At 39.6% G+C, this 60211-nt stretch overlaps 8 protein-coding genes across 9 annotated transcripts; 4 read left to right on the top strand and 4 right to left on the bottom strand.

Moving 5' to 3' along the window:
* Window positions 1-8113: 8113 nt before the first annotated feature.
* LOC124405563 (Sjoegren syndrome nuclear autoantigen 1 homolog) lies at window positions 8114-9230 on the bottom strand. Its single transcript, XM_046880581.1, has 3 exons — window positions 9045-9230; window positions 8750-8949; window positions 8114-8237 (listed from the first exon to the last, which is right to left on the bottom strand). Exons 1-3 carry the CDS (start codon window positions 9097-9099, stop codon window positions 8139-8141), a joined length of 354 nt encoding a protein of 117 aa, XP_046736537.1. The 5' UTR covers window positions 9100-9230; the 3' UTR covers window positions 8114-8138.
* Window positions 9231-9649: 419 nt separating this feature from the next.
* Window positions 9650-11728, bottom strand: LOC124405908 (serum response factor-like). Its single transcript, XM_046881178.1, has 4 exons — window positions 11454-11728; window positions 10871-11088; window positions 10094-10157; window positions 9650-9907 (listed from the first exon to the last, which is right to left on the bottom strand). Exons 1-4 carry the CDS (start codon window positions 11517-11519, stop codon window positions 9650-9652), a joined length of 606 nt encoding a protein of 201 aa, XP_046737134.1. The 5' UTR covers window positions 11520-11728.
* A 585-nt stretch (window positions 11729-12313) lies between these two features.
* LOC124405107 (uncharacterized protein C05D11.1-like) lies at window positions 12314-18455 on the bottom strand. Of its 2 annotated transcripts, XM_046879726.1 has the most exons (15): window positions 18250-18455; window positions 17097-17338; window positions 16560-16728; window positions 16283-16446; window positions 15660-16184; window positions 15315-15569; window positions 15040-15213; window positions 14712-14948; window positions 14437-14617; window positions 14004-14256; window positions 13248-13434; window positions 12956-13099; window positions 12569-12879; window positions 12429-12492; window positions 12314-12352 (listed from the first exon to the last, which is right to left on the bottom strand). In XM_046879726.1, exons 1-14 carry the CDS (start codon window positions 18419-18421, stop codon window positions 12432-12434), a joined length of 3075 nt encoding a protein of 1024 aa, XP_046735682.1. In that variant the 5' UTR covers window positions 18422-18455; the 3' UTR covers window positions 12314-12352; window positions 12429-12431. The 2 variants fall into 2 exon arrangements, with proteins under 2 accessions (XP_046735682.1, XP_046735683.1); XM_046879727.1 differs by lacking the exon at window positions 12314-12352 and having other exon boundaries at window positions 12380-12492.
* A 467-nt stretch (window positions 18456-18922) lies between these two features.
* LOC124405110 (protein CWC15 homolog) lies at window positions 18923-20263 on the top strand. Its single transcript, XM_046879729.1, has 3 exons — window positions 18923-19245; window positions 19365-19668; window positions 19750-20263. The coding sequence occupies exons 1-3, from the start codon at window positions 19115-19117 to the stop codon at window positions 19990-19992; spliced, it is 678 nt and encodes a 225-aa protein (XP_046735685.1). The 5' UTR covers window positions 18923-19114; the 3' UTR covers window positions 19993-20263.
* Window positions 20264-20841: 578 nt separating this feature from the next.
* Window positions 20842-23335, top strand: LOC124405111. The gene is made up of 2 exons (XM_046879730.1): window positions 20842-21175; window positions 22966-23335. The coding sequence occupies exons 1-2, from the start codon at window positions 20882-20884 to the stop codon at window positions 23008-23010; spliced, it is 339 nt and encodes a 112-aa protein (XP_046735686.1). The 5' UTR covers window positions 20842-20881; the 3' UTR covers window positions 23011-23335.
* Window positions 23113-31155, top strand: LOC124405109 (protein 60A). The gene is made up of 6 exons (XM_046879728.1): window positions 23113-23968; window positions 26961-27147; window positions 28056-28210; window positions 30065-30253; window positions 30468-30544; window positions 30676-31155. The coding sequence occupies exons 1-6, from the start codon at window positions 23548-23550 to the stop codon at window positions 30934-30936; spliced, it is 1290 nt and encodes a 429-aa protein (XP_046735684.1). The 5' UTR covers window positions 23113-23547; the 3' UTR covers window positions 30937-31155.
* A 3144-nt stretch (window positions 31156-34299) lies between these two features.
* On the top strand, window positions 34300-36906 carry LOC124405619 (caspase-8-like). Its single transcript, XM_046880650.1, has 7 exons — window positions 34300-34513; window positions 34647-35263; window positions 35509-35771; window positions 35851-36046; window positions 36181-36303; window positions 36387-36500; window positions 36572-36906. The coding sequence occupies exons 2-7, from the start codon at window positions 34681-34683 to the stop codon at window positions 36781-36783; spliced, it is 1491 nt and encodes a 496-aa protein (XP_046736606.1). The 5' UTR covers window positions 34300-34513; window positions 34647-34680; the 3' UTR covers window positions 36784-36906.
* An 879-nt stretch (window positions 36907-37785) lies between these two features.
* Window positions 37786-50448, bottom strand: LOC124405718 (sodium channel protein Nach-like). Its single transcript, XM_046880864.1, has 11 exons — window positions 50223-50448; window positions 41411-41579; window positions 41080-41289; window positions 40498-40666; window positions 40232-40380; window positions 39453-39564; window positions 39051-39363; window positions 38900-38962; window positions 38284-38467; window positions 38077-38183; window positions 37786-38005 (listed from the first exon to the last, which is right to left on the bottom strand). Exons 1-11 carry the CDS (start codon window positions 50419-50421, stop codon window positions 37878-37880), a joined length of 1803 nt encoding a protein of 600 aa, XP_046736820.1. The 5' UTR covers window positions 50422-50448; the 3' UTR covers window positions 37786-37877.
* Between the last annotated feature and the right edge of the window lie 9763 nt (window positions 50449-60211).

The raw sequence follows: 60211 nt of genomic DNA, 5'->3' as shown, positions 1-60211 counted from the left end.
TGCATAAACACAATTTCAAGTCTATAATATTGGCATGAGCGCTGACAGGGTAAAATGTATTCGTGAAGTTTGTCACCGTCGAGCTTATTCGTGCACTCTTATTCGTATTCAAAGCAAGTTTTCATATAAAAGATTAAATGATTGAAATATTAACATCTTATTCGTACAACAATGATTTTGCAATGAAAGTCACAGTCACCGAAGGTAACCAACCAAAAGCGAAAGAAAATGAACATAAGAATAATAAATGTTTAAAAAAATAAAAGAAATGATCAAAAAATGAACCGGAATGAACTTAAATAACTCCCAAACTTCTTTCCATGAAGGTCGTCATGTTGCTACGGAATGCATCATGTGTGGGAATTCTTTCACGAAAATTGGATTCAATGTCGAAAATGCAGCGATTGGACTCACGAAGCCTGTATCGACATTGAATCGTCGAATATCTATTATATTGGTATTGTGACATTTGTAAAGCCAAAGAATGGTTAAATCGTTGTTAAAATGTCTGCCCGGGGCTACCCGCCGTTTATTCTATTGACCGAAATGACAGGGTAACTTTTTCCTATTATTATTATTATTATTTACATGATTGAGCAAAGTATCAATTGTTTTGTTAAGGTCATTAAAGAGACTCTGAAGTTAATAAATGACATGTTTCCGGGGCTACCCGCCCTCCCCCTACGTGTGATAACAGAAAGCATGGCCCGCAAGGAATAATTTAAACTACAAAGCGCGTGGACTTAAGTTTCCCGAGAGACTATAGATTGAAGCAATTGGAAATACATAAAGTAGAATCAGTTGTTTCCTACTTATTGTTAGTAGAAACAGGTAATTTGATTATCCTTAGAAATTGACAATTGACCTAATATTATTAGGTGCTTGATTTTCAAACCGGTTATATATCGAGGGGAAAGAGAAATTTACTAAAAAAATAAACAAACGTTAATTAATACAAACTTCGTTGAAAAGGATACAATAATTATGCGCACATCTAAATCAATCACATCGTTTCACATTTTAACGTTAGTATCCTCAACGATAGAAAACTTTTGAACTGATATTTTGCCGGATCAAACGAGAAAGGGACGGCGATGGTGTTGCTGGCACAGCCTCTTGCTCGCACAAGTTCTCGGTACGGACTATACAGAACTAATTCCATGTACCTCACAATCGGCCTGGCAGGACTCTCACGAAGCCTCCCTCCCAATCCTTACCTACTACATCTGGAGCCCACTTCTGCGGGCGATGCTCACCTGCGTGTTACCTCTCATGTGTCGCCAAGATTTTTTCCCAGAAATTATGTAGGTATATAGTATATACAACAGAGTATTCTGTTTGATACTAAGATCAGATGCAACGATCAAGCTGATACATACAGTGAAATGCATAGATGCCCTAACGACATTAGTGCATCTGATTTTGTCACGTTGGCAGCATTGCCAGATAATTCGCATAGAATTGGACTCGCACTTCGGCAGCGGCATTATCGCTTAACGTACTCGATAGGGTATTTCCAAATTTTGAAACATTAATATAATAAGATTATAATTTTTATTAATGACTTGTTCTGCAAGCTTTGTAATTACACACGAGTTACGAATTTTTTAACACCTGAATTCATTAAAAGCAAATCTGTAAAAATCACGTAAGGATAACATAATGATTGCAGATAAATGTTGCGAAAATATTTACCACGCAAAATGAAAAAAATATAGTTTTACGGAAGCCAAGTATAGTGCGTGACACAAATAAATAAAGTTGAAGAATAAATTAAATTTGATTTCAGACGGTTTTTTGTATGACGTCAGGCGAGTTTTGTGCAAAAAATATAGACTTCATTTCAATATCTCAACTCTTTCATTTTTCCTTAGTAAATTTGAATCCGTGTAAGTACCTATAGAGTTTGAACACAGCATAGCTGCAGCATTTTAATATACGTTAATCGAGGGCTTGCAAATACATCCGGTATAATATCAGCCAGACCCTGCGGTTATAGTTTCGACTGTGGATAATAAAATCACGGCGCATTTTCGAGCCAGCGATGTAATAGCAGCTATCAATTGAATATACAATTTTAGCTCATGGTATTTTTAAGCTTATCACGAAAATCGCGAATAAAATCATATATATTTTGTCATCGATGAAATATATTCTATACTCTTTCCTTTTCGGTGGGTAATAATTTAACGTCTTGCCTAACTTTTAATTTAGCTCGTATTAAAGACATTTCGAAAAGCAGCAATTAGAAAGAGAAAAAGAACACTGCGTCGAATACGTGTGGTATTTTGCATTAAGTTTGCCTTGACACGTTGAGAGTGTTTATATAGTGCCTCTCTTTCGTAATCCGTACAGCCATACTACAAAAGTCATCAGCGATGCCGAACGTTACCGTCGCCTAGTTAACGCACTCAGCGAAGAATCTGTGCATATATTATAAAAAAGATATATTTATGTATGTATGAACGTAAATGCTCATTATGCGCAGGAAGACGAAAAAATTAATTGCCGGTTTATCCGCTGACATTCTGTGCGTGATATAATTACACTAGTCATCTAATTGACTCGCGATATAGGTATCTCAATATCATCTGTTTTGTAAAACTTGTGAAAATAGTGAGTGAAAAAATCGTGTCGTATATTGAGAACATCCTGTATCTTCGAGATAATATACGTCTACGATCTATTGTAAGACATTAGAAACTAGGATGATTTTCTCAATCGAACGACGAGTTATTAAATTGTATATGATTATAAAATTCTCTCCTTCATGCACGTAAAAATTATCATTATTATCATTATAATAATTATTTCCTCTCTAGCCCTCTCTAGTCTTGGTTAGCAAAACGCGTTGTTTTATAAAATGCTATTTCATTTCGTAATCCTAGCTTATAAAAACGAGTCGGTGCATCAACTTGTGCGTGAATGACTAGTCAATCTCTGTGACTCATACACCTATGGATAATTAATGTAAAGTAAGATACAGGGGGAAAAGTAGTTGGAACTTAAATGATTTTTTGCATGTTTGCTATTGTATTTATATAACTTATACGTAACTTATTTCCCATCCACATACATTATTTACTCATATATCTGATCACTAATTAACGAAGCACACGCGTAGAAGTATAATTCACTATGGTCCTTCGCCTGAATATAAATGTGAGTAGATTGAACCAGATTTTGTAATCGTTATAAAATTCATATGATAATAAAGAATTTAATCGCTGCTTTTAACGGACCTTCTGATACGTGACAGAGCTGGTGATACTTATTAATGACATCTAGATTCCTCGGGAATAAAATATTATTCAGTTTTAAAAATGTCAAACTACCATCAATGAAGATAAACCTGAGAGAACATTTTAGCGATTGCACAAAGTTGATAAAGATATCGTTATATGATATTATAAAAATGGTTATTTGAATATTTATTCGCCAGTTTGCATACCCGTTCAAAATTCTTTGAATATTTATTCGCCAGTTTGCATACCCGTGCAAAATTATTTTCTGTGTACGACCTTCTTTCCTTTCTTCGCCGGCAAATCCAAAAATGTGAAAATAAGAGACTTCTTATTTGCATTCTGCATTATAAACCACAAGGTATTCCCGATGAGTTTACAGTGAAGCAAATATGCAGAGCATGGCTCTCGCGTTTTTCTGTTTTGTATCCCAATTCCGTTTTCCCGCAGTCAATTCAGCAGCATTTACTTTTTCACGCGTGGTCAAATTACCCCGTACGATTATTTATAAAATTATTCATCACAATTGCTGCGTATGTAACTGTAAATTTCAAGAAATCAACGCAGATTCATCTGAACAGTGATCTTAAGTAGACCGAAACGGTCGAACGTGATCGATAACAAATACCGACGAAAAAGTGGGCTACTTTTCTTCTGTTTCTTTTTAAACTCTGTTATACAAAAGGTAAAGGATACGCTATACAGATGACATTCGATGGGTACATGGAAACAATTTGTTCCTACGATAAGGTTATACGTACATATACGAACTGTTTTACAACAAAAGAGTGCAAATAATTGGACAGCGAAGAATATTGACGATTGTTATACAATGCAAACTGTTAAAAGCGTGCAGAAGTTCTTCCTTACGCGCACGTACTTGTAAAAGAAATCCGATCCACTTTGCCATTCAAATCGAGTCTTTCAGCTTGTTATATGCTTACTGCAGATTAACCGCATTAAATTTAGTTATTAGCGTCGCTTTCCTCTCTTCATTGTTCGTCGTCATAACGTTTATTTATGGAGGCATGACGGTTATGCAATTTCGGAAATCGTTAGTACAATGATAATCTGCATGTTGTGGTAATTTTGTATTTCCTTAAATATGGAATAGCAATGGATTTTCCTCTCAAGTTGCATCCTGCATGACAGTTGCAACGTTTTCAAGTCCGTCAATTGCTCGTGCACGTACCCATACAAATAAACTGTTATAAGGCGACTTTGCCAGACCATACGTGGGATTAAGGTTGCTTTAAAAATGGACCAAGGATATGCGTATGTACAGGTAAAATTCACATGTACGCCAGGCACGTACCCCTATTGTCACGATTTAATTGGTTGCTTAATCACCGAAAGAAAATATCTGCAACCGCAGCAGCTGTAATCTGACGCAGTCGTGCTGTATTCAAAATGCACCTGCAGGTATGTATGGTTGGTATGTACGCACGAATGATGAAATTATAATAAATTCCCCGTAACTTTCCGCGAAGAGAAAAAACAGTTTTGCCTCTTTTCAAAGATTGTTTTCCTAAAAAATTGTGATGTAAAGAAAGGAAAAAATTTTTTTTTCGTACGCTGAATTCGTTCTCGTTGCATATTTTACCGCATCTTGATATACGTGATGTCCATACAGAAAGGATTGAGTGTTTGTATATTCTGAAATTATATTTTCGCCCTTTTTCTTTCGTATTTTTTTTTTTTTTTTTTTTTTTTTTTGTAATGCGAATTGACGTTGGGTTTCATTCGTCTCTACCGAATTTCTGTTCATTTATATTGAGCCAGATCAACCTCTCCGCTATAAGTTTATAACGATGCAGTATGTCAAACACGCTATAATACCGTTCATTAATGATCACATATTGCAGTGAATAAATAGGTGGTGCATTAACGTTTCACGCGACCCACTGACCGATAAGTATGAGAGAAAAATGAAAGAATGGTTGTAGAAAAAATAAAAAAAAATATTTGTAGACGCACAAAGTGCCTTGGTCAGTACAGTAATAATATTAACAGTTTATCCCCTTTAAGTCTTAATTGTATAGAAAGAATGTGTTACAAGATGTGAAAGGTAGTTTTACAGGATTGCGGTGAGTGAACCGCGTGACGATCGGTAGAGGATAATTTTTGCAAGGCCTATTTTATAAAGGTAGAGAAAAATAAATGATATACACGGATCAATTAGGCGGGGAAAGAACGGATTTTTTAATGATATTAGCAGTTCTTGATTGGCGAGTTTGCGGTTTACGATTAGCTGCACAGATCATATAGATAATTAATTTGAATATAACGAACAGAGGTCTTGAATCGAACAAACAAAAGCCTGAAAGGTATACGTTGAACTCCCTGAAATCCCCACGAGCAATTGACGCAAGAATATAAAAAAATTATACGTAATTCAGATTTATAGCATTAAACGTATATGTAAAACACATGAATAACGATGACACAGCATTATGGTTTTACTATATAATTTAAGGTTGGACTTATTTGAAACCAATCTGTATAACCATTGATTAACGTAATGACTTGAAATTTTGGGAATGGGAACGTTACGTGAAAAGTATTATAAATCGTTGAACTATGCTGTTAGTTTTATACATTGCAACATTTCTTAGATGGATATTTGATGAGCTAGAACTGAGAACAAGGAATTCCCGTATGACAGTATCTTGCTATATTAAACGACATAAAAATTTGTTTTTAATAACTTCTAAAGCATATGATACATATTGAGCTGCAGGTATACTATAGTTTGCGATAAGTACTTTTCAAGCAAGTGTTTTCAACCACATGACGTGTGCAGAGTGAATTCGTAAGGACTGCATGGCCCGTCGTCTTCTGAGATTCAATGCGCATGGCAAACAGCTGCTCTTGGATTGTTGCGCATGCGCATTAAATTGTAGCAAACGACGGATGCAATGCTTAGGAATGTACTTTAGGTATATATCGCGTTTTAGAAACCGTTTTAGACGACCAAATGTAAGAAGAAAAAGTAAAATGAAATGAAAATTGGAAGTAAAATAGCGCATTACAAAAAAACTCGTTGCTTTTCGTATTCATTCATCTTTCGTTCGACTTAAAAGTAGCAATAAAGGTTGTAGACAGTAAACCGAATTGGTTTCTGGCTTATCTTGTAAGTTCGACTAAAAATTTGTCTGCAAATTGTAGTTTGTGAACGTTGCTGGGTATTCAACTGATAAGGCGTAACAGAAGTACACTCCACGGGTGCAGGCGAGGTTCAGGCTTTCAAAGTGCAGAACTGGAACAAGACGCAAGTGAGTGTAGCGGCTTTGCACGTTTAATATCGAGGACAGTCATGGTTACACCTGCGACAGTTGAATGACCCAAGAGTGAAGACTGATTCTCTTTGGTTCACTAACACTGTGTAATTCCTCGTCAACGTACCAACAAACTACCATAGACGAAATTTTCATCTAATCGCATTAATCTCGTGACTATTTCGACCATTTTTATGCCTACGAGTTTTACGACGTCCATAGGTATAAATAATTACAATAGCTTAGCTTCGCATGTCGAGTTATACATTCACGTACAAAAAAATAATTTATACGTGTATCTTCGGTTCACGGTCATTCTGCAAATTGCGTAGACAATTAATTCACACAGTTACACCTATTTCCTCATCCGTATATACTACATGTATATGATAAGTAAAAAATGAAGCAATGCATCGTCCCGTCGTTGCTATTTATTTTTCAGTGTGTTAAATTCGAATGAAATACAACGTTTCTGTATTAGTACAGAACGTTGCTATAGGACTATTTGTTGGCAAGAAGGTGGTGATCGCTGTTTTACAGTCATTTCGAAGTTTAAAAATATTATAGTCCATGTAAAAGAAAAATTCAAAACTCCGACGTCCATTCAAGCTGCGACATTTGAAATTACCTTACAAGATCCTCGTAAATAATTCAAATATTAATCCTCAAGCGAATTTAGCATCTTGACTAAGAGCGGACTTGGTACTCGTTTTTTATATAAACGTGGTAATTCACGTCTGCTCGTTCATCATACCGCTCATTTTCATCACAGCATGCAGGCACAATTTATATACGTACAACAAGCAACTGTCATAACTTCAATTAACACTGCATCTATGCATGATGTAGTAGGTTTCACTGCAAACAGGTGAAGACGGGAAGACGTGTACGAATGTAGATTCCAGGTAAAATATTTCAATTTTACGTGTCTAATCTGGTGTATAATTAATCAAAGAATTGTTAAATCATCTTGGGACTAACGGAAATTATTAATCTCGCCGTTTCAGTAGTGCGATGCTTCATCGTAATATCTGCACACTTAATTTATGACCTCAAGCCTTTGTACTCGTACAATTATTTCACGCCTGCCTATAACTGTATTGCCATTTACTTAAGTAGGTTGCACGCTGAATATGGAGACAGAGCAACGAACGAACCGAGACGAAACCAGCCTCACGATTGTAGAAAAAGTACAAACATGTAGGTACAACGGGCAAACAGAATGGTTATAACTTTCGTATATATTATACAGATTTCACTTTTATGTTGATAAAATATTTATCATTTGCATTATTTCCACAGAGGTAACGAATTTTGTTGATTTTCTTTTTTGTTTTTTCTTCCTTGTGTGTACCTGTGTTGGTATTTTTCACAGAATCGTTCATATTTTACGCTTGTTTTACATCTTGTTTTGCTTCACGTGATGTATGTATGTAATTTTCGCGAAACGTGAGTTGCATATTTTTTTTGTCACTTAACAACTCTGCATCACATCCATTACGCGCGAATAACATGATGATCGATGCTTCATTTTTATGATGTCTACCAATCTCTTGAAGTCTTCGCCGTTTTATGCGAGTCTATGATTTTCTCTTTGTGTTACAACGCTATACATTCTCTATGAGCCCGCTCTTTCCTGAACTGCGTGGAGCGTTTGATCAAGGCAAGTAGCTTCTCTCTTGACCATGTTCAACAAAAGCTGAGAGCTCTCCAAAATCTGGAATATAGTTTATGTTAATCGAATACTTTAGTACGAAGTACGATCGTTCACTTTCAAAAAAATTATTTGAAGTGTAAAAATATATTACAGATTAATGAATTGCCGTCGAAAATGAATTCTTTCGACAACTCGTTTAAACGAGGAAAAAATTTCTTTGCAGGGAAGGCGCAGGTAGGTACTTTCTGTGAAAATGCGTTGTTTTATCCATTAAAGAGAACGGTAATTTGCTGCATTAATTGCCGCAGCAAATACTTACCTACTTAGAATACAAGGTGAGCCTTCTACATGAAACAGGTTTTGAAACTTTCATCTCGCAGGAAGTAAAACTCGTCCTAGTCTCAAAGGAAACATACATAGGAGGGATTTTAACTACACGCGATCGTATCGGCCTGGTTGTCTGATGGATGTGTACGAATGCAGGGAATGAAAACTCGAAAATATTCGTTCGTTGTACCCCTTGCGGATTACAAAGCTCACTTATCGAAAAGTAAACTCTCTTAAATTCGCACCTTGGTATATGCAGATTCAGTTTCCTGGATTGTTCTATCATAGTCAGTCCTCGCCGCAGCCTTTTTTGTCAAGCTCTCGTTCAGCTGTCCTATGCGATAGGTCATTCTCTCAACTTCCTTTTGTAGATTATTTTTTTCCTCCTCTTCAGCCTCGATCTGTGATTGAATACTGTTCCGAGTCACCTTCAATTCTTCCACACCTTTGAGAAATTTAGAAGTGATTTTGATTGTGAGAATTTGATATATATTTTTTTTTTTGCTCTCAAACTGTTTACCAAGGTAAAAATTTACCAACATTTCATAAGCTCCGAAGTGTATGCTTGCATAGCTGCGCAGTGCTGCGTCGCCATGTGTTGCAGATTTATGCGAGATTTCTTATCTCTTTATTTACTTGTGATATTTGTTCTTGATAATTGAATCCGCAAAAATTCAGATCATACAGTGTTCAACGTGACGGCGTATGCATGGAAATTTGATTAATTGAGGATTTATGCCGAAAAGATTGCAACTTCTGCAGTAGCCGCAGTTATCGAAACCAAGTTTATGACAGATTTTTGACAAACGTAAATCTTTTCAGGAACAGGATATGTTTTTTCCTCTTTTGTTTTTTTTTTCTTATATACATATACTTATTAGTTATTCAACTCGATTAGTCAGACGGTATTGTACACTGTGTAGAAATAATATTGGAATTAATACATCGTGAAGCTTCGGTCATGAACCTTTCATGTTTTACTTTATAATTACATCGCATTCTCGAATTAAATATTCTAAAGTATAGTCTTAATTTTATGAAATAGGTCGTGGATGTCGAAAATATATGATATTTTTAGGCAGCTGCTAAGCACGTGTGTATAGGACGTTAACATGTGCTTAGCAATAATGTCCAAACAGGCTATATTATTTTTTTTCATCGACCCTTGACGGTAATTTGTTTGAAAATGTTTGGCAGCCTTCTTCTTTTCCTTGAAATTTATTTTTTAATAATGTTAAATCCAAATTTTTTCCCTTTATACACAATTCGAGTAGTTTTTTTCCAGTTTCACTTGCAACCACGGGTTCTAAATTCTTGGTGAAAAAGCTCGTTAATTCTCCAGTATCGTAATTCATTATGAGGACCAAACCAGACGTATTGCAGACAGTTGATACCTCCTGAACCTACAATATATAATTACCATTTGCATTTGTCAAATTCTGCGAATTTGCAACAGTATAGGAATGCGCAATGGGCCGTTTAAATGAATAAATAAATTTTTTAGCCTTTGAACTTCTATCATCAACGATTGTTACGCTTTTTCTAAGCAATTCAAACAATGGTTTTGCAATTTGAATTTTTTTGCGTACCTTGTTCAGTAATTGGGATTTCCTTTCCGCAAATTCTGGATTAACTTCGCCTCTATTCGGTGTTCTATAGCAATTTCCATGAAATAATCAAATCGGTAAAATGAGTCGTTATAATACATATAGATTGACCCAGGCGTATCGCTCCATAGGCCACTAATATTTATTTCACATTTTTTCAAATTTGTCGTTTGCGAATTACAGCCGTTTAAAATTGGCCAATCCGGCAGCATCTGATAGCTCAGAACAGAACAAGAACAGGGTTGACGGATTGTTATTTGATCGTCATGCGCTCTGCACCTGTTCTGAGACACCAGATGTTATCGGATTGGCCAATTTCAAACGGCTGGAATTCGCAAATGAAAAATTTCCTATCAAATATAAAAAACGTTTCACGCAGATTTTCGGCGAGGAATAAATTGGTAGCCTATGGGGCAATAGTCCTGGGTCACCCAGTATTACATCCTGTGCAGTATACTGTCCTCATCTAAAATTAATGCAATTAACGTATCGAGTATTCAACGACTATAAATATCATGACAGTAAAGTTATTCCTTGTGATGCCTTTCACTTTCGGTTACGGATTGAAATCCACGTGTATTATACATTCACCAGGTACATTAAATATTTCAATTAAGTCATATCGTTAATACGATTCGCAGTTGATTGTATTAAGTCACAATTTCGTAATGTGTGTAACAGTCACCAAAAGTGAAAGGGGTTAATAAACATTATTACAAATTCTGCAGTATTGACCCAATGATCGAATCGAAAACTCACGAGTTAGTTCCGTTTGAAATATTAACTACAATCGTATTGTCCTCATTTTCGGAAAGCGTAGATTTGTTATTGTCGAGGCATGATTGAATTAATTGCTTTCCAGAGTCACTGGTTACCACAGGTTGGAAATCTATAGTGCAAAAACATGCCGACTTTCCCCCATCGTGATGCACAAAAACTAAAACCTGGGTGTTTCCAATTACCGATAATTCGTACGCCTGCGAATCAAACGTAGATCAAACCTATAGATCATTCATATAAACATAAAGGCTGAACAAAACACGGTGTATAAAGCATTGACCATTGATTATTGTATATTTAATTGTTATATCATTTGCAGCTCATTCAATTTACGACTGGCGATAAACTTCTTTAACCCATTTCTGGCGGAATGGTATCACCAATTAGCCCGCAATGATTAAAGTAATATGAATTTTCACGTTTTTTTTCTTTTTTTTCTTAATGTGTTTACAAAATCCCGATGATAAAGTATCCGACGATACATTTATAGGTTTTTATTAGCTTAAAAAACGTCTGTAACATTGTGGTATATTAAAAAAGGAGTTAATTTCATTTAACGTACCATGCTCATCAGATTTGATTTCTTCTCCATAAATTCGAATTCGAGACACTGTTCGTTAGATGCCATTTTATTTTACTAAGTATCTAATTTCTAGAAGTATTCTGTCGATTCTGCGTCTTACTTCGTAGCCTTCGTAGTATATTCATGACTACGAAGCTGCATTGTGAGGTTAGGTACTTACATTTGACTAGAATATCCGGTATTCGTAATCCAGAAGATAACATGAAAATACTAATTCAAATTCTTTTTTTCCACTTCTGATCTCGTTCAATCATATTCTGTAGAAAAACCGTCGGAATTTTTTGCTGCGATCATTAAGGTTTACGTTTTATGCTTGGAAGTAACCCGGAAATGGGGTGCCAATTGATTTATTATTGAACTTTATACTTAATATTTAAATATATTTAACACCTATGGACACGTACATAGATCAGAAGATAACCGGGATAATTATTTAATGCAAATATGTAAATTTCAATTGATTTGAGACACGATATTCATACATTATTGTTATCTGTGATAATATAATAGTTTAAAATGCGGTGCAATCATTTTTATAATTATTTTGTCATTTGAAAATTTTCAATTTCCTAGTAATAATAATAATAATGTATAAATACGAAAAACGGGAAGAAGAGTAAAAGAATAGATAGAAAGTTTAGTAAATACGAAAAATATTACGTTGAAGCAAGTTTTCATTCCATCGTTATTAATCAATGTGTTAACAGTGTACTTATTTTGTTCATTTTTTTTCTTGTTTTTTTTTTTTTTGGTGCAACGTCAATGCGCAACATTTCAAACAGTTGCACTTTATAGTAAAATTCTTTTTCTTGCAGTCATTCATCCTTTTAAATGCTATCACAAAGCGGAACGATAATATATTTTTAAACACGATTAAACTGTGTCCAATAATTTCATTTGCAGACAAATGAATAGAATGAATAAAAGAAAACCCCGCGATGTTGAATTATTAGCGATTTACCAAACATTGAGGTAACTTTCTTCTAATGAATTGTACACTTTCAAATTATGGCCTAGCCTGAAACAAAATATATACAGAAGATATAATAAAAAGTCAATTTCAATTTATATGCATATATTCTGGTTTTACTCACTCTTCAAAACCCTCAGCAACTTCGGTCGCTTTTGAAGGATGACAAACAATAGTTGTTTTGCATTCCTTGGGGTCGAATAATTGTTTTACATATTTAGGTCCGACAGAATTTATATCCTCAATTGTTACTGCCGATATGTGTTGAACCATGCGTCTGTCATAGTCGTGAGGGACATTTTTTAAGTAAGAAAAAAGTGACTGAGCTACCACATCACCAACACTTTTGTGTCTCTCAATTACTTCGAATATCAAAGAGGACTTAGCTGACTCAAACAGAGCCTGTTCCCACTTCCCACCCTCAAAATGACTTTCCTGAATCAAAAATACAAAGTGAAATAAAAATTTCGCCAAACAGACGTACATTTATGCATATTCGGACGATTTTTACCATTATGGTTTTAGCCTCCTTGTAAGCAGCCAGGACGTTCGTTGCTCTGTAAAACGTCAAGTACAAAAATCCCTCGTTTAGGTGAGGGAGAACACTGTATCCATAAGATAATCCCTGACCTCTGATTTGTCTCCACATCGGACCCTGTTCATTTAAATTAAATCGAATAGATAATTTTAATATATTCCTACTAAGTTTTAATCTACTTGTGTCAAAATATCTCTAGTCTTCTATGAGGCTATACATTCTGCGTAAAATACAAGCCAGTTTGTAAGTCTGCTGAACTTATTACCTCGAGTTGTGTTAGATATTGTAAAAATACGAGTAGCGGCACTAAATCAGGACTGAGAAAATCTTTTATACAAGGACTGCATTGACAGAAAAATGCGGACTCAATACACCCAAGGCCTGTAACACAGCTGTTAGCTGGTTCATCAGCTGGCGGGATCATCAGCGCCCAATCCTGTGTAACACGTAATCTGTAAAATATATTTCTTTTGCAAATACATGAAAAACGAGATTTACTATACTGAAAAACAATCTAACTGTTGTTAGCTTAAGTTTTTACGCTGAGAAGTCTGGAAAATTCATACTGTAGAACCTTAATTATTTGAACCAATTGAGACTGGGCCTAGTTCGGTTTAGCGAATCTTTGATTAATGAAACAGTAATGATAGATAAAACAATCCTGCATGATAAAAACTGTTAAAAATATAACGCACATATTTTTATGTTATTTTTACACACACGATACGTCGCTTTAGGACACGATACCGCGGTATTCACGTAATTGTATAACGGCCTACTATAATCTTCTATTTATTGTTGTTGATTGTCTAAAGACATCATTCTAACTGCCTTTATGTGTGAAGTTAAGTAAAATATCATTTATTTTAACGTAAGACTGTGAACAGGCCTTCTACGATATCTTCTCTTCAAACAGCGTATTTATTTATTCCAAAATATTAAATTTTAGTTCGGATAACGTAATCCGTGGATTCGTTAACAGAGAGTCCACGCAATCGAGGTTCCATTGTACTGTACTCACTTCGATTTGCTAGGATTGTTTCCTTGAGGTAATAGTACCTCCCAAGGTTGGTAGATGTTGGAAACATGACCAGCCAACTTATCAACATTTACCGCCATATGAAACACCATGTTCTCAGACGTAGTCAATGTTTTCCTAACCGATTCAATCTCTTTTAATACTTCGTCTTGAGTCGCACTGTTGTTCAAACGTTCAATTACTTCTGTCAAAAATTTATGCTGCCTCAACATACTAGATGAAAAGTGATTGCTGTCTGTAATGAAATCAAATTTTATAAATTATATGCAATTGAAGACATACTGATAATCCCGTTATCATATCTCAGAAAAGACCATCAAGGCAATTAATTGATTTATTCCGTTAGTAAACCAATAACTTCTTGATACTATTAATGGTAGTCACTGTAAAGAAGTTGAACCATCAATCTACTCACCCTTACTATATATAAGACCTTTCATAAGATCACCTACGACTTTATTTCCCTTTCTTTTAACCTGAGCAACTTCGTTGACTATTTTAGCAGCAATGATTCTCAGTCTCTCTGGAGTGAGTTCAGTCTCGTAAAGAAGTTCCCTGATCCATTGTATTCCTTTCTCATATTTAGTTGGCTCAAGCTGGATTACATAAATACCAAACAGCAATGAATCTGTTTCTATAACTAATATCCTGTTATTATTATTCCGAATTTTAATAACACAAGTCTCATACTTGTAACATGAAATTCACGCTGTGACTGTAAGCTCCGCATGAAAACCTAGATGTTCCATCGAATCCTATTCCAATGCTAGTCGCTATAGTGTCCGCTTCAAGTTCGGCAACAACTTGTTCATATGGTATCAACGTGTCACCTCTTTTAATAGGGCTTTCCAATATCGCTTCAAGAAGAAGCGGAAGATAGGGCCTCAACTCCCGTGGTATACCAGCTGAGTCCATAATCACGGACATCTTGAGTAAATAAAGTGAATTATTCATTAATTCTTCCATGGCTACTGTGAACGTGCTAAGAAAAAGGCTTCTATATTCAACTTTTACTTACATAGACAAAGTTTGTATTGACATGATCCAAATACGTGAACAATGGCAAATTGTTCAAATTCAATTTGGGATGCTGCTCGGCTGTGTCTGATGTGAAATTCTTAATATGATGAAAGTTTATTGAATCTGTGCTGGGTATTGGGACACATGTTAACATCTCATCAGGAATTGGTCTCTACGATAGTAAAATAAACAATTTTCAATGACCAGATTAAAACCAGAAAATGCAGTAGAATTATTTATAATAGCCAAAAATCTGTTCACAAGTTTTCAAACCTCATTCAAAGTCATTGCTTCCTGCAGTTCTTGTGCTTTTTTCTTAAGACCCTCTGGTCCCAGTGCTTCTATTTGCTGCTCTACTCTTTGCCGTTCACTTTTACCTATTTCCAGCTGTTTCTCCTGGCTAGGAAATCCTTTCACAACCACCATAGGCCCTTCGATGAAGTATTTCTTCAAAATATTATGCCAATATGAGGCTGGTTCTTTACCAAGCTTCTTCAAATCCTCTATTTGGTTTAATCTGTGGTCCAGCTAGTGTGTTTAAGACATCAATATCATATGAAAAAAATGTCCTCTCAGCAGTGGCAACTGATTATGAAAACATTAAATTATTTTACTCACATCTTCTTTACTCTGGCCGTAAAGAATATCGCCAATTACCATAAACGCGACTGAATCATGTGGACTATTTTCCAAGTTACTCAAAGTTTCTAATATGTGTCTTTGAATGACTGTGTTCAATCTTTTCATATCAATACCATTTTCTCCATCAGCTATATCTTTCAGCGTTTTAACTAGATGATCCTTTACCAGCGGTATCTTCGCCTTTGGCACATTTTCAAATATCAAGTACAACATGGCCTCTGAATTTTCGGCAAGAGAGTAGGCTACTTTACTTGCATAAGGATCATTTATTTCAACAAATTCTCGCTGTAGAGGACTGACTGAGTTGTCTGTCAAATATTTAAGCAGTATTGAACACCCTGTTAACTGGTATAGCTCAGTAACTGCTGACGGACCACGCCAACCAATATTTATCAGTCCATTATCCTCATCGTCGCAGGGATAATGTATGTCCAAATCAATACTCTCTGTTAATGGCGGGACTGGGCTTTGCCAAGGCCTTACATATGGTCCTCTATCCCCCTGAATTATCAAAGAGGAACGATGTAATCATATATATGTATCAAAAGTTAAGCAAACATTTCTGTTTCATGCTTAGATATTAAAGAGAGTTCAATCACCTTTGATATTATTTTTTGTTCAAGTGGTTGCACAGCTTTAAAAACGTCCGCATGTTTCACTTGTCCAGTGATGATAACGGTCAAATTTTCCGGCCTGTAAAACTCCTTATGATACTTTCTGACTTTATCATTGTTCGTACTTTCTCGCAAGTTTTTCATCATACCTAGTTAAATGGATTACAATTAGCAAGTAAACATTTTTGTGCTAGCAACAAACAAGCATCTGGAATATATTATAAATCCATTTCCAGATGATTTCAAGTGCACAACTAAATACCTCCAGTTTCTGATTTATATCCACAACGTCCTGGATAAATAGCTCTTGTTAAAGCGTTATGGACCAAAGATTCTCCACTATTTTCTCCTCCCTGCATTTCGCAATAGACTACACCCGCGTCTTCCCCTTCCCCAGTTACATGATGAACTTCGGTTATGAATCCAGAATCCTGATGATGTTTCAAGAAAAAACGTTTGGATGTCATTATATCAATTGATAAAGTATATAATTGGAACTCTGGTATTTCCATCAAACTCTATCAGTATACTAATATATTGCTGAGTTACTCCCAAGATCAAACTGATTATGACACCAAGACTGAATTCACTAGAGACAACTATTAATACTACAAATTTTTGTATACCTTGTACACACTGAAATGAAATTCAATGATAAGAAATATGAATATATCACTATATTGTTGGATTCAATACGAATGAAGACAATATTCTACACACACTTGCAACATAGTTTACTTATTTTTAGTATATGTTGTGATGTTTATGATACTGATTGAAACTACTGCCAAGTTTTTACCGTTAACGTCGGATACAGAATGTGCTCAAGAAATATGGGCATCAGTGAGAGAAATCCTTCGCTCCCAGCTGTGGTCATAGTGTAACAAGTATGGTCGGTATCCGTCCAAGCGTTTGTACCTGATGCTAAACATCTGTTAGCTAACAAGTCTAGAACACCCTTGTAAGGATATTTTTCACTGCCTAAAAATATCAAGTGCTCCAGCGTATGGGGGAGACCGTCATCATCATAGGCCTCAGTGGCTGAAAGAAGGTAGCGCAAGGTGATAATGCATGGATTCTGAAGAAACTGAAATAGATAGATGATTGTGCTATCTGTTCAGGGGTGTGTCGCAATGTTTAAAGTGTATGAGACGTACAAGTAGGTAAAAAACTATTTGAACAAAGATTTAAGAAAATAGATGTTTAAAAAATGTAACTGAAGCTAATCGAGGTAAAACCAATTAAAAAAAAGGTCCTGAGATATTCGAAAAAGCATTAAAGTACAGAATTGGAACTGTGAACACCTGGTATAATCACCATTATTACCATTGGAGAAATAAATTATAAAATTGTTTCGCAAAAGTAATTCGTATTACTTGTCAGATTCCAGTGAACAATAAGTCAATTGATTTGTGAATGCATTCTTTGTAAATAGTACAAATAAAATTTGGATCACAATAATGTATTCTCATGCCAGATCAATAATCGATTATCCGTAAATTATAACGATTGTAACTGACCAGCTCGTAAAAAAGTCTGTTTCAAACTATTATCAGATTTATTGGCAAATAAATTAAGCTAATTTTTATAAGAATCATAAAAACTATACGAGTTTTTCATAAAAATAAGAGTATAATAAAGTGATTTCTCTGGGATGCCTGATCAGGTCTTTCACGATTCAAATTTAATATTTTGACACTATTTCCAATATCAGAGAGAATTTTGTGGTTATAATAAGCTTCAGTTACACTTTTTCAAACTTTGTTCGCTATCAAGTTTTTAGTTTAAAAAATTTTCGACCAAAGTGCACTTCCATGCATTTTTAATCACCGTTCACAGCTCTGCTAATTATTTATTATATACACCATAGTCGATTGGCGAACGAAGGAGCAAATGATGGCCGTAATGGCTGAACATAAGTGAGGTTAGGTTATTTGATGACGCGTATTTACCCAGACAAAAGTACCCATTGACGACGGGGCCGTCCACCTCCGCTATAACAACGGTGAGCCCGGTGTTTGACGATTTATATTTATGCACGGGTATTAAATCGTTCGATTTCAATGAACATATTAACTCAAAACCAGCCATGTTACTAGCCGGGGAGCTGTCAACGGGAGCCATGACGTTTTTATGTGCTCTAATGCTTCGGCTACAATGAACGTCAACGTTTTCAACCTAACGGTGCCTCTTAAACCTGGAAGTATATGGCATTATGAGAGGATACAACCGTGCAAACACACACACCGTGCGTTTAGTTTTTGGCACCTCCGTCGAGTGCACGAGTGGCGCTAGGTTACGTCCGTTTGCAGTTCATCTGTAGATGATTGTGCAGCTAGTGCAGTTGGAATTGTTTGATAGTGAACAGATTTTTTTAAATAAAATAGTAAAAAATTCTATATGTATCTAACTGACAATCATATATTATAAAGTTCAATAATTTAAATGAATCAATTAGAGGCATCAATCTTCTTCCTCTGTCCTAGGGAGTTTTTAGCGCTGCCAGATAATTTCGGAACGCAGACTTCAGATACCTTCAGCCAATGATATGACGAATTGATTTCGTGAAACTGTCCGATGAGTCTGAGGGTAAAGACGACTGCATTCCTCCATGCAACGCCGCCTCTGGGTTACATTAGTTTTTCATATCTCATGGTATAAAATCCAAACCATACTCACTGCTCCCGTCACAGCATGTATATACGTCAATAGCGTATTCGACAAATAGCGGATTATAAACAAGAGTCTGAATAGTGTTTTAAAGTAATTTTTCATCGTCCGGAGGGATTCGCAAGTTCATTATACCCTGGTTTCAAAATGACTACAGCTGCGAGGCCCACATTTGAGCCAGCGCGTGGTGGTCAGGGGCGCGGAGAGAAGGATTTGAGTGCAATTTCTAAACAATACTCGAGCAGGGATCTGCCGTCTCATACAAAATTGAAATACAGGTAATAATACAAGTGCAGAGATACCATTTTCGCGTGTCATATCTCTGTCCTCTTATCCTTTTAGAATATATCGTGTTATAACCAGAAAAATTTACATAACCTCGAAATTCTCTCCACAGAGAGTACGGTCAGGGAACAACAGACGAGTTGAGGAGCCGTGATTTCCGCAAAGAGTTAGATGAACGTGAGCGGGAAAAAGACAAGGCGTCGAACCGTCGCATGATTGAACCTGCAAATCGTGATGGTTCGGCTGTTGCAGCGAAAAGACAAAAAATCGATCAAGTACCCGCAGCGAGTTTGGATGCCGATGATCCATTGGACGAAGACGATTCTGACTCTGACAGCGATGAGGATGACACAGTTGCACTACTCGCTGAACTTCAGCGCATAAAGAAAGAACGTGCTGCCGATCAAGCCAAAAAAGTAAGATACCTATATACAGATAAATTTGATGTCCCTGCGATTGATGATTTCCTGATTTATAAATTATTATTTTTTTACAAGGAAATAGAGAAGAGACAAGAGGAAGAGCGCATCCGTATGGAAAACATCCTTTCCGGTAACCCACTTCTCAATTATTCAGCTCAGCCTGGACGCACAGACATGAAAGTGAGAAGGCGGTGGGATGATGATGTGGTTTTCAAGAATTGTGCACGCTCGGAACCTGAGAAAAAGCGGGATGTGTTTATAAATGACTCGTTGAGAAGTGAATTCCATCGAAAGTTCATGGAAAAGTATGTGAAATGAACGTTGTGTCTAGCTGGAGTTGTACTTGAATTGATGACAATCTCGTATTATGTAATAAACGAACTAAACGACGATTATCATAAGCACTTGACAAATTACAAAGCCGATAGTTAGAATCAATTTCATTTTGAATAAAACTAGCGCAGGAGGTATAAACTTTCGTTAAGTATCGACATATTCTTTATTCTTCTCTAGCCATAAATTAAGAAACTGGAGTAAGTTAAAGTTGATTCATTGTATAACTTGTATAACTTGTATAATGTTTGAGATTTAACAAGAAAAATATTTTCATTAAACTATACATATAGGTAAACCAAGTTGTGTTTGTATGAAAATATTTCATGACCCAAACACTTTTTCATCATACAGAAATTGAAAACGATAAAGAATATTCTAATCAAGTGATTAAAGTTTCTTTGTTTTAGTGAGAAAATCGCAAGAGTTTTTGTGAAATAAATCTGAAAATATTCGATGCATTGTATAACTGTCATTAATTTTTGTCCCCCCGTCCCTAATTTTTTGTATTTCCTTTTACATTATGTACAGAAGTTTACACAATGTAACTAAATGAATGAAAGAAAAGCGCGGGAATTGTGAAAAATTTTGAAATACTTCACTCTTTCATAGCGACACCGAATGTTTAATTTTCTAGAATTTGTTCAAATGATGATAGGGTATTTCTAATGGAAGACAACGAAGCATAAGAATAGGAGTTATGGGACGAAAATTCTTTTTCTTTCCATCGGATACAATAAGAAAAAGAATATTAACCATGGAGAAAAGAATGCGGTAAAGGGGGGCCTAGATCGCCGTGAACAAGAGTAAAGACTTGATTTCGGTATGAGTTGGTCCAGCAAAGCGGATGGGTCAAGTATAACCGGTCCGAGTTATGACCATTGGTATGGAGTTACGTGCGTCGTCGTCGTCGTCGTCGTCGTCATCGGGTGGCGGCAAAGGCAAGCAGTCTGGTGCAGCCGTTCGAAGAGCAAGAAATTTACTACAAAAGGCATACGAGTTGGGAATTGTTGGCGCAGACTTTGCGGCACCGTTTTGTGTACAAGTAGCGTGCTACCGCGGAGGAAAATCGATGACTCCGATTATCGTTAATCAGGATTTAATAATGATCACCCCAAGGCAAGGCGAACGTGCAGCAGCAGCAGTAGCAGCAGCACCGTGCAGAGCAGTTACGTCGATCTTCGTATGTACGAAGCGGTCGTTTAAATATGCCGAATACACGCATGCATATACGCGACATGGAATTCCATACGTATGTAATACTCGTAGTCGGGAATTTGCCCGCGGGCTTTTCTCCAGCTCTCGTGCATACGTACGTGTACAAATATGTATATATATGTATACGAGTATATATACATACTTATTTATCTTATTAGTTATTTCTTACACGTGAACAGACGGTGCTCCCTGCTTTACCTCGTGCCTTCCTACCTGCCTCTCCGCGCCTCTCTTTTCTCCGTTCTCATCCTCGTGCCCCTCTCCTCTCGCTCTTTCTATCTCTCCTCCGCGAGGCTCCTCTTCGTCAGGAGAATCTTCTCATCCCGTATTACCTAGCATCCACGTCGGTGTCGACTCGACAGGGCCGTACCATTATTAATTGTTTTTTATAATTTTATCGCGTTGTTTCAACACTGACAACAACTTATGTACCCCGCGATTCTCGTAATATCGTTCAAATCTGCCGCTATACTTATTGGTACATTGAAAATTCAGAATTTTCGTGATTTAGATTCAAATTGTCACTCCTTCGGTCAACCTGCTGGTCTACTTTTACTTTAGAATGATTCAGTAATCCAAAGAAATCATGGTTTTCGACCTCATCACAAGTTTTTTCAACGATTTAAATGATGCCTCAATAAATCATTTCGCAATTAATAATGAAATGGTTCTCGTGTATTTCATTAAGGTCTCGTTTTTTAATGCAGATCAATTTTCACTCAGTGATTCAGAAGAGACTGAATAAACATCGATTATCTCTCTTATCTCAATTATATTAAATAAATGGCATTTCAAAGCATTCTTCATCAAAAGGATATTATGATTCACAACATTTCGACTACTATGGTATACGCCACTGTACTTCTGGTAGCAATTTGGGAGATGGAATTTGAAGATGTTACTGATCAGTGTCATTCGATGGCTTTAATTATAACCGCCGCTTTTCCGCCATTCCGCAGAATATCTTGAATTTTTTACCGAACCCTGACATATCCCGTAGCGTAATAAACACTTTCACCCAAATATTACTCTCTCTGTTTATCTCTCGCTCTCCATCCTGCTCTCCGAGAAAGGGCCCTACACCAACAACAACAATAACAACCACACCAAATAAACACGCGTGAATATACAACCAAAGACATGTTGAAAACAATCTTAAAGCTCCATTTTTAGCTTTAATTGCTCTGATACGCAAACGACGTCTTTCATATAATGAAACAGTAAGTAGAAACCAATAAAATTTACGCGGAAACACAAGCGTACGAAAATTTTTACTCTATGATGAGCGAATTGTGAAAGCAGATTCGGAAACAAGTCTAAACTATGCTAAATAAAAAAAAAAAAAAAAATAATAAAAAAAAAAACACCGTGTTTCAGAAGCACGTGAGTGTTTCAACTATACTCAAATTTGATTAGCATTTTATATTCTGGTGAATATAAGATTTGAATATATACGAGTAATAATTAATTCCGAACGAATCGCAATCTGAGTCTATGAAAAATCAAAAGCTTCCAGAAGCATGATTAGGTGTGATTTAAATAGATAGTCGAAATGCAATCACCTTGCGTGTCGAAAATTCGTCAAATCTTGGTCTTCCATGCAGTGTCGAATCCTGGGAGAAAAATGGTCCTAGAGGAACCGACCTGATTATAAATAACAAACACGTACAATTTCGGAAAATTTCAACACGTCTTTCGTCTCTATTGCCGGTTTCCGTGATTCCTTTTCGATCACTGAAGACTGAAGTCGGGTTCCAGGGTGGCTGCAACGCCGTTGAGCATTAGGCGTAGGGGGAACCCCTCAGCTTATTCCGTCCCTGAGCCTGAGGCCTTGCGAGAAGTTATACGGAGAGGCAGGTTGGCGATCGGGCCAGACAAGCAGACTGGCACTAGCATTGCCTGCGGAGTGATCACGAGGAATTAAATGGTGAACGAACGGACGAGGAAACGCTGCACCGCTGCTTTCGCTTTGTACGGAAAAAAGGGACGCGTGAAAATAAGTAAATAAATAAGTGCGAGTGAAAGTAGGAAAAATTGTTTACAGTGTAACAAGTTCGATAAAAGTAAAAGGCTAAAAATCATTGACAAACAAAGTGAATAATCAACCGGGGTTGAAAGACAGCAAAACAAACGAGATAAACATAAACATCAACGGCACGTTTCCCGCAGCGAATAAGAGAAGAGAGGAACGATCGAGTGATAATATTGATAACCGGTGTGAAAATTGGCGGGAGAAATTCAAATCCTGGCGCAAGGCGCAACTCTGCCGAGGGAATCGACGATTGAGTATAGTCGACGTTGTATCTTCATACGAGATCGAAGATGTTCCGTATCGGTAAATTGTCAATCGTCGCGTTGTACTCGTCGTTGTTGTTGTTTTTTTTCGCCGAAATCGGCGACTCGGAGGGTCGTCTGAGCGGACTTTACGTCGACAATGGTCTCGACCAGACGGTTATACACCGGGTAGTTACGCAGCGTGAAAGACAGGAAGTTGAACACGAGATATTGAATCTCCTGGGGCTTCCGGATCGACCCAGAGGAGTCGGTGGACATCCGCCACAGGTGAAACGATCGGCGCCAAAGTTTCTCCTCGATATATACAGGAACACCCTTGGCGAGGGGGAGGATCAGGACTTGTCGTCGACGGTAAAACCCGAAGGAGATCGCGGACACTTTGATCTTAGCGGACAAGATCTCAGGGCGATTGACCAGAGCGATGTTATAATGAGCTTTGCTGCGCACAGTGAGTATCAAAACAGGAACAATCAGAAAATTTGAGAGGAAGGAACGTTTTTTTTTAAATCAATTCGCGTCAAAGTAGTTCTTTAATTTTAAAATCAAAATTATTTGAATTTCCCGCCACTTTTCTGTATTTTCCTACGACCTGTTTGATTTCATATTCAATTGCACCCGGTGTTAAAATCAGAATCCTGGAAGTGTTATACATTGTATATAGGGATTTGGAAAATATAATTGATAAAGATTACACTTTTTCAAAAATCAGCGCGAGAAAAAAATTGGGAAAATTCTTATATGTAGAAGAAAGCCGCGTTACTGTAGAATCGTTACAACGCAGGTTGCGCATGATGATGAGTTTGGTTGTAGAGTGATTTGAACACCGTTTAAGCTGCATTAATTTACTGTCAGCCTAAACGCAGTTTAACTTTAATAAATGATTAACCAAACTCGAATATTACAACTTTAAACAGTTAATTTGTTCCTACAGGATTTGTGAGACTACAATTCTAAATAATGTAATAATATTCTAGAAATAAAAAGTAGCGTTTCTTCGTTTCCAAGTTGTTCTTCGACAACCCCATTAATTCTTCGTGTCCACTAGGTTATACCGTACACGCCAAGTAAGCGTATTTAAATCACGCAGATGCTTACGACCCTGATGAATACGCAATCGACGTGGACATACACCATACATAACACTCCTGTGACATTTCGTTAGCGAGAAATACGAATTTGCATATTTTAACGCCAAAAATTTCCAGCTGCCTTGTTTGACTCTCGGCAATATTCAATAAACAGATTTCTATTCAATGTTCAGATTTTTCTGTAATCTTTATTCCATGTGAAAAGAAAAATCCGCCAATTTATGATAATCTGGTGAGACAAGAATGATTCGAAGAATCGTCGTTCAATAGCTAAGTTTAAAAAATGTCAGCTACTGATGGCCATGTTTGTCAGTTTTTTTCTCTCTGTTTTCACATTCCTATCTCTCTCTGTCTCTTTTCGCGTCACCGAGTAAGAATTTATAATTGACATTCCGCGTGATGCGCTGAAACATCGTTTCTCCTCGAAATCAGTAAAAAGCTGTTCAATCCTGTTTGCAAAATTCTGCTACATGACCTGCAGGCATTGAGAAATTCGATATCGTCTACGAATCTACGATAATGCTAACAGAAATATATAGTTTACTTGATATAGTTTAACAGATATTTTTCACCTCTATACTTTATACACACACAGACACAAAAAAATATCTAGAATTCAACCCGATCGACTTTACTCGTTGTGAGAATTTCGTTCAATTAACATTCGGCATTTTCCTACCTAGGTGTAGAAATTTTCAAACGACAAAACAGTGACGATTTAAAAATATTTCTCACGTTTGGTATAGCAACGATTTTCGAAACGGTCTAATTCGACTTATTCACGTGTTTGTTAAAATTTATTATGCCTAGCTGAGCGCAGAATAACGCCGGAAGGGAATTCTGACCACTATCAGCAGCAGAATAATAATAGTATCTCACCTAACACCGTAGGTGCCTCGAAAGTAGGTCCAGAAAAATAATCACCATGCAATCTTATGCCTTATACCTTATACCTTATACTCATTGCATTGACAATAATTTCCCAATGAATTATGCAACGTGAATTGGAAGTCTGACGTCGAGTCGATCGCAGCTTGTAAATAAATATGAGACAGTTTATTCTCCATCGTTTCTTACTTTTTATAACCCACCTTGTTTTCGCTGCTTTCGTGCCTACTACTAATAATGTAATTCTGAAACAATGAGCGGCGATATATCTTTTAGTAAACGAGTCATCGATGCCGGGTGGTCCGAATATTTTTTAAATGACTGCAAAGGCGGGGGAGTCGAAACGCTTTGTTTTCAACATGCGGCACTGGACAAGCCCGAGGAGGGTGAGGATCGACGAGGCCTCGAGGGAGGTTTCTTACCTGGGCCCTATACGGCCCTCGGTCCCCGTCAGTCCCTCCCGCTGTCCTACTTAGAATTTTGATTATATTGACTCATCTAGTCTTGTGAGAAAGACGAGCGTAGAGAAAAGGATGGAGGCATTCGGAGGAAAAGAAGAGAAACAGGCTGCCAAGATTAACGGGAAAATGCTGCCGGAGGTGCCTGTTGCTGAGCACCTTAAAAACAATCCTCACGTTATACCTACGCTGCATCGGTAGAATCCGTGTGTATTACGTGGATATGGTGCTTGTTAGTAACGCTCCTGCATCGCAATGCCTTCGGCTTCATGTCCATCGTTATGGGTTAATCAGGTATCACCGTGTAGATAGATGAAAATCTCACGATCTGATATAGAGGTTTTATGAAAACATTTTTATTATCCAACGGAAATTTCACATTGTAGAATTGAAAGAATGGAAGATAAATGAGAAAAATATTCAGGAGGAAACAGTGTCAAGAGTGTGTTTCGCACTAAGGTTAACGAATGATTTTCACATTTGATAAATTTTTAATCTCTTCGCGAGGGGAAAGGTCGTAGGGTCGACGTGACGATACATTTTTAACAGAAATTGTCGTTTGGCAAGTTGAGGATTTTGCCAGAGATGCACAAGTAAATCCCGATCAAGCAAAGCGTATTCATATTCTACAAACTCGAATTCTGAAATGAAATTGTAAGAGAGAGATTTGTTTCGATATTGGAGTCAGTGAAAAAAGCGTAACAAAAAATTGACGACAAAAAAAAAAAAAATTACCATTTTCCAGCTAAGGAATAATTTTAGACGAACTGAGTTTTCAAAATTTAAGCAAAATTTTCCAACATTGCTATAACTTCAATCTCGTACATCTTGAGGCAGTTATGCTCTTTTCACAAAGAGAACCGATCAGCATATTTTTAATTTTTATACCCAGTTCCGCTGGAGTAAATGAAGAGCAAATTAAGCGGAAATTAAGCTACCGATCAGTAAAGAGCTGCAAAAATTGCTCTTAATTATCCTGCACCGCCTGCATATAACGATTTTCCAGATCACCACGTGGCCGGGGTTCGTCACGAGCGTGGAAAGCGGCTGTGGTTCGACGTGTCGGAAGTACCACCAGGAGAATCCATAATAGGCGCGGAATTGAGGCTTTACCAAAGTCCGGATTTGAAAAATAAAAAGAAACAAGGATCCTACGTTGTGACGGCGTACCGAGTTCTGCGCACCGAAGACGGGTAAAGTAAAATTTTACACACTCATTGTGCAAGTGTAATTTGTGCTAGCAATAAGTATTCCTGATCCTGAGGATTGTTGTCCTATACCTGTGTGGCCTTGCAAAGTGGAATTCGTACCGTTTCTCCCAGCCACGTCATTCTGACCCTAATTAGGGGACCCGTGGTTTAAAACAGGAGATTTTCGGGCCCGAAAACACCGGGAATGGACACTCGCTTCGGTATACGTTGAGCCTTCTTCTACCTGCAGGATTTCACTGTCGGTTTGAAATCACTGCAATTTGTCTGGATGGTTACAAAATTTCAAAATTCATACATAATACTTCTATCAAAATGATGAAAAATTCAAGCTCAACTATATTTCACTGAAACAACTACACGCGATTTATATGAATTTCCGAGTAGAACACCGTCTGTTATCATCGACGCTGTACGAAGACTTGTGTTCGGTGAAAAGCTACGGTGGTCAGTAAGTCACGGGTAGACACAGGAAACGTTATTCCGTAATTGAGGCAAATTAGTCGCGAGGAGATGAACCAGCCACTCTGTATTTTAGAGACGTTAAGAGTCAATTGAAACGTGCAGTCTACGTGTCCTCGGCTTCCATATCAAACACTTGACACATAAAAACAAGTTAATTTTTTAAAACTATGTCACTTACGATATTCTTTAACAAGATACTAAAAGAATATCTCTAATCATCAGGTATTACGAACCTCTGACTTTCTCCCAACTCCGAATTTTTTCTTTCTATATTTTATTTATTCTGATTAATTTAAGTGTAAAATGAGAGAAGACCGAAATTTTTTTTCCCTGTTAAAAAATCCAAAAACTGTTTTCAAAAAGTGAACGTTCATTACGAGCCTATTTATCGCATCCATTTTCACGTATCGATGGTTTTCACGCTGCAGGGAACGGGAGTTGCAGTACGTGGATGCGATGAATACATCAACCGGTCGAGAAGGCTGGTTGACTCTAAACGTTAGCGAGCCTCTCCAGCACTGGGTTAACGATCCTGAGGCAAATCGAGGGCTGTACCTGTCTGTACATCCAGCCGATCGATCCGGTGAGTAAAAATAAGTGTATTAAACGAGAGATCAATGGAAGTCCGATCCGGTCCTTTACCGCCATTCGTGAGCGTTGTATATAATTATGCAAAGGCATATAATAAGCCCATCGGATATATGAACGTATACGAAACGCCGGACGAATTATTATAGCCGACGGCGATTGGCTCCAAATTCTTGCTATCGATATGTCTAAATATAAAACCGATCACACCTCCCAGCTGCCGGGTAAATATAATTTTATAACTACCTACTGCACTTCGCACCCACCTCGAAACTTTCTCGAAAGCTTCTGTGCATAATGCAGTTTCGTCCTTTCCAATTTTTTCAGCGTATAAATAAAAATAAAAGAACCCAGAATATTCAAATCATTTTTCGATAAGTTTTTTTATCTTTTCAAACCGATATACGTCCCAATTCATAGACTGATATAATTCCAGTTATCAGGAATTTGGTCTTAAAAATTCTTCGTAATATTCGATTGAGAAGTTTTGTAAAAAGAAAAATTTCTACCCGATGAGTAATGATCGGCTTACGATTCAGTTTTTACTTCATTGCGAAAAGTTCAAGCTGCGTGTTTTGAAATGTATGTACATAGAAACGAATGGAATCATGCGCATCTTGACGCGCGAATAGCGTTAATGTTCAAGTACAATCGACACTCTGCTGCCATAGCTGTTGCTGCATGCGTGTATTAATAAAGGTATACATAGGTATATATAATACTGTGTAAAGACATGATGCGGAAAGCTGAGATCCTGTGTTTTATATTGAATGATCAAAGTTGTAAACCGGTTGTGCGATAGCGGCGAGGAGAGGAGAGGACGAACGAGCCGAAGAGCCGGAGAGACGAACTCCTGGATCTAGGCGCGGCGCAAAGACAAACTTGTTGCTTATATGCGCTCTTGTATCCCGCACACGTCGAACGACCACTGGACCCTGCAGCAGCATCGCTGCACGTCTAGATTAAATCCGCAACCATATTTATGCAGCGAAAAGACAGCGGACATTGATCGCCACGTTTTGCAATTTAATGCCAAAACCGACTAGAACATACAATCTTCTTGGTTCCGAATCATCGTTTGACGTTGGCTTGTAATATGTTTAAATTGCGGGAATACCGATCGTTGCTGCAGGTGTCGTTTAATAAATTGCACACGATCGTTAAGCCGCTAACGTGCATTCCTCTCTGAGCAATTTACCAGCTTTCTCAAATTGCCACAACTGGTTCCCCTCTCACGTGGATATTCAGATCAATCTTACAGGTTTGCCGATTGCCGATCACCGGTCTAATTGCGCACGAGTAGGTACGTTTGTTTTCTCACCTTTTCACCAAATGGCCAGAATTACTTTAGTCGTTGGAAAAAATAATGATTCATTTTTTTTTTCGCGTAATTGAAAAGGCTCGATTCTCAAAGAACGCAAGAATCTACATGAAATTAAATTGTTGCTCGTGCAGTGCGGATCCTGATTAGCTTGTTGTTCATGTACAACACCGTGATAATTATAGTTATTTGAAAAATTGTGGCCAGGCTGTCTGTCTATAACTCTGAAGTGAATGGCATGATAGATATATGCAGTAAACTTGCGCTGATCGTACAGATTCATAAATAGTAAATATTCATGAAGGTTGGGCTATTAATAAATTCTACCACGACAAGTAGTTCGCCTAAGCCATTCCAATAAACACACTAGCCAGCTGCGAGCAACCGCGGTGCGTCATTATTTTTAATCCTCTATTATACACCTAGTAAAACCAGGATAAATGTTCGAATCGGGAGAGGAAAAAAATGCTGCAGTTCGCGCGATTACATCACAATTATTAATTTTCTTATTGTTACTGTTTTATTTAGTGCATGAAATGAGACCCGAGGATGTTGGGATCGTCGGCTCAAGGGGTGATGTTGACAAGCAGCCCTTTATGGTTGCTTTTTTCAAAAGCTCGGGTATCCGAGAGGCGAGAGTAAGACGAAAACGAGATGCTCGACGGCGAAAGAAGAGCGACTCATCGAGCGTTGACTACAGAAGCAACCCTTACACTGGTATTAAAGATTTATCACGACCTACCAACCACGGTTAAATAATTTCTATCCAACGTCAATCTCTATACGCACAATCAAAATTGTAAATCAGTTTTCTCACTCTTTACTGCTACATTTCATTTATGAAAAGTTTGCGGTAACAGAAAAGAAGCAATGAATCCTAAGTGGAAATCTTTGAATTTTTGAAATCTCATTTTGTGCTTGTTAATTTCAGATCCTTCGATTCAATCGAACGCGAGAACGTGCAAGATACAGACGCTTTACGTGAGCTTCAGAGATCTGAAGTGGCAGGTAAATAACATGTTATTAATCGCTAATTAGCCTGAAGCAAATAGTTATTCCGCGTGATGATAATATAATTAATCGCGTTCCGAGGTGAGATATTTTATGGGTTTCTTTTTTTTTTTCTTTTTCTTTCCTAGGATTGGATCATTGCGCCGGATGGCTACGATGCCTACTACTGCAGCGGTGAATGTAACTTTCCTTTAAACGCCCACATGAATGCAACCAACCATGCAATAGTGCAGACCCTGGTGCATCTGGTAAGCCCGGGAAAAGTTCCAAAGCCGTGTTGCGCGCCAACGAAACTTTCGGCGATATCGGTTCTGTACTTTTTGGATGACAGCAACGTCATCCTAAAGAAGTATAAAAATATGGTCGTTAAAAGCTGCGGTTGTCACTAACTTTCACATTATACGCCGTCGCATCGCACGATCGAATGATAAAAATCATAATTTTAATAGTTTCTATACTTTTCCAGACGTTCTTTCTTTCGTCTCCTCTCATTTATATTCATACAATTAAGAAGCTAAATATTGACGCGTGCGTTGGCAGTTTTTCTTTTTTCTGTCTTGTAATTTATCGACGTGTTTTTCTCAAATTGCCATAACAACAGCCAAGGATATCATGAGATATTTCAAGTTGCCAATAGGCAGATATCGCAGAATATCAAACCATTCATTTGGTTAGGTATATAAATATACAATTTTAATGTAATAAGTGTAACTTTGTTGAGTTTGTCGATATAGCCTACAAACTTGCTATATATATACGATGAGAATATTTATACATATTACATTTTGCCATATTATACGTAATATATATAAGTATAGGAGAGTATATATAAATCAGGGTATTTTAATGAAAAAAAATCGGTATCAGTTTTTCGTCATCTGATCCACGAATCTCTTATTTTTAGTCTGATATTATAGTCTTTTATGCGTAACATTGGCTTGAGCCTAAATTATTAGAAGTATGTAATCTGAAACATCGACTTTCGGTCGGAAATAATTAAGAATTAAAAAAGGAAAGTAATGAGTGAAAATATTTTATTTCAAGCAAGAGCAGATTTGACTTGACAATACATAATTTTCTTGGAATTTTAATCGTACTCTTGTGCAAAGGTAAAAATTAGAATTCCGAATTTTTTCCTGAAAAGACCCTAATATGTTATACTGTGTAATGATTTATAGAATTATAGTCCAAGACTGAAGTCACTAATTAATGGGGAATATCGGGCATAATGCACGCGCGTGTTAATTCGATAATTTTATTAACTGGATCATTTTTTATTGAAAAAATGTTATACGTCGTAGTAGATTTTCAGGTAATATATCATGCTACATTTTAAGCATCGCGATTACGTATAATATACAGATATATATTGTGTACGTGCCAGTAAGTGATAATAATCAATGATAGTTTATTTAGGCCGACCTTTTATTGTTAAAACCATTTATAAACGCGCCATGATCGTAATTGGTAATCAAATTTCTATCTATAATCATATAATAATGACCTTTAAATGACCATGTAAATATAATGAGGAATATACATTCATACATATATTATACCTATAGTCATACATATTAAATGTGCAGTTGTAAATAAGAATAAACAAATAAACCACGTGACGAGACGTGAATTATTTTCCAATCAGTAATAATATTAATTCCTTCTACTTCGTTCGACACTAACATATCCTCACGCCACTGACTGCTTGTATTTCAATTATTTTGTCGCCATTTCAGCTCAACCATTGCATCGAATTCGACTTACGGTAAAAATGCGTACCGAGTCCACTTTCACCAATTTTCTTCTCTTTTCATTTTCTTTTTAAACTAAGGAATTGACACCAAAAAACATTCTATAGAAGTTCACACCACATTTTTTTCACAGTGTATTGTCAGGGTCGTGACAGCGGCGGTATTAAGAAGGTATTCAACCATGTTGGGTTGTGTATTTCAGTGGGAATTCTGTCGGTAAGTTAGTGATTTGTAAGTGTTGGTCAATGAATAAATCCATCGGTCGGCAACGCTACGTTTCCTATTTTTTCCCAACGCGGGAAATGGAAATAGATTAAATATTTTAGTCATAAGTTAATTTTCCACGGTGGGATTGCTGAATGCACACTGAGCAGCTCTTCGTTTACATGTCGACAATTCATTATTCAATTTTCCTTACACGCTGTAATAAAAAGTAATTCAAAGTCACGTTGGTCATGTTACTCACCAGGCTGGCTGCATCGTAACAATAATCAGCTCAGCTTCGACATCTGGGGTAAATCCTTGTCACCATATCAATAGAAATGTTCACAATTCACAATTTTAACACACACCGGAATGTAGAAACCATAGTCATCACTGAATAAATTTGTTATTTTTATTTCAATTACTGAAGAACATTACATTCGTTTCGGAATCACTGATTATATATACTTACTATTTTTTAAGACTGTTGCATAACTTTGATATTTGGCTGAATATTTAGAGAAAATTGATATTATGCACCCACTTGTATACTGAAAAGACGATCACGTTATACTACTTGAGGCGATATAGGGTGCGTTCCGATATTGGCTCCCGGTGCTGTCGACAATCTTTTATCTCTTACGTGCTCCCGAGTTCGTGGGTAGCTCTGCCTCTGTCCTAGGGAATTTTAAGCACTGCTACCTAATTTCCGAACGCACCCATAGGATGCCATTGCCGGACATTTTTTCATCACGTAATTGGAGCGAAAACACATTTTGAAATACGCAACGCCGAGTCGGCTAGGATTTAACGAAACTATATTTTGACTGGATTAACCGGCAGAGAGAATCTGGATTGGCGTATTACACATTTTATCAGAGGTCGGATTTTAACGAATATAAAATCGAGCTAACGAATTTTGTTACCTCAAACGCTTCGGAAGATCAATTGACCGACGTACACTCACTGCGTGCGTGAATCAAAGTTAATCTTCAATTCTTTCACTTCGAAAACGATAAATACCAACGCCACTAACTGCACTCAAGATTCGAGCGTTCAATTGGCAGTAAATTATCAATCTGGTAATGCCTCACAGGTCCCACCAAAATCCGTTCACAGAATATTGATGATGCGGGATCCTTCTCAGCTATTTCAGAAAAAATTACACACTTGATCGAATAAACATATTTATAATATGAAATAAAAAATAAAGATAAAACGCCCGTCATAACCTTTCTGTTTACCGCTTGCATGCATGGCTTAAGGAATATTTACATTCATAACCAGATTTACGTGCACTCAGTATCGCGTTGGTATGTACATACTGCCTCGCGAATAGTGTGTGTGGTGTTGCCGGTAAAGTCACATACAGGATAGTTTTATTCACTGTCTTTCACTGGCTTTGCTGTTGAACACCAGCGCTATACCATTACGAAATCACTACAATTTTCTTCAGTAGAAATGAATAGAAACCCGTGACTGTAGATCGTTAGTGCGTCTCAGGATTGGCTGACATGGCTATCACGTGTTCGAGCCAGAGCCACGCGTCAACTGTCAAGTTCCCTAGCCGGTCGTAGACTAACTGGATGTTTCACTAGCGTCTTCGGCGGTCGATTAGAAGCAGACGAAATCGACACTAGCGCTTCAACAGCTTAAATGGAACTATCGAATCACGTGGCAGCGACAGAACTGGACAAAACTGACAGCACGTATGTAACCTTGGAGAATATGCTCTAAACCATCCACGAAACTCACGGTATCTGGTTTGTACGATCTACCGGCGAGATTCTAAAAATCCATTCATAACAAAGCGTTAACAACAAACGGTTGCCCAGTACTTCTGCTTATCTGTTCGAACACATGCAGTGGTGCTCTATGGATTTCTTGTGTTTGTATTCGAAAGAGAAGTCATCGGCAGGATACGTGACGTATTGAAGTTGATCCACCCATCCAAACCGTGAGTCATTTGTGATCAAATTTCCTGGAATTCCATGGACAGTTGAATGTCATGGTAAGTCAAGTCGCTATTGAGATCTAAAACATCTAAGCTATACACATGGAATTACTTTTGTGGTTGATTTTTGATAGCATTTTTCATCATTTGATGTCCAGCCTGACTTTCTTCTATTTTCTTTCTTTTTAAGATTGCAACTCCGTTCTAAGAGTACGCAGACTTCAATGAAGGTTCAGAGTTTTTCAAATCCTACCCTGTTCAAGATGACGACGCTTGATGCTGCACCGAGATATAGGCTGCTGATAACCCCAGCAAATCTGATTAATATACAAGTGTTGAAAGGAATTGAAAATGATTTAGACATTTACGAGAAAGTTCGTTTGCTGTTCTTGATGATTGAAGACTACCAGCCTGGTTACCAAACCCTTCTCGATGCTGTGGATGAAAAAATTCCTAGCATATCACAATTTGTGGTCGAAAACCAGGTGACGGATTGGCAGCACAAGGTCATGGAAGCGTTATGCCTGCTACAGAACAACGAGGTTCTTTCAAAGTTAGGAGTGGTACCTGAAGATGCGCACAGTTTTTTTTTTGCAAAAATATCTGGAACTTCTAGCAAAATCAATAAGTATGCAAAAGCTTTTTATAACTTGTTTGAAAATCTTTCAAAAGACGATGCCGTCAAACTTCAGCAGCACGTATATCAGCAAATAGATCCACCCAGGTGCAATACTTGGATGGGTGAAAATTTTCTAGAAATACATCTGCTATGGTGGATTAAAAAAGGGTTAATCAACATTTCTGGAGGTACCTAGTGGTTTATCTTTGAAATTGAAGTACAGAAATCAAATAGTGAGTTCTTAGAACAATGTGCAAATAAACCATAGCTGTTAATAATCAAAACGATTACAAGCTGAATTGGTATCATTCTGAAAACTAAAATTTAAGGGATAGAACTTATAAGAATGATACATCCTAAAATTTTTAATCAATCAGAATATGGATCAGGTTATTGATTTCATGCTAAATTTATTGATCCATTATTTTCATAGGCAGGTGGGATTTGTTAAGGATCTTAAAAATCCTAAAATCGCTGAATATGTCAAGTTGTAGTGCCTACCAAGCATTACAAAAGTATGAGGCAGAAAAAAAAAATGACCTGTGCGTTTATGATAAATCAAATACCAATCAATGTTCATCAGGACAAAAAACTGCGTTCAACATTGTCGATAACAACCGAACGATGAATTCTTATGTAATAAACAATGGCCTGGCCATAATTTTCAACCAAATGCACTTCAGTGGTCCAGTTCAAGTAATTATATCCAGCGATTCAATAATACATTTTCAAATTTGATAAAAATAATTTTAATTATGAATGTGTTATCTTAAAGTATGATTATAGAGATGGCTCACAGGTAGACTGTGACAGAATAGAAGATGTGTTCAAAAATACATTTGGATTTGATACACATGTGTACCTTGACTTGTCTAGAGACGAAATTTTCGAAACTTTGGATGAGAAATTGCGTGATGCCAAAGCAAAATATGACTGTTTTGCAGTCTTTATTTTGTCTCATGGCACATCTGGTAAGCTTTGTTTGATGATTATGAAGTCTCTTCGGGATTATCCGATAAAGTGCAATTAGAAGCTACTGAGAATATGGAAATAAAAAATATTTGGGTAGTCGTGTAATTTATTTACGATTATTCACTGATTGCAGGGCACGTTATTGCATCTGATGGTCACAAATGTACGATCGAAAAAATTGTAGAACATATTTGCATTGATGTTTTACAAAATAAACCAAAAATCCTTGTTATCCAAGCATGCCAAACAATGGAAGGTGACAAATTTATTTTACTTTTTGAGTACCTTCAAGTCTTGTTTGAACCCCAATTTATAAATGCATGACACTGCTCTTTACAGAGATCATGCTAGATGGCCCGACAAGTTCAAGAAATACGGTCGACAAGAATCGCGACTTCATTCTATTATGTTCAACGATATCGGGCCAGCCATCGGCCAGGCACCCACGCGAAGGTGAGTCCAGGTGAATACTTCAAACAGCTGTTTTCTTTTTACAAAAATGATAATAATGCATCTTTACGTAGGCACTTGGTACATTCAAGTTCTCTGCGATGTGCTGGATGAACTGCGGGGTAAATGCATCGGAAGCGACATCCCAATGGAAGTCCAAAGACGTTTTGCTGAAAAAGAGGGAATCGTTAATAAAACTTTGTATAGGCAGGTACCGACAATAATGTGCCAAACGCTCACCAACAAATTGATTCTTCCGTATAATCGAACAGCTGCCAGCAGTTGAAAAGCAGGATAAGCGTTTTCAAGCATTGACAAAATTAAATTGTATGTAATTAGATGAAGCTATAACGTGTATATTATACATATATATAATAACATTGCCAAATATTAATTTCATGTTATTTTACTCATTCACTAAGGTTTTGCTGTGTAATTTATTTTTGTACCAAGTTTTTTATAAATGTCTACGAACAGTTAACGTTTGTTTAAAAAAAAAAAAAAATTTTTATCACGTTTCCTATTCATTTTTTTATCCACTCCTACTACTTTACATCACCTATGGTGTTGCAGGAAAAGTATTGGTTTCGGTCAAAAATTAGTTTTTCTAATTTCAATGAATATTTACATGTTCGGACCTATTGTATCTGCAAAACAGGTTTTTGGAAAAATGTCGGTTTATCCCTCGGTTTATTGGTCTATCGGTCATTTGTCTGTCTCGATAATTTCCCGCGATAATCTCATAAACAGCCTGATAAAAAAAAATCGGAGGTTTTTGTTACCACGTGCTTGTATCAGAAAGAATTAAAAAGTGAATTTTTTACAAACTCCTACGATGATCTCGGAAATTACTTGATAAAAATATTTGAATTTTGCACGACCCTACATTCGGATGACGGACTTGGAAAATTGCCACGTACCGATTATTCTTCGGCATATGCTTCTATCGCAAAAAATACGAAATCCAACAATTCGAAGTCTGCCGACACAGTTTATCGGACGTTTTTACAAAGTTTCATACATACCTATTACTTTTAAACAAGTAAAGTAATTCGATCGGACACAATTTTACGAAAAAGAAACCATTTTATGAGAAAGAGAGTATTAATAGCGACACAGGATTTTGATCATTCTTGCAGTAATTGAACTGGTTCTTAAAGTTATGAAAAATACCAATTATAAGGTTTGTTTGGTGAAACGTGTGTGTGTGATAAGAACAATTAGATAAGCCAGAACCAGAAACAGGAATGTGTTTCAAAATTAATAATGCACGTAACATAGTAATATATGTATGTCACGATAAGAAACAAAACGCTTACAATTAAAAATTTTAAGTGTGACAGTGTTAACAAAGTCGGTTGATGAATGTATGAGCTGCAGTTATATCCGCTCTTTCTTGTCACCAGTCCACAAGTCCGCTATCAATCGAATGGAGAAGAAATATATCAATTCAAACGCGGACATCAGGCTGAATCCTGCGAAAAGCCCGAGCAGTCCACCGAACGAGGCTGAAACAATTTTTGCTAAACCGTCGCATTCGATTTTCTTGATCATTTTAAGGTTGAGGAAAAATTTTTACCGAACAGATTATGCCAGTTGTAATAGACATCGCGACGGTATTGAGTTGACACCAGGTCACTGAAGAATACGTGTAGAATGCTATGATTCTTGATGTCAACATCCTTACTGCGAAGATAAAGAAAATAATTAGACGAGGTGGATACACAACGGGAGGGTCAGAAGTATTGATAAAAAAGGACGTAAAGGTATAGCAATTGATACTCGCTAGAATGCTAGATCATGATGGGCATTGCTGCGATCCAATATTCCAGAAGAGCTTTCAAGAGGATAGCTAAAGAGGTTGCAATCGGGAATGCACTTGCACGGTCCGCTTATGTAATCCAGGATCTCAACCGGTGGCAGGTTTTTGTTCGTTACTTTGGTCCCCGGCCATGAAGTTTCGTACCAATCTACGCACAGAATGTTAACATTGATATTAAGAAATCCACTAATTGCCTTCGATTATATCAATACGAGTGACTCGAATCAGCGTGAAATTAATCATTGCTTTTCCCTAATACATTTATTGTTTTCTTGACCAACGCACTCGATATATATTGTTCAGTATTTGAATAATAAAAATAATTTATATCCAACCGCTTTTTTTCTTGCTCACACATGAGTTTATCAATTTGAATGCATAAGCGTGTATTCAAGTAGGTATATGCACCGCGGGACATTTAATTCGGTGATTTAATTTTTTTTTAATGCAATATGGTCTACTTTTGTCTCGACGTGTTGCTTGTACGGGCCTGTGTTATACGTCGTATGGTTAGTATTCTCGAAAACACGCGCATTTCATTGTTAGTATATTGACGATATGAAAAATCCTGATTACGAACCCCGGAAATCGTAGACACACTTCACGTCGGTCAGGTTACAGATTCTTACGTTGATGTTTGCGTCTGGAATATGGAAACATATACGGAGACGAAATTGTAATCGCTTGACGAATGATTGTAAAAAAAAAAAATGCAAACATCGTGTATATACCGTTTTCTGCAAGGCCAACAGAGGCAAAACGTAGGTATTTGTGATAATAGGGAATGCATCCACATTTCTCCCATATCGTTTGCAATCGGCATATGCTGAGGCAATTGTGGTAGGAGTAATTGCCAGGCGGTGCGATTAAGTCTTCCCCCTCGTCCGAGAATATGCAACTTCTTTTTGACAGGGGAAGATTGCGCACATCATTCGTTGAGTAGGTCACTTCCGGGGTAACGCTAAGGAACGTTTCTTCGTCCATACGGATTAACTTGCTCGCCGCGTTACGGTCAGGGTAATCGTACGGATCGTGGAGAATCACCTGCATATAATAACAATCATATAATATAAATTACACACCATTGCGCAAAAACGAATACACGATTTTCACAGACGCGGAGGTAAATTTACCTTGAGACCGTAGCCTCCGAAAAGTGTTGCGTGATAATCTAAGGGCGCCAGGTTCAACATCACCGACAATCCAGTCTGAAAGCCACAAGCCGTCACCCTCTTTGGTATGCGCCTGCAGTATCAAATAGTCTTAATGATTTTCTGCAGGATTACATCTCGGGTTAAGTCATTGGTAAGATTAATGTGAACATCGTCAGGCTCTACATTTTTAAGTTTTTTCGGGAGCATATAAATAGAGCTCATTTTTGATACAAACATAGCCTGACAGTATATGATACTTAGAAAGAATTCAGCGTGTAATTTATTACATGATTTATCTTGTAAATTGGATAAAATATATGATAAATTACATAATAAATTAGAAAAGCACGAATAATCAGATATACCATATCAAAAACCATGTAGTTCAATATATGTATATTTGACTATATGATTTTTTAACTAGTATTTCTGATGATTCGTGTTTTGTTATTTATTATGTGAATTTAAAAAATAAATCATGTAATTATAAATTACACGCTGAATTCTTTCAAAAAATTTTTGATAGGGTGCCTAAATCAAAGGAAAAAAGATTAGTTTTCTCATTGGAAATATTATCATACCTTAACTATTACTACCACAGTTGGACCTTGGGTCTTCGACAAAACTGAAAATACCGATTGCTTCTGGGAGCAAGAAGTCAGGAGATAATATTTCAATGATATTAATAATTCTCGGGGTGTTTCCGGTAGATATGCAGCACCTTCGGGCGCATTTCATTTTGATATTATTATGCTTACCCGGATTTTTTACGATCTGGGACTCCGAGGTAGTTGAAACTGCAGCAGATACCATCACGACTCAGAGATGACTCGAATATCGAGTCACAAGAGATGATTTTCCCCTTCCATTTGCATCTCACTGTTATCTCGGAGCAGTTTCTCGTTACCTGCATGGTCGACATACTTTATTTTTAGTCCGGGTGCGGGTACAATATTGAGTAACAAGAAAGAATCGCGAGTCCCTTCGGCAAGTATTATTCGTATGATACGTGAAGGTCTTATACCATTTTCATGACGTCAGGAATCGTCAATTTGTTGTCGTCGAATATCTTCTGTAGCCGCTTCAGGTTGGTGTAAACGTTTTGGCTAGACATATCTGGATTAAGAAGCCTGTTTAGAAGTCGCATCTCGGCTACCAGACTTTCAGCCGATTCATTGGCCAACCGTGGTCCCCTGCGATTTTATAAATCAATTATATACAAGTATATAATTAAAAATATTGCAATTATAAACAATTGTACATTCTGCTATAAAATCTATATTCTTTCGACGACTCGTAAAGTACAGATATCCGATCACGGTAGGAATCAGTTATACAATGTAAAATACGATCGTACGCTCAATGTGCATTTTGCATTAAAAAAGGCCAATAATAGAAGCGTTTAGCATCTAATCTGACTTACTTCATGCTCAATTCTACTATTTAGTATTGCACCTCGCAATAGTTCAATGCGTCTGTATTTTACGATAAATCTGAATTACGTCTAAACATAGCGAAGTAATACCCATGATAAACAGTAAAAGCGTATTCATGAATACACATGTAACATTTGCCCTATTAAGATATGCATCACAGCGTAACCTACTGCAGAGAATTGACCAAATCCTGAGCTCGGCTGAGCGATACACGGTTGAGATCGCAGATGGTGACGGCGGGAAATCTGTAGTTCCAAATACCGTGATGAGTAGATTCGATCACAGTGAGAGTTAAATGTGATGTGTTGTACTCCCAGGCGATTTGCATCAAAGCAATGGCACAGCAGAGGGAAATAGCAACTCCTACAGCCCAAATCGCCCTGTGCAAGGTAACACATTTAATTACAATTGGATTTAATTACAACGTGTTAGAAGGAGGTGGACCGGAGAGATCGAGAACTTGAGCAGCTGGTATCGCCCGTAAATTGCATCCCTCGTTACCTTTCGTGAATTGAGCGTTGACTCTGAGCAATGTACTTGTACCCATGGAGTCCGGTTGATAGACAAAATTCTCGTGCTTGTTTCGTGAGAACGCGTCGCCACGCGGAGCTTCGAGGCCGAGTTTTTTCGCGTTGTAATTCAACCATCGCAATGTCCGGCGATCGGGTAACTATAGAGGGTACACCTTTGAAGCGAGACTAGCCCCCAATGCCTCCATCCCTCGTTGTCACTCGTTATTAAATATTCAACTGGCCTTCCGGCTTGCGGCGCGCACTGATTACAATCACGCCGCGTGCGCTCGACTCGCCGTCGATTAACGATTCATGCAAAGCTTAAATACAGTTAGAGACTTTGTCAACAGGGAGTATTTTTCTATCGACCGAGTGTTTTTCATCATTTGTTAAATTGTAGCCTTCGATCAGTCGACGAGTTATTATCAGACACTGTAATATATTCTACAAATTTTGTTCCTGTTCATAATTTTAGCAAAATAAGACATGTGCAAACAAAATTTAACCTGTTGTATGCATTTTTAGTAAAATTATGGTCGTAATTATATGCACAGTATTTGATTACAGTGTTGTCACAAGAACTCGAAACATATACTTTTGAACACAGTTCATGAGTAAGAAAATAATATTCTCATTCCAAAACTATCTGAACCGCCGCTCGATAAATTTGACTATAAATTTTGTAGACGTTCCCAAAATCGCAATGAAATTGAATTTAAGTTGGGTTTAAAAACTTGTAAACACATATTACAATGGGTTTCTTCGCACATTGCTAAAACCTGACGAATTGTACACAACGAATCCAATTTGTATTAAATGGAAGTGAGTGAAAAAGGTCCATATCGAGAAAAAAAGGATTCCACCAGACACACTGTGGGAAGTTCACGACGCATTATCATCTTTGTAGACGTACCTACTCGGTGGTGGTTTCGTCCGGGATCGGAGAGCCTCGCGTTATTGGGTCTCGCGCGATATTAAAGTTTCAAGATGCCGCGGAGCCGCTCTCTTCACTGACTCAGCAGGCGTTTGTCATTAATAACGCCCGAGTACCGCGAGGGCATGTAAGATAGGCCAGCAAAGTGCCGCGGCGTCCTCCGGCACACGTCATTAGACAGGAGCCGTCGGCCTCTCGACGTCCGGCGACCTTCGCGATCCGGTCCTCAAACCCCCGGGGCTGCAGGCCGAGGGCGAGGGCTAGAGGTGAAGGATCGCGCCGGGGTTAAAGAGGGAATATAGGGCGCTGCGCCCCGCGTACGGACAAGTTCAGCTTTGTACTTTAAACGGCGTGAAATCACGACTGCGGGGTTCCAACGCCCCACCCTCTACTCACCCCGACGCCGCGCCGTGAGAAAAACTTTTTATCTATATGTATACTTACCTACATCACGCACACAAAAATAAACTGGGAATAATTAATGTGGGCATTGATTCTTAGTTATATCTTGTGAAATTCATGCATTAGATTACGATAATTTTTCCAAACGTTCGATGGTTTTACATTTTTGTGCGACGAATATTTCTTAGTATACTTAAATAGTAGATTTAATACTCTTGTGTTTTTACCAAAATCAATATCAGTGCAATTTTGAAAAGTTGATTATTTACTGATACCATTGTGATGAAAAAAAAGTGTCGTCGTCGGATTACATAGAATCATTACCTTCCTAACAAAATATATAATGTATAAAATGTTGCTATTTCTAGCCTTTTTTTTTTTTTTGGAAAACGTTCGTAGTCCACGAATGTTGATGACGACTTTGATGAATACTCAATGTGCTGCTACCTCGTATAAATAAAATGAGCAAAACAGTATTGATTCGTGACTCGCATCTACTTCCTCAATATGAATATAAGTATATTCCAATATCTATCAACTGGCAACATGATGAAAACAAAACTGATGGAACTCGTCGCAATATTTCTAAACACTTGCTACATAAAAAAAAAAAAAATGAAATATTCTGCGAGCCTAAAAAAAATATATATGTATAAAGACAATAACTTGTTTTTTCTACCTGTGCAGGATGTTGACATATACGGATTCACCGACAACCGGAAGGGTCACTTCCGCGTCCAGGCGAGCCGCGATATTTCCAGTGAATTTGTCCCGGCAGAACAACCCCGGTTTATACGATCGAGTCCCGTACCGCACAGGGCATTGTAATGATGGGACGATTTTAATTACGGAACGACTCGGTCGGCCACCCCGACGCGTGCGACACGCGGGATTCGGGGCAAACGGAGCGTGGGTGGGGTAACGACGTATTATCCTGCCAACCGCAAGCACCCCCGTAGGTACCCGTCAACCCCCGCAGCCTGCTGCAACAATTTGTTAACTGCCGGAGAATTGACTACGACTCACGTGCGTCTCTTTATACACGTTGTTGCATATCCCTACTCTTGCTCCTCTCCATCTGCACCCATTACAGAATTTCCTCCTGCAACCCCTCTTTGAACGTGTCGAGAAGCGTCCCTCGTATCGACAGGAATTACTCTTTATCGTTGTATTCATTGTGCAACGGGAGGCGTCTTTTGTTTAATATAAATCCCCAGAAAAAATATTGCCATTAATTTTCAGGAAGAAACACTGATACTGTCACTTCAATAATCACTTTTCTTTCAACTATTGTAGGCGTATTTCAAGTTTCATACCTCGAGTTACAATGGGATGATTGAGAACTGCAGAAGAGCCAGGAACCGCCTAAATTAAGTAGCCCTGTAACTGGAACCAGTAGGAAATTCTCGTTGCAATTGCCGTCAAATTCTACAGACATGAATAGGCATATCGTTGTTATCCATTACATCTAAGGTTACAATAAATCTTACGTTGTGTAGTTTATTATATATCAATACCCTCTAAATACGTGCTACCCACACCCCCATACATACTTAGTACACATAGGAATGTACATAATATGCGGTTCCAATTTTGCTGAAAAAAGTGTTCCCGGATTCTCCCGCATATAATAGTATCGCATATAAGCCGTAAGCGCGTCTACATTCGTATACCTACGAAGCGAGTTACGCGTGCGGGATATTCGCGGATAGAGACGAGGGTTTGAGGGTAGTGGGACGTGAGACATGTCCCGACTTCGGTTTGGGTATGGGGGAAGTACGCGAGCTGGCTGATGCACAGATATACTCTTCCAGAGGGATAGGGGCTCGGTCGCAGGGCAAAACGCGACGTAGAGGCAGAAGCAGAAGAAGAAGAAGAAGAAGGAAAAGACGACGGGAGGAGATGAAGAAGAGACGGAAGAGATTTTATGGGGGCCCCGAGTATATTTCCTGATTGAGCGAACTAATCCACGCAAAGGAGTTTTATCGACGAGGTTGAATCGCTCCGGGAAGGGAGAACCAAGATTCCCTCCATAGTTGTTAGCCACGACTCAGAACTCACGGGCATTCCAGGTCCCCACATTGCACCGACACATTCCCATATTATTGCACATGTACGTTAAGTGCAATACCTTACCGAATCTATCGAATCTCGACTCTCCCTGCAGCTGATCGTCTGAGGTGCATGTAGGATGTCAAATTGTATCTGGATAGGTAACAGAAATTTCAAATATGAAAACGAAGGGATAATTTTTCTCAGGAATTGGAGGTAAAAAAGACTAAATGAGCATCCGGAAAGACGGCGCAGTTTGATTTCGCGATCTCGTTTGACGGGGTAGGGTGAAGCAAATTCTTTCGGTGATACACATACGAGATGGGTTCAGGACTGACTGGCGGCCCTGAGGAAGAGCCCGCAGAGTTACGATTCGCGTAAGGATCGCGTATAAGATGAAGCCAGCTCCCGCCCAGGACGTGTCGCGGCTCGGACTCGTCCCTAGATAAGTCGATTCTTACGAGTCCTAAGTCTTACTGCTCGATATTTACATACCTAGAGGCCTGCCCCAGCGGCACGAATTACGATCATGCGACTCCTTCGCGTTGTCTATTCACCGCCGCGAAATAGGGGATGACGACATCTCGGTCTCGGTATTCAGGAGTCCCAAACTAGCCCTTACAAGACCGCATGGTATTATGTGTATAAGTAATAGAACAGCGAACGATGAGGCGCTAACCTCGGCGGAAGATTTAAATAATCATATATATCTGACCGTCCAATAAATCGTCTGTGTCCACCGGGTCACCCTCGGTGCCTCCGTCGCCGTCGCCGTCGCCGTCGCCCTAACTGCTGCCGTCTATAGCCTCGGGGGAAGTGATCTATGCGTTCCCTATAACAACCAGAATCAAAACATCGGACTCCGGCTGCGGATACTCGCCGGGAGGGAGCTGCGAGCCGCTTCTTCGCCCCGCGTCTGTATTCCCCGGAAAACGTACTCGCCCCGAAAGATTTACGGACTCCGAACCGCGCGATTCCCCGATTCCAAGATCCGCGATTCGCTGCCCTGTATATGTGCCCAAGATGGTACGCCTACGTGTGTTGGGTATCCGTGAAGGAAACGACGACCGAACTTCGTTTCAAAACTGGGTCTAAAAAGCATAGCTTTGGACAATTGCTACTTCGAATTCAGGACACACAGTAGTGCTGTATTGTATAAAAGAATATAAAGTAAAATTTATCTGTCCTCCGAGAACACTGAAAAGTAGAAATAACTCATTAATCAACTATCATGCTCGTAAAACGAAAGACCGTTTTCTGTAAAACTTACCGACCAACGTCAGTTTTTTTTATCAACTTCGTTCTTTCTTGCCACATATATGAAATTTAGTTTCGCTTGTCAATCTGCTGGTGTTGAGCAGAAAATTTCACAAAATTTCACTCAGCTTACCCAAAATTTGACGGGATTGATTTTTGCACAAAAAACATAGATCCCCACGACACGTACGTTCCCCTGTCTTTTTAAAAGAGCTAACGTTGGAGGCACGTTCACGGTTGTCGGCCTCGTTTTAAGCGGTCCACTTTTCTGCGGTGGGTACGGCTGAGAGCCGAACACCGTATGAATATTCATTAACAGCAAATATACCCCGGGTACTCGGAGGCAGGATAGGGTTGTTGTCACTTGTGCGGATTCCAGATAGCGGATGGGGCGTGCGAGCGGCAGTGCACCCTGGTCACCTCAGAGGGTCCTTGTTTATGATATCTATAACACTGGTCAAGCACCTAACGGCGCTTTCTACTCCCGCTTTACCTTCGCGGGCTTGTAATCTCAACCCCGCGAGAGCCGCTCGGCCATCCGAACCGCAGATACAGCACGTCGCTCGAGACCGCGAATTATAATAATGCGATAGCTGCGAAGCGCTGCTGAACGTAGCAATACACACGTGCAGTGGGAACATAGATTAGGTATCGTTTAAATATTGCCCACCTATATATACCTTTATTTATCCCGCCTATCCACATGAGATATCGTATAACTATGTGCATACCTGTCCGTATAAGCGTGGGAGGCTTTTTTGACACAGGCTACAGGTATAAGGTATTATGAGCCTGAGATGAAGAAGATTGAGAACAGTTTAAGCTCGTTTAGTTGACTCAGCTAGGATTTTTGTTTTACATGTTTCACATTATGGAATGCTAATCCATAAAACAGTTTTCCATTGCATATTTTTTTTTTTTTTTTGTTTTTAAGCTTTGAGCACTATGTCATATTCATCATTGAATCTGGCACAAAATCAAAATGGGCACCATTGAGTATTACGCTTCGAAGTTTATTTCAGCAGTACGACGACATCCAGGACTTAGCAGTCACTGAGCGATATTTCACGTCGAATAATGTAACGGCAAGAATAGTTTTAATATATGATTTCAGGTTCGCCGAAATCCTGCATGGAAAAGAACTGAGAATTCAGTCGGCGGAATTCGTACGCGTGTATAGTGTGCATGCATCGTCTATGGCTTAGTCTTCAGGCCGTCGGTTCTAGGTTTTATTGAGATTGACGGGCAAAGTGGCTCCTCGTCCTGGACGAACGTTGAACGGTCAGTAGCAGTTAGCGTGGCTGGTATCGAAGGCTATATGCGAAGGCGATCAAACGCGGCGTCGGGGCTGGCGGAGTGTCTATCTGAATACCCATCCCTGCGCGTTGAAATTTACGGGAAGACATCGTGATGCGCCATGGTACGGTTGGCGCATACAAAATCAGGTGTTCGTTCGAATTTCGAAATAAGGGGGAGATTCGAACGATTTTTCGCGGTGTATTTCACGCATAATTTCGCCTGAATTCAACGGGGAATATATATATTCCACACATCTGCACGCCGTCAAACCCCATCGCACACGTGAGCTGTTCCATGCACGCTGATCGAGAACTTTCCTCCTCACTTTTTCGATCTACAGCTTATACCTACATTCTTCTCGCCCTCTGCCGACTGCGATCCCGGTCTTAGTTAGTCGCCTCGCGGGTCAAAATTCATTAGCGATTTTCCCCTGGTGTATCTGCCGAAGGGAGGAGAACCCCTGTGGATAAATCACTTGACCGTCGCTGGCTAAGAAAACTCTGCGGGTGAGAGAAACGCGATTAGCGGGATCAGCTCATGGTCGTGAGCGTGAAGACTTTCATACCAATGAAATTTAGTTTCTTATGTAAAAATCGGTACCAGTCATATGATTTTCAATTGTTTCACTTATTTTTCAAACCTGTAATACGATTGCAGCAAAAACGCGCGGTTAGCGTATTCAAAAAGTGTTTCTAAGAACTTTGCGTGAGAAAGTTCGTACATAAGAAAGTGTAAAACTTTTGCAAGCCCGTTCTCCCCGCAAAACTTTGCACATCTCTCTATTCGAACCGTAATAATCTAAGACAGGATAGATTTTGGGATGAAAGTTGAATTCCACGAGACGCTTACTTATATATAAAATTGTAAACCCAATGATGAACAATTTTCTTAATAAAAATAATCGTATCAAACGTTATGTAAGTACTAAAAATAGTATAGATCATCCTGGCAGGTCAGCTCAAAAAGCGACTTCAGAATTCGAGGTAAAAGGCAACGGCTTCGTAAAGCACCCGGAGGGTAAAAGAATCGCGGATCGTAACATCTTTTGCGCGAATGGTAGGTATAATAGAGGGAGAGCTATACACACTGTACAGTAAAGCAAGTTGGAGGGAGTGAGAGGATGACGATGAGGCGTGGCTCAAAGAAGATAATATAAAATTCCCCGAAACGCTGCAATGTAGTTATAACGTCGGGTGGCAGGTAACTCGCTGGCGATGTAAGATAAAGACGTGAATATAGCGAGACGGTTCGTCCCCCTCCCTGCTCACGGGGTCGTTATAGGCACAGCGGTCTTAACTCGGGTTCAACTTAAGAGGTACATAAACGTAACAATAAAGGTTTTAAAATAATCCCGGAGCTAACGCTCGGTCAATTAAGAATGCCGCATAATACTCGAGAATAATTCTCTGGATGTTTCGGGGTGGCACCGCTCTGGAAGGTGTATAGATGAATATTCCTGCAACTTCTTGTCCAATATACCGAGCTAAAACTGAGCTGGAGTTACGCCGAGGAGGACGAGGGTATCCCGTCTTCAGGTCAATCTTCGCCGCTATTCAAAATCGTCGAAGCATGTGACGTACGTCTTATACCCCAAACGTTTGAAATTGAAATTAATTTCTGTCCTGCTGTACAGAGATATCTCGAATGTTTTCAGTGTTTGATGATCGCCTACCCTCGACTCGCTCACCCTCTATAGAGAAATATAATCCCGCAGATAGAAACTTGACGCATTCCGTGTACCCACAATCCACATAAACAAATTCGAGGATTTCAGGTGTCCTTCATCGTCAGTTATTGACCGCTCGGACTCCGGACCGAGCCGTGAGCTGCGTATTTTTTTAGAAGCGCCAATCGGTAGGCAACCCAAGTTGCGCCCTCGCATGGCGGGCAGTCTCGATAAGCACAAACACCGACGGTGCCGATCGATATAGGGGCAACTCGTAGTTTTTAATTTTACTCGAGTAAGTATTTGCTCGCGCTCCAGATTGCACTCGGCTGAACGTGGCGAAGGATCAGACACCGCACCTCACATGACGTCCCGTTTAATCACCCGCAAACCCATGTATTGTACATTTACGAGGGAACAGATCTTCGCCATATTTTCATTTTTAAACATTTCTATTTGTCGTAAGTTTTTTTTTTTTTAAACTTCTATCACGTTGTAAGATTTATAGATTGACTGTGAACTAAGAAAGAATTGAGAATTCCGAAATTTTTCCGTTGACGTGAAAAGTTCATTTTTATTCATGTGAACGGAGTTTTGTCTTTCCGCATAGTATAAAGAAACATATTCCAAAGAAAGAAACAGTAAAACTGCGTTCTATATTTGTCACACGTAGTCTGCCGCTTAATTGCCTACAACAATAGAAATAGAAGGGAGAGCTCTCGAGACTTTGTTAAGGATGGATCATCGCAGGGGAGGGTGATTATTCGAGTAGATCCCCGTGACCGATTTAATAAACGCGTGTAATAACACAGTGCACCAACAACAGCGCGGGAATATCGTGTAGAACGCGTACAATTATAAGCGTTTTGTATTAATTTGTATCCAGGGTAATAAATCAAGAGGTTTGCACCATGACTTGTCCACCTTCATGCAGTGTTATACCTACGACTAGAACTCCCCTGCACCTATGTATAACTTATATACGTATATCATGTACACATAGCCTGCACTGCTGCGCACCGTGGCGCGTTGCGCCCTAAATCACAGGCTTGTAATTGCGAGAGACCAGCGTTACGTGTATAATGGATCGCGGTAGGGTGTCGCGGTTCTCGCGTACCGTAACAATCGCCCGGGATCGATATAACCGCAATCATTTCTACTCCGGGTAATTATTAATAATAACGCACTCACCGTTTTCCGATCGACGGTTCGTGATCTTTGGATTCCTGGATTCCGGGATGCTGCATCGGCGCTGGAACCAGGCCACTGCAGGCTTAAGGAGCGAGGCGACCGAAGCAAGGGTGAGAACTGCAACTAGGCCAATATGGACCCTCTCAACACGCTCAAAGATCACGTATGCCGTTTTGCCTGGGGGCACAATTTTCACCATTGGAACGTTTTTAAATATATCAGAACGAGAGAATCACACGTATCTACCTATAGCTACTGTAAAATGAACATTTTTATAAAGTCAGCACCGCCAAATTCATATTATACCACATTCGGACAAGTAAAGAAATTTCTTGCATATTTTTTGTTCATGATTTTATGGCTCAAACCCGTCAGCGAAGAAACAAATGTCATTCGTAAAAGATGCAAGAGGTTGGGAATTTTTTTTCTGACCTTCGCTTTTCCTTCGATCTCTTCGTGTATTTCTGGTTACCAGTCTCTTCCCTCGAGGATGCAGAAAGCCAAATCTATGGTTATTCAAGTCGATTCTTTTTCCGCATAAGTGTCCATCGACCGTGAGATCGTCTCCGATGAATTGATGACCTTCCCATGTACACATTTCTGGTGCCTACGGGTATAAAGGAAATTGATGAGAATACAGTCCCGCGAGTGTGGACCTCAGGATAGTTCGAGGATTCCAATAAAATATTCTTTACTAGGAATAATTTTCGCTCATGGCCGCAGTAAAATCCCAATCGGTTGATCGATCGATCTATCTATCTATTTATCTACTTATCTAACTACCCAATAGAAACGCGTGTGTGGTCTGCACATAGTTATATAGTTTCTACATCTACTAGAGATTCTTTGAACGATTTCTTGATTGGGGTTCGTATTGGTCGTTGAGTGCGAGAAGTCCGAATCCTGAAGAACGTTGCGTCCGAGGACGAAGACGAGGACAAGGACGACTGACGAAGGGTCACGTTGGTTCTCTTGTCCCGCCGGGCAAGAAGCGGCGGAGAGGATGGCGAGAGAGTGAGAGAGAGAAAAGGAGGGATAGTGTGGCTAGTGATTGGATTACAGTCGGGCAGTCCCCGCGGACTCGCCAAATGACCGGGACAAATTGCCCCTTGCCTTCGGGAATACTTATACTCGTATACCGTCGATCGGACTCTTCACCCAGCTACCCCCCGATCCCCGATACTCTCTCCCCGCATCACGCAGCAGCGACATCATCGCCAGGGTTTGCGTATACATGTAATAATAAGGCAGGTGCACCATATACACCTGCAAAGTGGATGTCGATCGTAATTGACGGATGCAACCTCGGCCGATTAGCCGCTCCGAATTGACCAACCAAACTAGCTGCTATAAAGTTTTCCCATTCAGCAAGGATTCACTGCAGTTATATCCCTCACCCGTAAGCTGTAGTGGCGATACTTTATGGGACAGTTTAGATTAGGTCTCGCGCTGCGGGTGGCTGTACTCTTATTTTTTGTCCACGTTTTTTTCCTACGTTTATATTCCTTTTTTTGGCGTGTCTCTGATGCATCAGACGGTATGGAACTGAATCCTCGCATCTGCCACACTTCACTCGTTGAAGGGCTATTGTCTCTGCGCACCCTGAAACAAACTACCGCAAACCTTTTTCATCACCCAGTGACGACCCTGCATGCGATGTCCTACAGGATATCTATAAATAAACCTATACGATTTCCAATTTTATCTACATGATGAAGAAAAAATTATTCTTGTTCTATCGAACGACACCGTTCATCCGATGTGTCAATCATTTCTTCAAAAACTTCATACGTGGGTGAAAGTAAAAAACCAATGCTCTCAATAAAAAGTATAATTTCAGATATTCGTTCATCTTTACATACCTATACCTACACAATATACGTATGACATAGAAATACCAGCAGCGATCGCCGATTAGTGGGGTCATTAGCGGCGGAAGGCGAAAGAAGTATTATTATACCTGCAGAGCGCGGGGAGCCCGTTATCTCTGCGGTCAATTAGACGCGTAAAGAATCGTCCCCGTTCCCCGCGTTCCCATTCCCATTCCGAATCCCATTCTCATCCCTGGGGTTCCTCCCGACTGCCGGGGACAAGGAGGGCAGAGCTTTCTTTGTCCGGCATGCTGGCCGCCCGCCACGCAGGCAGCTACCCTTAAGTTACTCTGTACGGAAGAGTCCGCGCCGAAACGACCGCCCGGTGTAAATGGGACGACATAAGACGGAGAACAGGCGAGTGGCGGCCCAGCCGTCCTGTTTACTACTGCCAACGGTACGGACGTACACAGACATACACCGGCGACGATTCGGTACGATTCGCATCTTCGATACCCTCGCCTTCCGATCAGATGGACAGATACACCGTCCGTTCTTTCCTTCTTTCCTCTTCTTTCCTTCTTTCCTTATTTCCCCCCTGCCGCGTCCGCTTCGGACGTTTCCGGAATAGTGATATCACCCCATCCGGCGTCGAGTTTCTCTAATTTTTCCCTGGGAATCAACGTCCTACTCTACCCGGGTTCGGTGGTAAGGTTACATGTAAGATTTCTTGAACTGAGATTGGATTTGACCAAAATTCAGATTATTCAAATACGCTTATGCACATAAGCGACTGTCGCTACATTTTTCTGGCAATTTATTCCACAAAACGTATTCTCAGTGCTTGGTTAGTTGTTGAGAATAAAACCATGGCTAAATTACTTTTGCTGTAATTTGTTGTTAGGTGTGAAATAACGCTTGATACCTGACGACTATTCAATACGATATTTCACCCAAAATACAATCGGAGACGTGTCAATGACGTCGAACTCGGACTTCCGCAAATACTTCACAGGCACGTGTTACAATATATTAGGAAAGCTTGAGGATATAAACTTTATCTCTATTTCAAGCCAGACATTTGGAATCAAGAAATCATTTCGTCAAACGTGTTTAAAAATAGTTTTATCATTGCCGAGAATCACTTGTACAATGGCTGAAATTCAATTTCCCGTGTATCTACCGATTATACCTACGAAGCAACATGCATAGTGTGAAAACACGAAAATCGTGTGCACGATATAATTTATACGACTGAATGCCGGGCGGGGGGGGGGGGGATGATCATCGTTATCCAATCAATAGGGCACGAGCGAGCAAACTTCAGGCAATTAAGCTTCTGTTTTTTCCTCTCCCGAGAAGCGTCGCTATAGCAAAGGGGAGGAAGGATTTAGTGCTGTTTAACCCCGGGAAAGTTCTTCGATAAATAAAGAGCTCGCTGTGGGTCGGGAAGGCGAGGTGGAAACGCGGGGGGGTTTGTTGTCCCAACAGAGGCGATCTGATTGCCAGTTAGTGAAGTCAAGTTAGCGCCGCTTCCGAACTAACGGCCGCTCTGTCCGCCCCCGCCTCGGAGACGAGTACTAGGTTGAAGACGGGGGGTCAGGGGCGGGGGTGGACGAGCCCGGCTGATTAGTGGCCGCGGACAATCGCCCACTGATTTCTAGGGATATTCAATCCCGGCGAGATCTCGATCCGGCGCCATTTTCTCGCTAGTCGAATTCTCCTCGTGATTTTCCAGCCTCGAGTTATTAATCAGTAACGCGTCGTTTCTTCGGTGTCCAGCTCATCTTCCTCGGTTCCTGCAGCACTTTTCTTCGGCCATCAACAAACCATGAATCCTGCAGGCGTTGAGCATCTCGCGTCCCGCGTTAAGCGTTATTGGTTCCAGAATCGCTGGCGCCATTTGTCTCAGGGATTGTTACACGATTCTTTTGGGCCCCAGGATCCCAGAGGTGCATCATCTAATTGTCCCGCTAACGACCAGCGCCTCCAGTATAGAAGAAGCTAAAATGGATCGTCGATCGGAGAGCGAACGGTTCGGGGTGCCACGGTAGTGTCGCCCCCGCAAGGAACGCGGGAACAATCTATCAGTTTATGAAATATATGAGATGGGCAGGCCGAGGGTGGTAAATCCCCGCACGGAATCGCTGGATCGAGATCACGGGGATCGGCTTGGGGACTTTATATATACTCTCGCTTGCTGCACGCGTGCCCGTATAACTGTATACCATGTTATATCGTACACGCGCGATAGGCTTTGCCGTATAAACTTACGGATCGTAGTATTATATAGTTTCGGACGGGTTTAATACGGCAGGAGTCAATCCGCTCCAATCCGCCACTAACTCATAACCACTCTACCTCCGTCTCCCCCAATTGCAAGGGCTATATGTACGTGAGATAGACGACCACGTCGATTACTTTACGTCGGAGAAACTATAGAAGCAAAAAGCCGAGAGTGTCACTCAGTCTTATTATAGAAATATTGCAAGGGGACTGATGTACATACATCATAGTACGGTTCGTAATGGAAAAGAAATTTTCGAATAATAATAAGCGTTGAAGTTCCTATTATAGGGACGCCTGATGATAGGCAAATCAAGGTACGAGTTCACTCTGAGCAGTTCCGCTGCTCTTTTGTTAGCACGCGGCTGATCTCGCTCAGGCGAAACTCGCAGCTGCTGACAATCAGAGTCGATTTGTACCCTGATTTGCCTATAATTAGGGGACTCTATAGGCGAGTTACGGAAATAACCCGGGATATCTTCATAACTTTGACCCCGGATTGTTCAGTCAGGACGAATGAAAACGGATTACACCTAGAGGGTACATCCGCTGGTTCGATGCCAATGGATAGCTGTGCGCACTCCTGCAGGTCCTCGTCATCCTCAAACCAGGACTACGTGGATTACAGCGTACCTAAACCTCGAGCACGATTCCCCGGACGAACGTGCACTGGTGTCGGTGACTCGGAGCGCGTTCTCGGACAAAAGCGCAGCGCTACTTACTTCACTTGGGTTCGATGTATTGTCGCTCGTCAGGCTCGGCTTTATTGTCGTCGCCATGACGGCCCACTTGATCACGATCCGGCCGACACTTGAAGATCTCTGGATAGCCCCGCGAGTGCGATAAGACTCAGATGCTCTGCGATCGCCCCGCGGCTATTCCACCCGTCGCTAAACACCACCGTGTACACTTGTATCCACCTATACGTATGGAAGGAAAGACATTATTATTTGGTCGAATGCAGGTAAAACTGCAGAGTATAGTGTAAATATGGAACAGTGTGTGAAAAGTCGATATAACCCATCAGAAATGTAGAATGTTGAGGGTGGATTCAAAACTAAATATTCGTATTTTTGCCGTACTATGTACTCTATATCGTAGGATACTTCCCTGCAGCGTGACTGAGCTCTTTATTCATTTCCGTTTTTTTCTGTTTACCGATGGAGCTGGTGTACTTGGTGACATTCCGAATTTCCCGAGACATGAGGTCAAGTATAGGCGGAACTATGTATGATGGACTGACTACAGCTTCCATACAGCTCGATCTAATTCTCAAGTATTTAAGTTGTGCAAAGAGTGTTCAAGCTCGGTGTTCTAGTTATAACAAGATGCCGAGAAAAATGTGCATTCTTTGTGAATGAATTTATACTACAGTCTATACAGGAACTAAATACAGTTCAGTAGATCGTTTTCATTGATTTCAATCTTTGAGATTTAAAGTTTAGGACTAAACTTCAACTTCAATTACATTTAATAAAAAGTAGCAGCATACGAGTACCTAGATACTCTCGACTCACCGTCGTGAACCCGAGTTCATTGTCAGTAATGAATCTGTACATATCTTAATCGTAAGAAATAACCTGCAGAAACTAAAGTGTATCCAAAAGAGGACAATAAAATACTTGTTCAACCAAATATTATACTACCTATGCATTATTATTCCCTACAAGTCGTTTACCAATAATCCTGCACAATGCATTTCTATAATCATCTTTCATTCACCAAAAACCAAAACTACAATCATGCTGTGTTGGCAACGTGTTTCATACTTTATATACCACCTCCCCCTGTAAGAGGGTCTTATGTATATATATATACATACCTCGCACGACAGACAAAAACACCTACACAAGCACAGCTAGATATAGATGAGAGGGTGTACCTGGAGGGTTAGCGGGGTATCCATCCGATCATTGTCGCGGTAACAAGCCGTCTATTGACAGGTCGTCGGCAGGGTGCGTGAACGGGGGTTGTGCAGGGTGGCGACGGAGGCCACATACTAATGGGACATTACCTTAACGCGGTCCGGCCGTCCCGACTCTCATTCGGTTAGTTACTCCTCGGGGATGCCGTCGGTCGGTGCGGTCGGCGCGGACGGACCCGCCCTGGTTGCCTCATCCCCAATTCAGCCTGGAGCCTGGAGCCCTCGCATCGCCCTCGCTCTGCAGCCCGCGGGAGAGACGCGATGAATCGGAATCCGATGCCCTCGACGACCGGACATTATCGCGCTGTATTTTTAACCTCGAGAAACGATCCCCGGGGACCCGACACGGGACCCAGACCGCAACTTGATTCGCACAGCCGCGTTGCTGTGCCACGATCACTGTTTGCCCTGCACCGTAGACCGACCTCACCCGATAATCCTACGGCTACCGGGTACCGGTCTTCCCGATGTGTTGTATACTTATATATGTACACGTTATACCTACTTGTGCACCTTATACTTTATACAACAGTGTAATAATATGCAGACGGTTCATCAGAATCCGTCTGTAACTCCATCCTCTTGATATCTCGGTTTTTGCACGTTACACGTAGTGTACGACGCGTAATATAATGTACGTTCTACACGGAGGTATCACAGTATGGCTGGACATTGTATAGGTACTCGGTGAAACAAAGACATGAAATTAATACTAAGTATTGCGAGATCGTTATTATTATTTTTTTTCTCGTGAATTTTTAATAATTTTTAGTCTAACGATACGTTCTTATAAATGAACAAATTCGAAAGAAAAAACCTAGTCTTTTACTCCGACTGAATTCATCGTCAAATATTTATTGTATTTTGGGTCGGTGTCAAATTTGGAAGAGTCAATACATCGAATTGCCGATATATTGAAATTTCAAGCATGGAAAAATAAAGTAACAAAAGATTTTGAATAACTCATCTTTTGTTATTTAATTCTCGCAAGTTTGAAATTTCGATATATTGACCATTCGAAATGTTCATCCTTCCAAGTTTTGACCCCCACCCCCGTATTTTGTATTTTTTATTGACAAATTACTGCATTGAAAATAACCTTTCAAACCACACTGCAATCAAAATTTCTCTACAGCTGGAGTTTAGAAAATGTCTTAAACTGGCGTCAAAGGAACTCAGAAAGTACAGAAAAAAAAATCTCATCTAATTTCAAAATGTTAGAACTATGAGAAAAATCGATGTTCATCAATGAAAAGTTTCGATACTTATATAAGGATAAATTATAGTTTGTGTTAAAAATATCCATATAGAACGCAAAAACAATTAAATACTCGAGAGCATTTTTTTCCTTGCAATTTAACCATGTGTCGAATAAATATAACAATATTATACCGAATGGGGTAAAAAAAAAAAAAAACTGAGCTGTTAATTAGCGCTACACTATAAGCTGACGGTAACCTGCGATAGATTATACGTCGAACATGGAACGCGTGATTAAATTGACATGAAAATCTCTAGTCCCTATACATGTAATATATACATATACATGCACACACGCAGAGCTGTAATCGCAGACGATTGCTATACCTTGAGAATTAGATACGATAAAGAACGAGGGGTGCGATTGCGGGAGTGTTAATACACCGGCACACAGATACCAAATGCCAAGCAGGATGAGGGGGCGCGAATATCGGAGTGTATTGTATAATTGCTCGACGGAGCTATAAGGCTATAAGGCTATAAGGCTATAAGGCTATAAGGCTATAAGGCCATGAGGCTGCGGCGGGGGAGAAATATCGAATATAAGGAGGGAAGTCGAAAGGCGGGGAAATTCACGGGAGGGAGAATCGAGGGCGGGTTAAGAAGATATTTTGGGGTCGACTTAATTAATATTTAAGGCTACCCAGGACTTTAAGCTGCCATTAATTCACGTCAACGTCTTCCTATCGCGTAGTGAGCGCCGTAACGCGGTGACTTGCATCCTTGTTGCCAAAGTGAGATAAGTGGTTGCCACGCTGCTTAAGTTCCCCCGGTTGCTTCTGATTCTACTCAACCATACACTCGTACTTAGCTCGTTATCTATACGCCCACGCGATACATCCACTGGTGTACAATGTATTGAAGTTATGCGTTGATACATGCCGCCATGTGATCAACGTCACTGGCATCAATTAATCTAAATCAAGTCTCGCGGTATTAATGTACAATAAATTTTGCGCATTCGAGAAGCTGAGGAGCGAGAAGAAGAGAGCCGGTGATCTCGTGATCCTGGAGCTGCACGGTCCACGGGGTCGACGGGGATGGTGGAAGGAGGAAAAAAGTTTATATCCGGCAAGAAACGCGGGCGCGTTCCAAAATTGAAATTTATAATCCGTAAAAACAATTACGGTCCCCGCGGCGTGGCTGCCCGCTCAACAAAAACGGCTAATATCTCTGGTTTGATTTACACCGAGAGGCGCCGGACCGCGTCGCGGCGCGTCGCGCGGATACGAGGGGGGCCCTCGACCCCCGTCCGGGCAGCAGACACATATTAAATATATAGAATGTCAAAGATTTAGCAGGAGACAACAGGCCTCGTCCCACGAATCCTACGGGAGCAACTCCGCATCGGCTATATACCCGAATTCAATAAATTGACCGCCATAAATCCTCCGAACGTCTCCGATGTCCGAAACTATGTGTAGGAGGTATAACGTATATAATATAGGCATAGGCACTGTCTATATGTATACTGAAACACTGTACGGATATATACATATACTGCAGGGTTAGCAAGTTAATTATTATTTTTTTTTTTTTCGAACTTTAAACTGCGGAAAGCTATGCAGTTTACAAGTGCGGCAACTCATTGGTATATATATATTACTTCAAATTATTTTCTGAACACATCTAGAGATGATTTAGAGGTAGTTTTGAAGAGTAACAATGTACTTTATGTATAATGTTATAAGGGAACAGGACCAATTGGTTTAAAAAATTTACGTTCAACGAATTGAAAAAAATTGTCGCGAAAATCGAAATTTGAAAATATTTCTTGTATTTTTACCGCTGCCATACTAGACTAATATATATCACGCACAGCTCGAAGGTGGAAGAATTAATATGAGCGGTTTTTTCACTCCCCTTAGAGTGGTTTCTTTGATCGGGAAGAAAGATTTCGACGACGACGTGCGGCGTCTCGCTTACTCCCCGACGGCATAAATGTGGGGCAATAAAACTGGCCTGCGGGCAGTTCTGTCCACCGGTGGCGATCGCCTTATTGCATGTAAAACATTTATGCCTTGTGGATATTGCAGGCGTGGATATCCCCCGTTATATATATCTGCATGCGGCCAATCTTGTTATTGAACCTGCATATATCCGGGTGCTCTGGCATTGTGTCGTCTTATCACACGCCGTAAAAAATCGATCTATGCAAGTCTCTCGCATCACACCCAGCTGATAACAGCAATAATATCGGAACAAACTCATATATAGGCAGGTATATACCACCGTCTATATTGTATTAAAGTTTAATTCAAAGGAGTTGCAGCGGTCCGATTTTGCCGTACTAACGAGCCTTGTTCCTGCAGGAGCTGTATTTGCGGATCGCATAACAGGCTTCGTACACAAGCCTACATCCTCTGAATGTATCGCCTTTCTACAAGCACACTCCGCGGGTTACACTTCTCTCTCTCTCACTCTCTCTCTGCCAGGAGGGGGGTGGGGGTGGAAACAAGAGGGTGTCGCTCTCGCGTCACACGGCGGGTCGCGGGTGGCGTGACATTCAACAGTTGAGCTGGACCGGTTCTCGCGCTAACGGGCGGCCGATGTTGACGGGTGACGACCGGATTAGCGTCGTTACCGGGACGCCGGGTTCACCCCCGACCTCTTGTTACCCCGTATACACGCCGAGAATTCGATTCACTTTGTGCGCCCGTCGCGCCAATGCCCAGATCTCTATACGTGCCCCTCGGCGTTCGCCGTCC

Source organism: Diprion similis, chromosome 4, assembly GCF_021155765.1.
Source record: "Diprion similis isolate iyDipSimi1 chromosome 4, iyDipSimi1.1, whole genome shotgun sequence".
In the NCBI taxonomy this organism is placed as follows: domain Eukaryota; kingdom Metazoa; phylum Arthropoda; class Insecta; order Hymenoptera; family Diprionidae; genus Diprion; species Diprion similis.
The sequence above is the reverse complement of the archived record's forward strand: the minus strand, read 5'-3'. Positions and strand labels throughout refer to the sequence as shown.

Coding starts and splice junctions, on each gene's coding strand:
- LOC124405563 (XM_046880581.1), bottom strand. CDS start 9,099: ATGGCGACGCAGCACTGCGCAGCTATGCAAGCATACACTTCGGAGCTT. Junction 8,950..9,044: donor CACTTCGGAGCTTATGAAAT/GTTGGTAAATTT, acceptor AATTTCTCAAAG/GTGTGGAAGAATTGAAGGTG. Junction 8,238..8,749: donor CTGAATCTGCATATACCAAG/GTGCGAATTTAA, acceptor ACTATATTCCAG/ATTTTGGAGAGCTCTCAGCT.
- LOC124405908 (XM_046881178.1), bottom strand. CDS start 11,519: ATGGCATCTAACGAACAGTGTCTCGAATTCGAATTTATGGAGAAGAAA. Junction 10,158..10,870: donor ATTTCAAACGGAACTAACTC/GTGAGTTTTCGA, acceptor AAATTGCTATAG/AACACCGAATAGAGGCGAAG. Junction 9,908..10,093: donor AATCCCAATTACTGAACAAG/GTACGCAAAAAA, acceptor TATATATTGTAG/GTTCAGGAGGTATCAACTGT.
- LOC124405107 (XM_046879726.1), bottom strand. CDS start 18,421: ATGGCTCCCGTTGACAGCTCCCCGGCTAGTAACATGGCTGGTTTTGAG. Junction 17,339..18,249: donor CAATGGGTACTTTTGTCTGG/GTAAATACGCGT, acceptor ACCTTCTTTCAG/CCACTGAGGCCTATGATGAT. Junction 16,447..16,559: donor ATATAAATCAGAAACTGGAG/GTATTTAGTTGT, acceptor CCATTTAACTAG/GTATGATGAAAAACTTGCGA.
- LOC124405110 (XM_046879729.1), top strand. CDS start 19,115: ATGACTACAGCTGCGAGGCCCACATTTGAGCCAGCGCGTGGTGGTCAG. Junction 19,246..19,364: donor CATACAAAATTGAAATACAG/GTAATAATACAA, acceptor TTCTCTCCACAG/AGAGTACGGTCAGGGAACAA. Junction 19,669..19,749: donor CTGCCGATCAAGCCAAAAAA/GTAAGATACCTA, acceptor TTTTTTTACAAG/GAAATAGAGAAGAGACAAGA.
- LOC124405111 (XM_046879730.1), top strand. CDS start 20,882: ATGACCATTGGTATGGAGTTACGTGCGTCGTCGTCGTCGTCGTCGTCG. Junction 21,176..22,965: donor CAGCAGCACCGTGCAGAGCA/GTTACGTCGATC, acceptor CGATCACTGAAG/ACTGAAGTCGGGTTCCAGGG.
- LOC124405109 (XM_046879728.1), top strand. CDS start 23,548: ATGTTCCGTATCGGTAAATTGTCAATCGTCGCGTTGTACTCGTCGTTG. Junction 23,969..26,960: donor AATGAGCTTTGCTGCGCACA/GTGAGTATCAAA, acceptor ACGATTTTCCAG/ATCACCACGTGGCCGGGGTT. Junction 28,211..30,064: donor ACATCCAGCCGATCGATCCG/GTGAGTAAAAAT, acceptor TGTTTTATTTAG/TGCATGAAATGAGACCCGAG.
- LOC124405619 (XM_046880650.1), top strand. CDS start 34,681: ATGAAGGTTCAGAGTTTTTCAAATCCTACCCTGTTCAAGATGACGACG. Junction 35,772..35,850: donor ACTTCAGTGGTCCAGTTCAA/GTAATTATATCC, acceptor GTTATCTTAAAG/TATGATTATAGAGATGGCTC. Junction 36,304..36,386: donor AGCATGCCAAACAATGGAAG/GTGACAAATTTA, acceptor TGCTCTTTACAG/AGATCATGCTAGATGGCCCG.
- LOC124405718 (XM_046880864.1), bottom strand. CDS start 50,421: ATGGTGAAAATTGTGCCCCCAGGCAAAACGGCATACGTGATCTTTGAG. Junction 38,963..39,050: donor TGTTGGCCTTGCAGAAAACG/GTATATACACGA, acceptor TCCATATTCCAG/ACGCAAACATCAACGTAAGA. Junction 38,184..38,283: donor CATCATGATCTAGCATTCTA/GCGAGTATCAAT, acceptor TTATCTTCGCAG/TAAGGATGTTGACATCAAGA.